This window comes from Choloepus didactylus, chromosome X (assembly GCF_015220235.1).
Source record: "Choloepus didactylus isolate mChoDid1 chromosome X, mChoDid1.pri, whole genome shotgun sequence".
NCBI classification, from domain to species: domain Eukaryota; kingdom Metazoa; phylum Chordata; class Mammalia; order Pilosa; family Megalonychidae; genus Choloepus; species Choloepus didactylus.
Window position 1 is genome coordinate 163,704,441 of NC_051334.1, and position 72,089 is coordinate 163,776,529.

The 72,089-nt window shown below is 38.3% G+C and overlaps 1 pseudogene; it reads left to right on the plus strand.

The window, feature by feature from the left end:
* The first annotated feature begins 35,700 nt into the window (after positions 1 to 35,700).
* Positions 35,701 to 37,013, plus strand: LOC119522445 (annotated as a pseudogene).
* The last annotated feature ends 35,076 nt before the right edge of the window (positions 37,014 to 72,089 follow it).

A 72,089-nucleotide genomic window follows, 5' to 3' on the forward strand; every position in this document is an offset into this window, starting at 1 on the left:
ATGTTTAAAGAAGGCAGACAAATGTATAAATCATTTAAGAGAGTCTCATTAGGTTGGTTTCAATTAAAAAGAAAAGTTTGAGCCTTTAAAAAGCATGCCTCCACTCCCCAGGTAAACTTTCACCTAATCCTTGAATATGTGTTCAACAAAGTTCTATCTCTAGCCACTTTTTCTGATTACCCTTTACATTGCAAATAACATATTTCCACTATTCTAAGAAATCATAGATTTTAAGACATTGATTTATTAAGAGTTTTACAAAACCTCACTGTAAGATGCATTCTTATTTCAGAAATATTAAAAAGAGAAACAAATTTACCTTAATAGCAAGGAAATATTGTATCATCTTTCTACTGATATTCCTGAACTTTTATCTGCACCTCTGACCCTTCTCTTGAGCTGTAGAGTATATGCCCAACTCTCCACTAGAAGTCTTCATTTAAGTACGAATTATTTACTAAAGACTTACTATGAGCTAGATACTTTCCAAGTCACTGGGGATAAAACAATAAACAAGACAGATGAAGCCACTACTTTTGAGGAATTTACAATCTAATAGGGGAAGGTAGATAATAAATGTGAACATAGGTCAACCAATAATAGTAATCATAATAAATGCTTTGAAGAAAATGAGGGGGGTTGGGTTACTCTAATTGAGGAAGAATGGGGTGTTGTAAGTAGAGTGCTTAAAGATTTTCTTATGAGGAGACATTTGACCAGAGATCTGAATTATAAAAAGGAGTAGGCTATGGAAAGATCCAGGGATGGGCATTCCAGGCAAAGGAAATAACAAATGTGTAGCTCCTGTGAAAACAAGTCTTGGCATGTGGGAGGAAAAAAAGAAAGAAAGTCAATGTGACTGAATGGCAGTGAGCAATGGTGATGGTACTAATATGTATGTTTGTATCTCTTTAAATATAATTGATGGTAGTTGTGGTGGTTTGAAGCTGTATGTACCCCAGAAAAAAACATGTTCTTAATCTAATCCATTCCTGTAGATGTGAACCCATTGTAAGTAGGGATTTTTTTTTGTCATGCACATTCTTTGAATCATCTTTACATCGAAATATAAGATGACAAAAGGGCAAGCTGAAATTTTAGAATAGGTGGAATATTTTTTTTACTGCAGTTTTATTGAGATATATTCACACACCATGCAAACTGTTTATACAAAGTATACAAAAGCTGGCCCACAGTATCATCACATAGTTGTGCATACATCCCCTTGAACAATTTTAGAACATTTTAATTACTCCAGAAAAGAAATAAAAATGAAAAAGAAAACCCAAATCCTCCCTTACCTCTTATATCCCCCTATTATTGACCTATAGTATTGGTGTGGTTCATTTGCTACTGTTGATGAAAGAATATTAAAATATTACTGTTAACTCTAGTCTATAGTTTGCAGTACGTACATTTTCCCCATATACCCCTCTATTATTAACTGCTTGTAATAGTGTCATACATTTGTTCTAGTTCATGAAAGACTTTTTTTTATATTTGTACAATTAATCACTGACATTGTCCACCACAAGATTCATTGTTATTCATTTCCCATGTTTTAACCTCAAGCTTTCCTTCTGGTGATATACATGACTCTAAACTTCCCCTTTCCACAACATTCACACACCATTCAGCACTGTTAATTATTCTCACAATAACGTGCTACCATCATCTCTGTCCATTTCCAAATGTTTATGTTCAACCTAGTTAAACATTCTGCACATATTAAGCAACCACTCCCCATTCTTTAGCCACATTCTATATCCTGGTAACCTATATTCTATATTTTATGTCTATGAGTTTACATATTATAATTAGTTCATATCAGTGAGATCAAACAATATTTGTCCTTTTGGTCTGACTTATTTTACTTAGAATAATGTCCTCAAGGTTCATCCATGTTGTTGCACGCTTCAGGACTTCATTCCTTCTAACTGCTGAATAATAATACTCCATTGTACGTGTATACCACATCATCTGTTGATGGACACTTGGGTTGTTTCTATCTTTTAGCAATTGTGAATAATGCCACTATGAGCATTAGTGTGCAAATGTCTGTTCGCATCCCTGTTTCAGATCTTCTGGGTATATCCTGAGTAGCGAAATTGCCAGATCATAAGGCAACTATATACTTAGCTTTTCTGAGGAAGTGCTAAACCATCCTCCACAGTGGCTGTACCATTTTAAATTCCTACCAGCATTGAAAAAGTGTTCCAATTTCTTCCATATCCTCTCCAACACTTGTAGTTTCCTGTTCATTTAATAGTGGCCATTCTAATAGGTGTAACATAATATCTTACCGTGGTTTAGATTTGCATTTTCTTGATAGCTAGAGAAGCTGAGCATCTTTTCATATGCTTTTTAGCCATCTGTATTTCCTCTTTGGAAAAATATCTATTCATGACTTTTGCCCATTTTTAAATTATGTTGTTTGTCTTTTTATCATTGAGTTGTAGGAGTTCTTTATATATTCAGGATATCAAACCCTTATCAGATATGTGGTTTCTAAATGTTTTCTCCCTTTGAGAAGGCTGCCTTTTCATCCTTTTGACAAAGTCCTTTGAATCACTGAAGTATTCAGTTTTGAAGAGTTCCCATTTATCTATTTTTTCTTTCTTTGCTTGTGCTTTGGATGTAAAGTCTAAGAAACTATTGCCTATCACCAGATCTTGGAGATGTTTCCCTACATTTTCTTCCAGGAGTTTTATGGTACTGGTTCTTATATTTAGGTCTTTGATCAATTTTAAGTTATTTTTATACAGGGTGTGAGATAGGGGTCCTCTTTCATTCTTTGGTTATCCCAATGCCATTTTTTGAAGAGACTGTCTGGCCCACTTGAATGGGCTTAGGAGCCTTGTCAAAAATCAAGTGACCATAGATCTGAGGGTCTATTTCTGAACCCTCAATTTGATTCCATTGATCAATATGTCACTCTTTATGGAAGTAACATGCTGATTTGACTGCAATGACTTTATAATATGCACTAACATTAGGAAGTGTGATACCTCCCACTTCATTCTTCTTTTTCAAGATGATTTTAGTTATTTGAGGCCTCTTACCCTTCCAAATAAAATTGATAATTAGCTTTTACATTTCTGCAAAGTAGTCTGTTGGAATTTTGATTGGTATCCCATTGAATCTGTAGATAAATTTGGTTAGAATTGACATCTTAATACATTTAACCTTCCAGTCCTTAAGCATGGAATGTCTTTCCATTTATTCAGGTCTTCTTTGATTTTTTTTAGCAAGGTTTTATAGTTTTCTTGGTACAACTCCTTTACATCCTTGGTTAAGTTTTTTCCCAGGTACTCGATTCTTTTAGTTGCTATTGTAAATGTAATTTTTTTCTTGATTACCTCCTCAAATAGCTCATTACTAGTTTATAGACACACTATTGAATTTTTTTCATTTTTATTGAGATATATTCACATACCATGCAGTCATACAAAACACACTGTACATTCAATTGTTTACAGTACCATTATATAGTTGTGCATTCATCACAAAAATTAATTATTGACATTCTCATTACCACATACACAAAAATAGTAAGAATAAAAATTAAAGTGAAAAAGAACAATTAAAGTAAAAAAGAACACTGGGTGCCTTTTTTTTCTTTCTTCCCCCATTTTTATACTCATCCATCCATAAACTAGACAAAGGGGAGTGTGGCCCATATGGCTTTCCCAATCACATTCTCACCCCTCATACGCTACATTTTTATATAATCACCTTCAAGATTCATGGGTTCTGGGTTGTAGTTTGATACTTTCAGGTATTTACTGCTAGCTATTCCAATTCATTAGAACCTAAAAAGGGTTGTCTATATTGGGCATAAGAATGCCCACCAGAGTGACTTCTGAGCTCCTTTTGGAATATTTCTGCCACTAAAACTTATTTCCTTTCCTTTCACATCCCCCTTTTGGTCAAGAAGATGTTCTCCATCCCATGATGCCGGGTCTAGATTCCTCCCGAGAATCATATTCCACTTTCTCAGGGAGATTCACTCCCCTGGGTGTCAGATTCCATGTGGTGGGGAGGGTGGGGATTTCATCTGCCAAGTTTGCTTAGCTAGAGAGAGAGGGCCACATCTGAGCAACAAAGAGGCGTTCGGAAGGAGGCTCTTACGTACAATTATAGGGAGGTCTAGTCTCTCCTTTGCAGCAACAGTCTTCCAAAGGGCAAGTCCTGTGGTAGAGGGCAGTTGGGGAAGCCCAATACCCCTGCATTCTCCACCAGCTCCTCAAGGGGGCTCTGCATATTTTTTTCATTTTTTTTTTATTTAACTTTTTTGTTTGAATCAAGTATATCAAAAAAACATAAAAAAATACAATTAAAAAGAACATTTCAAACAAACCATAACAAGGGAGTAAGAAAAAGACAACTAACCTAAGATAACTACTTTACTTCCAACATGTTCCTACTCTACCCCAAGAAAATAACCTAATATAGCAACATTTCTGTGAACTTGTTCCTACCATACCCATCAGAAATTAACAGACCATAGTCATTCCTGGGCATTCCCAGAACGTTAAATTTACCCAAGATAGCTTATCTGTTTTATTGGGTTATCATTCCCCCTTCCTTAATTGCTCTCTATCACTAATTCTCCTACATTCTACATTCTGCATTATAAGCCATTTGTTTTACATTTTTCAATGTTCACATTAGTGGTAGCATATAATATTTCTCTTTTTGTGCCTGGCTAATTTCGCTCAGCATTATGTCTTCAAGGTTCATTCATGTTGTCATACATTTCACGACATCGTTCCTTCTTACAGCCGCATAGTATTCCGTGTGTATATACCACATTTTATTTATCCACTCATCTGTTGAAGGACATTTGGGTTGTTTCCATCTCTTGGCAATTGTGAATAATGCTGCTATGAACATTGGCGTGCAGATATCTGTTAGTATCACTGTTTTCAGATCTTCCAGGTATATACTAAGAAGTGTAACCACTGGATCGAAGGGTAACTCCATATCTAGTTTTCTAAGGAAGTGCCAGACTGACTTCCAGAGTGGCTGAACCATTATACAGTCCCACCAGCAATGAATAAGAGTTCCAATTTCTCCACATCCTCTTCAGCATTTGTAGTTTCCTGTTTGTTTAATGGCAGCCATTCTAATGGGTGTGAGATGGCATCTCATTGTGGTCTTATTTGCATCTCTCTAATAGCTAGTGAAGCTGAACATTTTTTCATGTGTTTCTTGGCCATTTGTATTTCCTATTCGGGGAACTGTCTTTTCATATCTTTTCCCCATTTTATAATTGGGCTGTCTGTACTATTGTCACTGAGTTGTAGGATTTCTTTATATATGCAAAATTTCAGTCTTTTGTCAGATACATGGTTTCCAAAAATTTTTTCCCATTGAGTTGGCTGCCTCTTTACCTTTTTGAGAAATTCCTTTGAGGTACAGAAACTTCTAAGCTTGAGGAGTCCCCATTTATCTATTTTTTCTTTTGTTGCTTGTGCTTTGGGTGTAAAGTCTAGGAAGTGGCCTCCTAATACAAGGTCTTGAAGATGTTTCCCTACATTATCTTCTAGGAGTTTTATGGTACTGTCTTTCACATTGAGGTCTTTGATCCACTTTGAGTTAATTTTTGTGTAGGGTGTGAGGTAGGGGTCCTCTTTCATTCTTTTGGATATGGATATCCAACTCTCCCAGCCCCATTTGTTGAAAAGACTGTTATGTCCCAGTTCAGTGGCTTTGAGGGCCTCCTCAAAGATCAGTAAGCCGTAGGTCTGGGGGTCTATCTCCTAATTCTCAATTCGACTCCATTGATCAATATGTCTATCTTTGTGCCAGTGCCATGCTGTTTTGACTAATGTGGCTTTATAATAAGCTTTAAAGCCAGGGAGAGTGAGTCCTCCCACTTCGTTTTTCTTTTTTAGTGTGTTTTTAGCAATTTGAGGCATCTTCTCTTTCCAAATAAATTTGATAACTAGCTTTTCCAAGTCTGCAAATTAGGTTCTTGGAATATGGGTTGGGATTGCATTGAATCTGTAGATGAGTTTGGGTAGAATTGACATCTTAATGACATTTAGCCTTCCTATCCATGAACATGGAATATTTTTCCATCTTTTAAGGTCCCCTTCTATTTCTTTTAGTAGAGTTATGTAGTTTTCTTTGTATAGGGCTTTTAAATCTTTGGTTAAGTTTTTTCCTAGGTAATTGATTATTTTAGTTGCTTTTGAAAATGGTATACTTTTCTTGAATGTCTCTTCAATTTGTCCATTTCTAGCATAGAGAAACATTACTGACTTATGTGCATTAATCTTGTAACCTGCTACTTTGCCAAATTTGTTTATTAGCTCTAGTAGCTGTATCATTGATTTCTCAGGGTTTTCCAGACATAAGATCATATCATCTGCAAATAATGACAGTTTCACTTCATCCTTTCCAATTTGGATGCCTTTTATTTCTTTGTCTTGCTGGACTGCCCTGGCTACCACTTCCAGCACAATGTTGAATAACAGTGGTGACAGCGGGCATCCTTGTCTTGTTCCTGATCTTAGAGGGAAGACTTTCAGTCTCTCACCATTGAGTACTATGCTGGCTGCGGGTTTTTCATATATGCTCTTTATCATATTGAGGAAGTTTCCTTCAACTCCTATCTTTTGAACTGTTTTTATCAAAATGGGATATTGGATTTTGTCAAATGCTTGTTCAGCATCTATTGAGATGATCATTTGATTTTTCTCTTTTGATTTGTTAATGTGTTGTAATACATTGATTGATTTTCTTGTGTTGAACCATCCTTGCATGTCTGGAATGAACCCCACTTGGTCAAGGTATATGATTTTTTAAAGGTGTCTTTGGATTCGATTTGCAAGTATTTTGTTGAGAATTTTTGCATCTGTATTCATTAGGGAAATAGGCCTTTAGTTTTCCCTTTTTGTAGCATCTTTGCCTTGTTTTGCTATTAGATTGATGTTAGCTTCATAAAATGAGTTAAGTAGTGTTCCATTTTCTTAGATGTTTTGAAAGAGTTTAAGTAAGATTGGTGTCAGTTCTTTCTGGAAAGTTTGGTAGAATTCTCCTGTGAAGCCATCTGGCCCTGGGCATTTATTTGTAGGAAGCTTTTTGATGACTGATTAGATCTCTTTGCTTGTGACTGGTTGGTTGAGGTCTTCTATTTCTTCTCTGGTCAGTCTAGGTTGTTCATATATTTCCAGGAAATTGTCCATTTCCTCTACATTGTCCAGTTTGTTGGCATACAGTTGTTCATAGTACCCTATTATAATTTTTTTTAATTTCTTCAGGATCTGCAGTAATGTCACGTTTATCATTCATTATTTTGTTTATATGGGTCTTCTCTGTTTTTGATTTTGTCAGTCTAGCTAGGGGCTTGTCAATCTTGTTGATCTTCTCAAAGAACCAACTTTTGGTGTCATTTCTTCTCTCTATTATTTTTTTCTTGTCTATGTCATTTATTTCTGCTTTAATCCTTGTTATTTCTTTTCTTCTACTTGGTTTAGGATTGGTTTGCTGTTCATTTTCTAGCTTCTTCAGTTGATCCATTAGTTCTTTGATTTTAGCTCTTTCTTCCTTTTAAATATATGCCTTTAGTGCTATAAATTTCCCCCTCAGTACTGCTTTTTCTGCATCCCATTGGTTTTGGTATGTTGTGTTCCCATTTTCATTCATCTTTATATATTTAGCAATTTCTGTTGCTATTTCATCTTTAACACACTGATTGTTTAGGAGTGTGTTGTTTAACCTCCAGGTATTTGTGAATTTTTTAAGTCTCTGATGGTTATTGACTTCTAATTGTATTCCATTGTGGTCAGAGAATGTGCTTTGAATAATTTCAATATTTTTAAATTTATTGAGGCTTGTTTTATGTCCCAGCATATGAACTATTCTGGAGAAAGTTCCGTGAGTACTAGAGAAGAATGTGTATCCTGGAGGTTTAGGATGTAGTGTTCTATATATGTCTGTTATATCCAATTCATTTATCAGATTGTTCAGGCTTTCAATTTCCTTATTGGTCTTCTGTTTGATTGATCTATCTATAGTAGAGAGTGATGTGTTGAAGTCTCCCACAATTATTGTGGAAACATCAATTGCTTCCTTTAGTTTTTTCAGTGTTTGTCTCATGTATTTTGTGGTACCTTGATTGGGTGCTTAATTATTTATGATTGTTATTTCTTCTTGTTGAATTGCCCCTTTTATTAGTATGTAGTGGCCTTCTTTGTCTCTCATAACATCCTTGCATTGGAAGTCTATTTTATCTGAGATTAGTATTGCTACTCCTGCTTTCTTTTGGCTGTAGCTTGCATGAAATATTTTTTCCGTCCTTTCACTTTCAGTTTCTTTGTGTCCCTGTGTCTAAGGTGTCTCTTGTATGCAATATATTGATGGTTCATTTTTTTAATCCATTCTGCCAGTCTATATCTTTTAATTGGGGAGTTTAATCCATTTACATTCAACATTATTACTGTGAAGGCATTTCTTGAATCAACTGTCTTATCCTTTGGTTTATCCTTGTCAGATGTATTTTTTCCCTCTCTCTCTTAATGTCCTTTAATGTACCCATACTGAATCTCTTTAGTGCTGAACCTTTCCCCATCTCTCTCTCTCCTTTCTTTGTATCTCTGTCAGTAGGGCTCCCTTTAGTATCTGAAGTAGGGCAGGTCTCTTGTTAGCCAATTCTCTCAGCATTTGTTTGTCTGTGAAAAATTTAAGCTCACCCTCAAATTTGAAGTAGATATTTGCTGGATAAAGAATTCTTGGTTGGCAATTTTCTCTCTCAGAATTTTAAATTTGTCATGCCACTGCCTTCTTGCCTCCATGGTGGCTGCTGAGTAGTTACTACTTAGTCCTATGCTGTTCCCTTTGTATGTGGTGAATTGCTTTTCTCTTGCTGCTTTCCGAACTTGCTCCTTCTCTTCAATATTTGACAGTCTGATCAGAATATGTCTTGGAGTGGGTTTATTTGGATTTGTTCTATTTGGCATTCACTGGGCATTTATGATTTGTGTATTTATGGTGTTTAGAAGATTTGGGAAGTTTTCCCCAGCAATTTCTTTGAGTACTCTTCCTAGACCTTTACCCTTCTCTTCCCCTTCTGGAACACCAATGAGTCATATATTTGGACATTTTATATTATCTATCATATCCCTGAGGTTCATTTTGTTGTTTTTGATTTTTTTCCCCATTCTCTCTTTTGTTCTTTCATTTTCCGTTCTGTTGTCCTCTAGGTCACTGATTCGCTGTTCAGCTTCCTCTAGTATTGTACTATGAGTATCCAGAATCTTTTTAATTTGGTTGACAGTTTCTTTTATTTCCATAAGAACATCTATTTTTTTATTCACTCTTGCAATTTCTTCTTTATGCTCTTCTAGGGTCTTCTTGATGTCCTTTATATCCTGTGCCATGCTCTTCTTCATGTCCTTTATGTCCTGTGCCATGCTCTCATTGTTTATCTTTAGTTTTTGATTAATTGCTCCAAGTACTGTGTCTCCTCTGAACTTTTGATTTGGGTGTTTGGGCTTGGGTTATCCATATCATCTGTTTTTTTCATATGCTTTAAAGTTTTCTATTGTTTTTGGCCTCTTAGCACTTGCTTAACTTGATATGGTTCTTTTAGGATATCTAGACTGATTCAAACCCTTATCTCTAATTTGTCAGGTCTACAGCTTCATGGAGTACACTTTCTCTAACTAACCTGCAGGTGGCATCCTCAAGCCACCTATTCCCCTCAAGCCAGTTCTCCCCCACTTTGTCTTTGTGGTGGGTGGGGGTGTGAGTCTTGTGGGGTCCAATCAGTGTGCCAAGCTTGCATGTGTAGTTGGCATTGCCTGCCCTGCATATGGCGTCTGTGTCTGAGCAGTTAGGGAGGGGGGGGTGGCTTTAATAATCAAATCTCTCAGGTGTTCCTGGAGATTTAAAGCTGTTGCAATAGTCTAATCCTTGAGTTCAGTCTTGCCACAGTTTGTCTCTGCTGCTGACCCACAAGTCCTTGGTATTGGTGTATGGTCCGTGGGACTTGTGAGTGGGTCCCTCTTCCAAGCCGCGCACTCCTAGGTCCTCTTCTGAGGTATGACTCTGCTATGTCACAGGTGAGTGCCATCCCCCAAGGGAAGTTCTGGGCTGCAGGGTTGTGTAGGGGTGTTCCCAGTCTGCTGAAAGGATGGCTGAATGGGACATGTTAGTTTCCCCCTTTTCACACAGCTCCACCTTCCCAGCTCTGGGACAATTAGCTGAGGGTGTGGGAAGGCTATTGTCCATGCCCGATATTGTGGTGTGTGCATGTGTTATTGGAAACACATCCCATCACACTGGGCTGTTTGGGGGAGCTCTGGGCTGTGGCGCTGGTGCCAGGCAGGAGTGTTCCCAGCCCACTGGGAAGATGGCTGTAAGGGGATGCCCCCATTTTCTTGGGAAGTTGTGGTGTTTAGTGAATTTTCTCAGCCACTGGACTTATTGCTTTGTGTCTCAGAACTCTCTTAGCTCTGCTCTTTTCTGGGCCCAAACTGCAAGCCTTTGAGGCTTTCTGTAATGAGTTTCTTAGAGTAATTGTTTTAGAAAAAGAGAGAAAGATTAAAAAAAAAAAAGAAGAGCCCCCTTTGCAGATCTAATGTGCTATTGAAATGCTAAGAGACAAGGAGATTAGGGCCATTAAGGAACAATCAAGAAAGCAGAGAAACTGGCTCTTCAGACAAGGAAACTCTCCTTCTGGATTTGCATATGAGCCTGACTCTGTTTGAGCCCTGCCCTTCTCCATTCTATGTTCACCAGAACTCCAAAAAGTCTCTGTTTTATTTTTGTTTTTTTTTGTTTGTTTGTTTTGTTTTTTTGTGTGTTTTTTTGCTGTTTTTGCTAGCCCTTTGTCCTCTTCACTGGCCTGACTGCTCCCGGATTCTCCATTGTCTCTCAGTCTATCTCTATTTGGAGTTTGGATCAGCAGTCTGAGTTTTCAATAAGAGCCACAACTGCAGTTCTCCTTCCTTGTTCCTAGCACTGATGGCTCCTCCTCCCACGGGACTGAGCCTGGCAGGTAGGGGCACGGGTCCCCTTGCCACAAGAACTTACAGATTTCACTGATCTCAGCTGTTCCACGCATTCGTGAGTGTTGTATGAAATATGCCCAAAGTCAAATTGCTCTCCAGTGTCTGGTCCACACAGTTCCTGGCTTTCTACCTACTGCCCTGGAGGAATAACTAAAACGTACACCTCACCACTCTGCCATCTTGCCCTATCCTCCCACACCATTGATTTTTTCATGTTAATCTTGTATCCTTCCACTTTGCTGAACTTGTTTATTAGCTTAAGTAGCTTTGTGGTCATTTTCAGGATTTTCTAAATATAGGATCATGTCATCAGCAAATAGTGACAGTTTTTCTTCTTCCATTCCAATTTGGATGCCTTTTATTTCTTTGTCTTGCTTAATTGCTCTAGCTAGAGTTTCTAGCACAATGTTGAACAGCAATGGTGACAGTGGGCATCCTTGTGTTCTTACGTATCTTACAGGGAAAGCTTTCAGTCACTCACCATTGAGTATGATGGAAGCTTGGGTTTTTCATATATACCATTTATCATGTTGAGGAAGTTTCCATCAATTCCTGCATTTTGAAGTGTTTTTATCATGAAATGATGCTGAATTTTGTCAAATGCTTTTTCTACATCGAGATCATCATGTGTTTTTTCCCTTTTAATTTGTTAATGTGGTATATTGCATCAATTGATTTTCTTGTGTTGAACCACCCTTGCATACCTGGGATAAGACCCACTTGGTCATGGTGTATAATTCTTTTAACATGCTGTTCAATTCTATTTGCAAGTATTTTTTTGAGGATTTTTGTATATATAGTCATTAGAGAGATTGGTCTGAAGTTTTCTTTTCTTGTAGTATCTTTATCTGACTTTGGTATTAGGGTAATGCTGGCTTCATAGAATGAGTTAGGTAGTGTTCCCTTTTCTTCAATTTTTTGAAAGAGAGTGAGTAGGAATGGTATTAATTCTTCTTGGAAGGTTTGGAAAAATTCACCTGTGGAAGCATCTGGTCCTGGGCTATTCTTTGTTGGTAGGTTTTTGATGATTGTTTCAATCTCTTTACCTGTGATTGTTCTGTTGAGTTCTGTTTCTTCTCAAGGCAGTGTGGGTTGTTTGTGTGTTTCTAGGAAGCTGTCCATTTCATCTAAGTTGTCTTGTTTCTTGGCATACAGTAGTTCACTGTAACCTCTTATGATCTTTTTTATTTCTTTGAGGTTTGTGGTAATGCCCCCCCCCCGCTGTTTCTGATTTTATTTATTTGCAGCTTATCTCTTTTTGTCTTTATCAGTCTAGCTAAGGGTTTGTCGATTTTATTGATCTTCTCAAAGAACCAACTTTTGGTTTTATTGATTCTCTCTATTGTTTTTTTATACTCCACTTTATTAATTTCTGCTCTAATCTTTGTTATTTCTTTCCTTCTGCTTGCTTTGGGATTAGTTTTCTGTTATTTCTCCGGTTCCTTCAGTTGTTCAGTTAGGTCATTGATTTTAGCTCTTTCTTCCTTTTGAATGCAGGCATTTAGAGCTATAAATTTCCTTCACAGCACTGCCATCTCTGCATCCCATAAGTTTTGATGTGTTGTGTTCTTGTTTTCATTCATCTCAAGATATGTACTAATTTCTCCTGCAGTTTCTTCTTTGACCCACTGATTTTTTTAAAAGCAGTGTTGTTTTTCCTACAATTTATTCATGTATTTTCCAGTTCTCCATTTGTTATTGATTTCCAGCTTCATTCCATTATGGTCAAAGAAAGTGCTCTATAAAATCAATCTTTTTAAATTTATTAAGACCTATTTTGTGCCCCAGCGTATAGTCTATCCTGAAGAATGTTCCATGAGCACTTGAGAAGAAGGTATATCCTGCTGTTTGGGGATGCAGTGTTTTATATATGTCTGTTAGGTCTAGTTCATTTTTCATATTATTTAAGCTCCCTGTTTCTTTATTGATCCTCTTTTTAGATGTTCTATCTATTGGAGAGAGTGGTGGGTTGAAATCTCCCACTATTATGGTAGAGTCATCTATTACTCTCTTCAGTTTTGCCAGTGTTTGCCTATGTACTTTGAGGCTCCTTGATTAGGAGCATAGATATTTATGACTGTTATTTCTTCTTGGTGATTTGCCCCTTTTATTAATATTAATATATAAATATATAAAAATGTTTTACAACATTTTTGCATTTAAAGTCTATTTTGTCTGATAAAAGCCACCCCAGCTTTTTTTTTTTTTGTTACTATTTGTGTAGAATATCTTTTTCCATCCTTTCACTTTCAATTTATCTGTATCTTTGGGTCTAAGATGAGTTTCTTGCAAGCAGCATCTAAATGGATCATGTTTTTTTAGTCCATTCTGACAATCTGTGTCTTTTGATTGAGGAGTTTAATTCATTAACATTCAAAGTTATTACTGTAAAGGCAGTTCTTAATTTAACCATCTTACCATTTGGTTTTTATTTGTGAGATCTATTTTTTCCTCTCTCTTTTTATCCTTTAAATTACCCTTACTAAAAATCTTCAATTATGCACCCTCCTCCAGACCTCTCTCTCCTGTTTTTTATTTTTCTTTTCAGCCAGCAGCACTCCCTTTAGAAGTTCTTGTAGGGCTGGTGTCTTATTGATGAACTCTCTGAGTTCTATTTGTCTGTGAATATTTTAAACTCTCCCTCATTTTTGAAGGACAGTTTTGCCGGATAGGGAATTCTTGGCTAGCACTTTTCCTCTTCCAGTATCTTAAATATATCATACCACTGCATTTTTACTTCCATGGTGCCTGATGAGAAATCAGTACTTAGTCTTATTTGGCTTCTCTTGTATGTGGTGAATCACTTTTTTCTTGCTACTTACAGAATTTTCTCCTTCTCTTTGTCATTTGATAATCTGATTACTATATGTCTTGGAGTGGATCTATTCAGATCTATTCTGTTTGGAGTATATCAGGCTTCTTGGATTTTCATATTTACGTCATTTGTAAGGGTTGGGAAATTTTATGCCATTATTTATTTGAATATTCTTCCTGACCCTTTTCCCTTCTCTTCTTCTGGGATACCTATGATGTGTATGATTGTGCACTTTCTGGTGTCAATCAATTCCCTGAGATCCTGCTCAAATTTTTCCATTTTTTCTCCATTTGTTCTTTTGTCTACTTGAATTTGGTTGATCTGTCTTCTAACTCACTGATTCTTTCTTTTGCCTCTTCAAAGCTGCTGTTGTTTGTCTCCAGTGTATTTTTAATTTCATCTACAGTGTCTTTTATTTCTATAATGACTGTTATTTTTCTTTGTATTCTTTCAAATTCTTCTTTATGCCTTTCTAGTGTCTTCTTAATACCCTTTATCTCTTTATAAACATTTTCTTTCATTTTTTTTTATTCAGGAGATTTGTTTGCACATCTTTGATTAATTGCTCCAGATTGTGTGTCCTCTCTGACTTTTTGATTTGTTCCTTTGACTGGGCCATTTCTTCTTCAGATTTAGTACGCCTTGTGATTTTTTGCTGATATCTGGTCATCCTGTTATCTTGATGCGTCTAGTCTGAAGGTCAGTTTCTCTCTCTTATATAGGATTTAGTTGTTGCCTGTGTTTGTATTAGGGCACTGCTTTGACATTTGGGTCATCCATATTTCTCAGTCAAAACAGGACCAGGTATGCATGTAAGGGGTTTAAACCAGCTCCAATGGGCCTGGGATAGGGTCTGGAGAGGCTCTGAGAAATGCTTCAGCTTTCTCCTGCACTGTCCAGCCTGCCCAGCACAGGGCACTGTTCAGTGACTTAATCATCCTCAGAAGTTGTTTACCTCCTGGATCCCTGCAGTGTTTGGCCAGGCAGGGCTGAAACTGCTGGATTCTAATGTCCTTGCTTTGGTGTCCAAAATCTGGATCAATGGGGGCTGTGTCCCCCACTTTACTTGTGGGTGAGGATTCCCCCAACTGACCTAGTCTGCAGCTGTCCCCCAGGCAAGGATCAGGTCACCCATTGCTTTTTCCCTCAAGGCTGGGGGATGGGCACCAGTTCATATGGCTGGAAATACAGTCTCTGTCCACATTTTCACAGACTCTTCATCCCCCACTGACCTGGGCCTTGAAATGTCCTCCCTTGCCCCTTGGGTCCCCACACAGTTGATTCAAACAGCTTCTGTGTGGCTACTTGCTGCTTTTGGGAAAAATTCTGTCATTTCCTTCCAAAGCCTCAATTTTGGAAACTTCTCCTTGTTGCCCTTTTATATTCTGCCCTTCCCAGTGGCTTAAATCCTGCCATGGGTCCTTGTGGGCTTGTGCTGATGAGAATACTTCAGTTAAGATGTGACTCACCTCACCCAGGATATGTCTTAATCCTCTTACTAGTGTCCTTATAAGTGGAATGAATACAGAAAAACAAAGAGAAAGCCACAGAAGCAAGAAGCTGAATGTGTTGTCAGCATTGGTTCCCAGGTTCTTGGCCATGTTGCAAGAAAGAATTCAAAGGCACAGAACAGATCAAGCAAGCAAGCAAAAGAGTTTATTGAGTACACATGCAAGAGGGATATATGGATGCTCCTGCAAGGAGAGAGGCATGCTCCCCTGTCCCAGAGGCTGCCTTTTATATGGGCTGTTGCTGGTCTCAATACTTTTCCATTCCCCTCTTCTCCCTCCTCCCTGTGAGTCTCTCACCTATTGGTTGGTTTCTGATAATTTGGGCAGGCCTTCAGTGGGGCCTTTCTGCCTTGCTGATTTCTGATAATTCAGGTGGGGATTCTCTGTAGCTGCAGGAAGCCATTGATCTTGCAGTTACACCTGGGCACTCAGCCAGCCTGCCACTATCCCTGTACTATCCTGCCTCAAAAGCCATGAAACAAGGAAGAGAAGGGAGGGCAGATGCCATGATGTGCCTTGCCATGTGGCAGAGGAGCCAAGGATCGCCAGCAGCCATTCTTCAGGAAGAAAGCATCACCCTGATGATGCCTTGATTTGAATATTTTCTCAGCCTCAAACTGTAAGCTAATAAATTCCCATTGTTTAAGTGAACCCATTTCATGGTATCAGCTTTAAGCAGCCTAGGAAATTAAGATGGAGAAGTAGGAGAGATAGACAATAACCTGGACAGGGTCTTGTAGACAAGAGTAAGAAGTTTGGCTTTTGTCCTAAATATTATTGGAAGCCATTAAATCCTTTTATGTTAAGGAATAATGATCTAATTTACATATTTAAAAGATCTCTTGGGCCTCAGTGTGAAGAGTAGATTGAAGAAGGGTCAGAATGTAAGCAGGAAGACTAGATAGAAAGCTATTGTGATCACTTAAGTGAAAAATGATGTTAGCTTCAGCTAGGGTAATAGCATGGGAACAAAAGTGAATAAGTTTGGAAATGTTTTGTACATAGAAGCAGAACTCAGTATTTCCTCTTGTGAGAGATAAGAGGAAGAGAAGAATCAAGGATGACTCCTGTTTTTTTGCCTTTAGCAGCTGGGTGGTTAGTGAACCATTTACTGAGATGGTGATGCCTGTGGAAAGACACAAGGGAAAGATCAAGAGTCTGACCTTAGATTAGTCAAGGATTTCCTAAAGATGACACCAAAAGCATAAGCAACAAAAGAAAAAAAATAGACAAAAGGGGCTTCATAAAGAGTAAAAACTTTTGTGCTTCAAAGAATACCATCAGGAAAGTGAAAAGACAGCCCACAGCATGGGAGAAAATACTTGCTAATAATATATCTGACATGGGATTTGAATCCAGAATATATAAAGAACATAGAAAACTTCTTGATCCCTTAGCTGAAATGCTTCATATCCTGTGGCATACATACTGCTGGTAAGATGCTACAGTAGCCTAGTTGAGGTCCAACATTTTTAGAATGTTTTTTAACATAATAAAGACTCCAAAAAAGGAGTGAAATGGGAGGTGGGGATGCATAAGACTAAATCTGTTGGCCCAGAACCCAAAGCACCAGTTGGGAATGTGAGACAGAAATATCTAGGCAAAAGAAAAGAGTATAATTCTGATGGTTAGGTGTGAAAGATGGATTTTATCTCTCTGTGAAGGAAGGGCACAACATCCAAGATGGAGGACAGAAATACTTATATGTGTCCCACCTTGCCCCACATAAGCAGGGATTTTACATTGTTAGACCATAGCAAAAATAATGGGCAACCTATAACTGGAGGCTTCCCTACACAGATGTGAATAACCTAGTGCCATCATTTTGAGGAATACTGAGAGAACCATCTAGAGTCATTCCATGTGACAGCATTCATAGACAAAATACTTCTCAAAGGGTACGGCTGTTTGGAATTTTGGTGGTTGCAACAGGTACTGGAAGGTTCAGTGGTCGTTGGTGTCAACAGCTGCAATAAAAAATCAGTCCATGTGCAATAGACAATAAGGAAACATTGCACTGCAATGGGTAGACTCTCTAGAACAAGGTAACTCAGCCTTGGCATTATTGACATTTTGGCCTGGATAATCTTTGTTTGTAGGCCTGTCCTGTGCATTCTATGTTGTCTCGCAGCATCCCTGGCCTCTACCCACTAGATGCCATTAACGTTCCCTTAATTGTGATAACCCAAAATGTTTCCAGAGATGGCCACATATACCCTGGAAGGCAAAATTGTCCCTAGTTGAGAACCAGTGCCCTATAGAGCACTGGGTATGGATTGAATCTCAGGACATCAAGTTGACCCATGGTTTTCTTGAGGCAGCGGTTTTCACCTTGCACCTAGATGTTTTAGGAGTAGTTGAGAGACCAACTGAGTAACCTAAAAATCAATAGCCAAGTGGAAAAAGGTAAGAGAAGATAGTAGGTAAGGCAGTCTAGGCATCTAATCTCCTTGCAAGCCAGGAGGACTGATTGCTATTAGATAGGAGAAAGAGCAGCCTTTAGATTCAGACAGACCTGTTTCTAATCTTGAATCTGCCACTTTCTAGTTGTTTAGTCCTGGGCAAGTGATGTCATCTCTCTGAATCTCTGTTTCCACATCTATTTCTACATAAATTTAATTTTTATTTTGATATTTGTAATCACAACTTCCTTCTCTGAAGGATATCTTTTAACTGGAATGCTCCTTTGTCTGCTGAGCACTTGGTTGGAGTTGGCTAAACAAGTATGGGTGTGAGAGGTGAAGTAAAATGCATAAGAAGAATGTGGAATTCCCAGGAGTTCTCTGGAGGAGAGGGAAGAAGGAGTTGAAAAGGAGGGGGAAGAAAGGAACCAGTAAGATGTGGTGCACAATGTAGCTCCATCCCCATGATTCTTGCTCTTCAATAAAGTTGCCACTGGGAATTGAATCATGTTCGCCACAAAAAGCATGTTCATGTCCAAACCCCTGGTCCTGTGGATGTGAACCCATTTGTAGATAGGACCTTTGAAGATGTTATTAGCTAAGGTTTGCCTAAACTGAATGAGGGTGGGCCTTAATCCTATGTGGCTAAAACCCTTATAAGCAAAGGGAATTGGACTTGGAAAGAGAGAAAGCTATATGGAGGGTAAGAAGCTGGAAATCAGTGGAACTTGGAAGGGAAAGAAGGAGACACTGCCATGTGCATTGCCATGTGATGTAAAAGCCAAGGAACCCCAAAGATTGCCAGCAAGCCTGAAGATTCCGTGGGAGGAAGCAAGCCTTCTAGCCTCTGAAACCATGTGCCAATAAATTCCTGTTGTTAAGCCAGCCCATTTCTTGGCATTTGTTTCAGCAGCTAGGAAACTAAGACAGCCAGTACACTCAAATATTTTGTGTAAGAAACCTGCTGTGTGAGTGAATGTGCATGTGTGTGTGGAAACTGAACAAGAAGCTGAGTTTCACATCAGGATTGAAGCCATAAGAACAGAGGCCATATGAGAGGAAGCAGGGTCCTGTAGACATAGGAATCCAATAGGATTCACAGAAAATGTAGTCCAAATTTAGACTTCCATGGGTAGCAGATTTTGAGGTTTGTTGCTGTGTTGTAAGGATCTTTATATGGGTAACCAGGTTCAGCAAGGATGAGTGACACCAGAGATGTATGAAAGAAAAGTTTATTACTACTAACAGATCCTAGAACAGAGAGGAGCGGCATGTCTCACAGGTCACAGAGGGAAACCAATCAAGAGCATAATCTCAACCATGCAGATGAAAAGCAAAAGGTGGACCTTGGGCCTATGCCTCTATAATGTTATATGGGTGGAGCTCTAGTGGTTGGTCAAGCAAGAGTTGGGATTAGGGTGTTTATACTTGACTTTCATGGGGCACAAACCCAGGTAGGATGTGGGGAAGAGAGGGAGAAGTGGTTTATCTTGTACTTGCTAGTGTCAAAAGTTCTCAGATGTTGAAGCATTATGACAATGCAAAAGCCCCTTATGTTATTAAACAGGTCAGAGATGCTGAGGCAGCATGAAGTGTGAAAAGCCCCTATTTTACTTCTATTCACTACAGAAGTCAATTTTACCTGGAGTCAAGAGTTATGGAGGTCCCAAGTGACATTTAGAATGCATGTTAAAATGGGGGTGAAAAATACCTCACAAGGTTGTATGAGAATGAGGGATAATATAAGAAAACAGAGTACCTGAATCCAGGCTTAGCATATATGCTGAATTCCATAAATGGCAACTACTGTTAAGTTGAGTATTTCTGAAATGTGGTTGGTGGAGGCTTAATCAGATCAACTATTTTGTCACTTTTTCCTTTTGATAGTGCTATTCGATCTCACCTATTACTTTAAGAATTCTCCTTCTTTTAATCCCCATCTCCACCTGCCAGACATATCCACAGAAGGTTATAAGTCTGTGACCTTTCAGAACTAGAGGAGTAACCTTGGGATTCAGAGTTACTCTTATCCCATTCCTGTTCCCCTTGCTCACTATGATGTGTCTTTGATGTGCTCCTTCCTGATGACCGTTCCTGTCAGAAATTACTCATTGTGTCTTTTCCCTTTCCCCAAGCCCCCAGCTATCTTTAAGAGTCATTGCTTAATCTTTGTGTTCTACAATCAAAGTCAGAAACCTTTGATCTGTCCTGTTCACTAGACCCTGTATCATCACATATAAAACTGCTGACTGTTATATTTTATTAAATTTGTTTTCCTAGGTATTAGTCATAGCATTAAAATTCAATCCCAATAATACCACTAACTCTTTTTTAAAAAAATCTATTATCTATGTGTTTTACAGTTACCATAGAAGTAAAATTTGCGCTCCACAGCATTGCTACAATTTTCTCCTACTTAGAGGGTATATTTGGTTCATGTTTTAAAGCCAAGGAAGGCAAAAATAAATAAAATTATTGCCATCAACAGTACTGTAATTTTTTCTACCCTTGAAACTCACCATTTGTACAAATAACAACAGATTGCCGGTAAGCACATAAAAGCTCTTCTTGGAAAAAGTAGGCTTTTTGTTTTCATCAGGGTGAAACCTAGGTCTTTTGATAGTATGACTGATGACAAAGAAGATAGAAAAGGATGAGAAGGCTTACCTTTCTGCACTCTACACCACCATCCTGTGGACATATTAGGATGAACAGTGGCCTGGCTCTTCTTCGCTTACCAGGATCAAATGACCCAGACTACCTGGGCTCTAGCAAAAGCAAGTGCATGATGGAATCTTACCCAGTCTTAGTTACTTTTTCAGTTTTACCTAATGCTCCTTTGGGCCGTAAGTTTAATGGGCTAGTGGGTTGGGCCAACTGTTTTCATGCCTGCTACATTTACTTGCTAGCCTGCATTGTGGCTTCTGAGCAGCTCGGTATCTAAACTCCACCATATTCTCTTCCTTGTATATCTGAAGGAGAGCTTGGATTAGCTGTATGGAGGAACCTTCTAAGTGGTTAGTTTGGGAGTTGGTTTTTGAGGGACCTAAGCTAGAGTCAGGGTATCCTATCTGAAGCAGCACAGGGAGCATTAAAAAAATCAAGTACCAATGGAAAAGTCCAGAAGGCCTATGTCAACATGAGGGATGAGGGATGGTATCAGGGGGAGACAGGATCAGAGGGACAGCTGGTGGAAAACAAGTTAGTGGGTCCTGTTGGATATTTGCTCATAGTCTTGCAGGTAAGTAGATGCATGCTTTGTGGGTAGATTAGACTGGCTGTGGTCCATGAACACCTAAATGCCTTATTGCCTTCATTTATGTATATTTACTGCCTAGCAAGTGTCCACTCACCAGGCTTAGCACTAGTCCTTCATGAATTTTAAAAAAAAGCAGTCATTGCAAATTGAGTCCCTTTTACAGTTTCCTTAAAGAAAACCCATGAAAAAATACCTTGGTACTGAAATTCTCCATTCCTTTCCCCACCATCAACTTTGTCTCACCTTCAATATCCTAAAACAATAACTTTTTGTTGAAAAGGCTTTTATTTCAAAAGGCTCTATTACATTCAAACTTTTAAGGGCTTATAAAATATTACGTTCAACTTCATATTTCTCTCAGAGAAAAATTGGATCAAAAAGAACTATGCAGTCATATATTCAGCAAGAATGGAAACTCCATTTCCCTTTTATAGTATTGGAGATCCCTCAAAAATGGATTTCAGAAGGCTTGCCATAGGGCTTTTATAAGGTTAACTTGAGATAATGTTTTCATTAAACTTGGCTCACAAATACTGAAACCCAAAGGGGGAAATAGATTAGAGTGATATAAAAAATGTCAAATGTATGCCAAAAAAACCCCCACATAGATGTGTTTGTGTGAATGATGATGTGACTTTTTGTATTGAGGTGAATATATAATCTATGAAAATAGACTCTTGTCAAGTTAACTGGTATAAGAAAGACATTCTTCTCCATGACAATCTAGATTCAGGAACAGTCAAAGTCTTTCTTTTTAATTTTATTGAGATATAGTCACACATCACACAAACCATTCAATGTATATAATCACTGGCTCACAGTATCCTCACATAGTTGTGTATAAATCCCCGTGATCAATTTTAGAACTTTTTCATTACTCCAGAACAGAAATAAGAATAAAAAATAAGACCCAAATCCTCCTATACCACTTATCTCCCCCCCATTGTTGTCCCATAGAATTGGTATAGTAAAATTGTTACTGTTGAAAGAATATTAAAGTATTACTGTTAACTACAGTCCATAATTTGCAATAGCTATGGTTTTCCCATATACTCCTCTATTTTTTTTTAATTTTTAGTAGTTCATGCAAGAACTTATTTATATTTGTAGTGTTAATCAGTGACATACATGACTTTAAACAATCACTTTCAATCAAATTCAACTATAATATGGCACTATTACTTATAACCCCAATAATGAGCTACCATCACCTGTATCCATTCCTAAACATTTAACTTTAACCACATTAATAATTCTGTACATAATAGGTAACCACTCCCCCTACTCTAGCTTCTGTCTATCTCTAGATACCTTATATTCTACATTTTAATAATCTGAGTTTACATGTTCTAGTTAGTTCATATTAGTGAAATCATACATTATCTGTCCTTTTGGGTCTGGCTTATTTCAGTTAGCATTATGTCCTCAGGGTTCATCCATACTGTCACATGCTTCAAGACCTCATTCCATCTTACTGCTGCGTAATATTCCATCGTATGTATGTACCACATATTGTTTATCCACTCATTTGGTGATGGACTCTTGGATTGTTTCCATCTTTTGGCAATTGTGAACAACTCCCCTATGAACATCAGTGTGCAAATGTCTGTTCGTGTCCCTGCTTTCAGAACTTTGGTGTATATACAGTTAAAGGCTTTTTAAGAGAAACTCAGTGATATTTGGCCCAGAGCCCACTGATTTTGGTTACTAATACTAAAACCTCCTCCCTCATTCTAGGCCTCTCATTTTCCTTTATAATCCAAGGGGCTCTTTCTTGGTATGAATTGTCACTCTCTGTAGTTTTGCTTCTACTCTGCTGGTCTCCATTTCTGTGCTCTGATTCCTTTCCAAAGTTCTACTTTGCCACTCTCAAGTGGACAATTATTTTCCCCAACTGAGTCCAGATTTCTTGGCCAGACACAGATTTGCTAGCATTTAGGAGCCCATAACTTTTAAACTCCTATTGTTCACCCCCACCACCAAGAGAGCCTTTAAACTTTATGATTTTCTTTGAGAAACTTAGGCAAAGTTTGCCAAGGACCATTTGAGGGAATATTTTAGTGACACTTCTCCGTGCTATTTTGGAAATATTCCTTCCAGTCTCGATCCCTGGAACCTATATGTGTAGGATGTTTTGACTTTCTGACCCCACAGTAAGTGATCTGACTTCCAAGGAGACCATTCTTTCTTCTTTACAGAGGTCTTGTATTTCAGAAACCTTTCTGGGAATTGTGTTTTGATCTCTTAATCCCCTTCCCTATTTCTGCAAGTGGGCCCTTGCAAATAAGAGCACCCTTGACTGTCCTTGCTCTCTTTGATTATCTATGGTAGGTTTCAAAGTAGTCCTTCACAAGCACCTTGTTATAGTCTTTTACCATAACACCTTTTCAGTCCCTGTAAAGCTATCATATTAATCCAAGATTTCCCCTTTTAAATGATGTCCTTGAGAGCATTCCTGTAACCTCAATATCCACTTTGAAACCAGCTACCTGTCATATAGTAGCTACTCAAATATTTGCTGAATGAATCAAACAATAATGAAATGGTGGAAGGAATGAATGATTGAATCAGATTCTCAAATACCAGGCAGCAATGAATAGGCAGTAGAAGTGAACGAAGCCAAAGGCTCATGCTGAGCTCATCTTTCCCTATCTTTCCATTTTTGTGTTTTGTTTGTTTGTTTGTTTTTAAACCAAGGTAGAGGTAGCCCTGACAGGACTCCTAGTTCAGAGGCTTGCTCTACCCTGCACAGGTAGCTGTAACTGGTTCAAAGGTGATGGTGTTTGCATAAATTGAAAAACTTGTCTTGGTCCAAATCATTAATCACTCCTTCTCCAATCTTGAGTTGGGCCCATAATCATTCTCTAAATTCAAGATAGCCACAGGCTGTGATTCACATGTTCTACCTATGGTTTAGCATGGCAGCTAGAGGCTCTGAGGGAACCTACAATTTCAGAACAAATTTTTGATGAATTTCTGGGCTCACCAAAGGTAATTCATTGGGAGAAGGTGGTCTTTTCAACAACTGAGTAAAAAATTGAACCTCAATCTGTACCTATCATCATACACAAAAATTTTCTTGAAATGGGTTATAGATAAAAACATAAAAGCTAAAAATACAAAATTTCTAGAGGAAAACTTTGGAGAAAATCTTTGTGTACTTGGGATAGTCAGAGATGCATATATAGGACACAATAAACATAAGATATTAAAGAAAAAATTTGATAAAATGGATTTCATCAAAACTAAACTTTCTGATCTTTAAAGGATGCTGTTAAAAATGTCAGGGCAAGTCAGATGAAGAAATTATTCACAATATGTATAACTAATAAAACACTTGTATCCAGAATATATAAATAACTATTATAATTCAGTTATAATAAGACAACCCACTTAAAAGTGGGAAAATATTAAAAGACACTTTTTAAAAGAAGATGTACAAATAATCAATAAGCATGTGAAAGATACTCAACATCATTGGACATCAAGGAAATGCAAATTAAAATATCAAGGGCATACTACTATACACCTATTAGAATGGGTACAGTTTAAAAGACTGAAAATACTAAGTGTTAGCACTAAGATCTGGAACAATTGAAATGCAAATACATTGAGGGATTGTAGACTGATACAACCACTTTAGAAAAAAAGTATGGTTTCTTAAAAAGCTAAACATACATCTACCATTTTATCTCACCATTCCATTCCTGGGTTTTTATCCAAGAGAAATGAAAGTATATGTCCATACAAAGATTTGAACATGAAAATTCAAAGCAGTTTTAATGAACTGGAAGTAACCCAGATGTTCATCAAAAGGTGAGTAGATGAACAAATTATAGTATATTCATATAATGGAATATTACTCAGCAATAAAAAGGGATGGACTTCTGGCATATATGGATGAATATTCAAGAGATCATGATGCACAAAATAGCCAGACACAAAAGTATACATATCACTTGAATCCACTTATATGCAACTTTATGGAAAACAAATCCAATATATAATGATAGAAAGATAGTCATGGGAGAATGGGTACTGAGTGGGAAAGAACCCTCTGTTGTGCAGGAAATGTTCTATTTGTCAATTATGGTGAAGATTACAAAGGTGTTGTATATTGAGTTCTCTGGAAGAAGATGCTGAGTTTAGGGTATAGATTGTTTATTATGTATCAATACCTGAGAAGGAAGAGAGAGAAAGCCATATTAGACAGTGGAAGTTGTTGAACTGTGACATAGGCAAAAAACAAAACAAAACAAAACAAAACAAAAAACCAAACCATAAAACCTCTGTCAACCTGGGGACAAGTCTTGGAACAAGTATTGCCCATCATGGTATCCCACATAGGTCAGAAATGTCTGGACCTTTATGCCTCTACCTTATTAGTCACCAATTAAGAGCTGTCCCAGGAAGAATGTGACTTGGAATGATGTGACTCTCTGCATCTGGGGAAGATCCTGAAACAGCTGACAGCTGGAAGCTGTCTGCCAACTGCACTACCCGTAGATGTTGGGGTTGGTGGATGTATACATGACTGTCTTTGGCAGTGGGTATACATATTTGTCAAAACTCATTGAATTCTCTGAGACACCTGAAACTCAGAGCTAGAGCTCGGCAGATATGAATGTCAGTATTAGTGCATACAGCCACTGTCAAAAAAAAAAAAAAAAGCTGAAAAAGAGCCCAGACTTCAATTAGTGATATGAATGAAGCAGGTCTGGTTAAGACCAGGGCAAGCCAGGCCAAAGGATAAAGGTTGAAACTGATTGTGTTTTAAAACTTCAACTTTCATATGAGACCAAGGGAATAGATATCTATTTGGTACAGGATCTAAATTTTCTAAACAGTACAACTCTACAGTCAATTTGTTCAAACACCACAATTGCATGGAACTTTGAATAGGAAGTGAGATACGGTAGGTTAGTATAGGCTGGAGTGAAATAGTGACACATCCTAGAGTAATTTGGGCAGATAATAAAAAATCTATTTACAGCCTCCCCCTCCCCAGCCCCGAGGATCTGGGGGAAGGTGCGGATGTGTTGGACTTCCTCACCTGGACTGGTGTTGATGTTGTCACAAACATTGGGGCTGGCGGTTTGATGTGCTGAGCCCTCGAGCATGGGACTTGCCCTTATGAAGCTCATTACCACAAAGGAGAGTCTAAACTTGTATGTAATGGTGCCTAAGAGTCTCCCCCTGAGTACCTCTTTGTTGCTCAGATGTGGCCCTCTCTCTCTCTAACTGAGCCATCTCGGCAGGTGAACTCGCTGCCCTCTCCCCTACGTGGGACCCGACTCCCAGGGGTGTAAATCTCCCTGGCAATGCAGAGTATGACTCCCGGGGATGAATGTGGACCCGGCATCGTGGGACTGAGAGTATCTTCTTGACCAAAAGGGGGATGCAAAATGAGATGAAATAGTTTCAGTGTCTGAGAGATTCCAAACGGAGTCGAGAGGTCACTCTGGTGGACATTCTTATGCACTATATAGATAACACCTCTTAGGCTTTAATGTATTGGAATAGCTAGAAGTAAATACCTGAAACTACCAAACTCCAACCCAGAAGTCTGGACTCCTGAAGACAATTATAGAATAATGTAGATTACAAGGGGTGACAGTGTGATTGTGAAGACCTTGTGGATCACACCCCCTTTATCTAGTGTATGGATGAGTGGAGGAATGGGGATAAAAACTAAAGGACAAATGGGGTGGGATGGGGGGATGATTTGGGTGTTCTTTTTTCACTTTTATTTTTTATTCTTGTTCTGGTTCTTTCTGATGTAAGGAAAATGTTCAGAGATAGATTGTGGTGATGAACGCATAACTATGTTATCATACTATGGACAGTGGATTGTATATCATGGATGATTGTATGGTGTGTGAATGTATTTCAATAAAACTGAATTTAATAAAAAAAAACTCATTGAATTGTATTTTAAAGTGCATGCATTTTATTGTTCTTAAATTATTCCTTAAAGAGTTTTTAAAAAGGAAGGAATGTTGAGCAAATGAGATGGAAAACATGTATGCCAAATCTAAGCAAAATTTTGCATATAAAATATAATTATATGTAATTTATTCATCTAAAAATGAACAGAACTAAAACATAGGACCATTATGGCATGTAAGTTGTTGTTGGATGCAATGAAGGGTATGCTTGGTGTTAAAGTATACTGAGAGCTATGTATTGTTTGGGATGGAGATAAAGGTATTTTTTTCACTGTGTTATGAAATAAAATTTAATGACAATCTCTTGAAGAACACTATATGATGCATAAATTCCAAATCAGAGACAAAAGAATGGAATCTGAAAGAGAACAAAATACAATAATTATACTGTAACTTATTCAGTTTAGAAAGAGAGAGAAAGAAAATGAATGAGAGAAATAGGAAATGAGAAAGAAGTATAAAAAGTACAAACAGAAATCAAACTGTGAGATGATACAGACAATTCCAACTATATTGATAGTCTTATAAAGTGAATTCTTCAGAGAAGGGTTGAAATAATAGGTTAATAAAATATATACCAGGGTGGCAGTGGGAAGAGATATGCTAGGTGAACAGTAGATAAAAAGAAACCACAGCTATCTATATTACTAGAAAATAAAAAAGACTTTAAGACAAAAAAGCATTATGTATGGAGAAAGTTACCACATGATAAAAGGCTAAATTCACTAGAAATATGTAGCAAATATAAACTTGTTTACATATATACATAATCTCAAAATATATAAAGGCAAAAATAGCATACATACAAGGGGCAAAGTGATAAATCCATTATCATGGAAGGAGATTTCAACAGAACTTTCCCAAATTTTGATAGATCTATCATCTAAAAATTAATGAAACAGAATATCTGATTGTATCTACAATTACCAAACTTAAACACTTGAACATATATAAAATTTAACACCCCCAAATTTAAAAAATTCCCATTATTCTCAAGCACTGAAATACTATTTATAAAGTTTATATCATACTAGGCCATGAAATAAGTCTCAGAAAATTTCAAGAAACTATTATTTTAAAGATCATGTTTGACCATGTTTTAGTTTCCTTGGATGCTCAAAGTAAATACCATGAAATGGGTTGGGTTGAACAATGTGAATTTAGTAGCCTACAGTTTTAAGGCCAAGAAAATGTCCAAATCAGGGCATCATCAAGGTGTTGCCTTCTTCCCAAAGACTGGCTGCTGGTGATCCTTGGCTCCTCTGCCACATGGCAAGGCACATGGCAGTGTCTGCTGGTCTCTTCCTTCTGTTCCAGGTTTTGTGGCTTTCAATTTCTTGCTTCCATGGCTTTTTTTCTGTCTCTCTGTATATTCAGTCCATTTATAAGTGACTCCAGTAATAGGATTAAGAGCCATCCTGAATGAGGTTGATTACACCTTAACTGAAGTAGCCTCATCAAACTTCCTACTTATAATGGGTCTATACCCACAGGAATGGATTAAATTTAGAGCATGTTTTTCTGGGGTACTCACAGCTTCAAACCACCACAGACCACAATACAATTAAGTTATATTTCAATTTAAAAATCCACATAAATTTCAAAATTTAAAAACATGTCTTTAATAAGATACATATTAAAAGGAAGAATCATATTTGAAATGATTTTTTAAATCTTAGAACTAAATTACAATGAGAATTCTATATATAAAAATTTATAGGATGAAGCAAAAGCAGTATTTAAAGGGAGAATTACAGTCTTACATGTTTCTATTATAAAAGGAAAAAAGCTGGAAATCAAGGAGTTATGCACCTAAATTAAAAATTAGAAAAAAAAAAGAGAAAGCTAAAAGAAAGTACAAGGGAGAAAATCATAAAGAAATGAGAAGAATTTAATAAAATAGAAATCAAGGTAAAATAGAGAAGATATATAAAACTAAATTTGGTTCATTGAAAAGACTAACAAAATAGACAAGCTGTCTTGAAATTGATCAAGAAGAAAAAGAGAAGGCCCAAATAAACAATATCGAGAGTGAGAAAAGGACATAGTTAAAATGCTATGGCAATGAATATTTGTGAATAATTTTATGCCATTACATTTGAACATTTAGATGAATGAAAATCCTGGAAAATTGTAAACCAAAATGAAGCAAGAAGACTAAACAGTCCCTTAGAATTGAAGAAATTAAAACAGTAGTTAAATCATTTCAATGTAGGAAACACTAAGACCAGAAATTATTAAAGATGAGTTGTATCAAATTTCAGAGAATACATCATTCCAGTCTTGCAGAAACTCTTCCAGAGAATTAAAAAAAGAGGAGTATACCCTGATCATTCTATGAGGCTAGTAAAATTTTCTTTAAAAAATTAGACAAGGAGACTATAAGAAAAGACGTTTACAAGCAAATATTTACTTTCCAACATAGACAAAATAATCTTAAAGTGAGTGGTAATGTTCCAGTTTGCTAATGCTGCTGTTTTGCAAAACACCAGAAATGGATTGGCTTTTCTAAAGGGGGTTTATTTGGCCACAAAGTTACAGTCTCAAGGCCATAAAGTGTTCCAGGAAAGGCATCAACAATCGGTTACATTCACTGAAGGATGGCCATTGGCATCCATAAAACCTTTGTTAGCTCAGAAGGCACATGGCTGGTGTCTGCTTGCTCACAGGTTGCATTTCAAAATGGCATTCTCAAAAATTTGCTCTTGGGGCATTTTGTCCTCTCTTAGCTGTAGCTCCTCCTCAAAATGTCACACTCAGTTGCTCTCTGTTCCTTCTGTCTGCGAGTTCTTTATATGGCTCCAGTGATTTAATTCAGACCCACCCTGAATGGATGGGGTAACACCTCTATGGAAATTATCCAATCAAAGGTCTTGTCCACAGTTGATTGAGTCACATCTCCATGGAAACACTCAATCAATAGGTTCCAAACTAATCAACACTAATATGTCTGCCCCCACAAGATTGCATTAAAGAATATGGCTTTTTCTGGGGGACATAATATATACAAACTAGCACAGGTAGTAAACCATATTCAACAGGATGCACAGAAAAGATACTTCATCATGAACATGTTGGTATATGTCTGGGAATCAAGTATAATTTAAAATAATAAAATATATCAATGGAATCCACCACATTTACAGATTAAAAGAAAATTGATAATTTCACCAGAAATGATAATACATTTTATGAAATTAAGCACCTAGAAGCACTGCTAGATGGGTGGAATAAAGACTTCTGAAAATACACTCCTCCATAAAAGCAACAAAAACTGACAGAAATGGTCAAAATCAACTGTTTCAAAATTCTAGAAGTTAGGCAAATGCTTATGACATCCCAAGGAGATTTTATTTTTAAAAAGGACTGAATCTCAGTAAGAACAGCAAGCTTTGTGGTGTTTTTATGACTTTTTAATTTTGAAATACTTTCAAACTTACAGGTGAATTACAAAAATAACACAAAACCCACACATAGAATTCCTACATACCCCTCCAGATATCCAAATCCACCAAATTTAAGATTTTCTTTGCTTTATCATTCTATCTATCTTCTATCCATCTATCTATTTATCAATCCATTTTCTGGAATGTGAGTGTAAGTTGTAACCATCATCCTCCTTGAACACTTAATATGTACATGTACATTTCCTAAGAACAAGGATATTCACTTACATAACCATCTTAAGTGCAGTTAGCAAATTCAAGATATTTGACATTGACATAAAGCTTACAGTCTACATTCCAATATTTTCATATGTTCCAATGTCCCTGATCCTTCCCTGATAGATTCTATCCAAAATCGTGTATCACACTTGATTGTCATTGTTTTTACAAATACTCATTTTTTAAAATTGTGGGAATATATATACAACAGTTTTGTGGTGTTTTAATTTGCCCTATTTCCATCTCTCTTTCTCCAGTTCCACAACAGTCTTAAAAACCAACAGCATAATAATTGTTGTACCAGAAAAACAGAAGTTGAGTAATCACTGAAAGAGGCAGAATAGATTTGGAGCTCCCAAAATTCCTCATTGTCAGAGAATTGTTGATATTCAATGTGTTGGACAGGTCCTTCAAAACTTCCATCCTTGGGGACTTGTCTTTATTTGACCTCATTAAAACCTCACAGAGTGATAGACTTCCAGGGAAGATGGCAGAGGAGGGAGCTCCAGGACTCAATCCCCCCACCAAAACAACTATTAAACAGGCAGGAACTGTCTAAAACAACTATTTTGAAACTCCAGAGGCCAGAAGAACACCCTACTGCATCCAGGGAAGAGCAGGAGGCTGCAAATAAATTATGGTAAAGAACTGTAAGTTGCTCTCTCCACATGGTAGCCACTGGTGCCCACTCCCCACTCTCAAGCAGGCTATGGCAGGGTCCAATCTCTGGCCAGCTGCTGGTGACAGAAAGGGATGTAAAAATCCTCTTCCTCAATAACAGTGGTGGGCATGGCCAGCTGCTGATCACAACTTCTGATTAGCCAATTCAGATTGCTGGGTCCTGGCCCAGAGGGCAGCTAGTGTTTCAACCCACCCTGACAAAGGTGGCAGCAGCCATTGTTTAACCTCACCTGGCAAAAGCAGTGGCAGTCATTGTGTCAAACCTTCTTGGAGAGGGGCAAATGCAATGGAGATTTAAAGATACAGCACATCCTCAGAGCTTCAGGGGACAGTTAGCTGAAGGGTTGCATTTGCTGGGCAGGGAAGGAAAGCTCAGATTTTGGGATCCATTGGAGAAACTTTTGGAACCCTTCCTGTACCCTCCTCAGGGCACTTTGGAGCCAGTGAGTGCACCCTTCATGAGTCCCTGGCCCTGATTTGGCTAGCAAAGACTGACTTGGGAAAGACCTCTCTGGGGTGACCCACTTTGAAGAATGTGCCTTCCAAGAAAAAGCAGCTAGAGACAATCAAAGGAGTATAAAAATCTATAGCGGGGAACAATCTGGGACAAAGGCCTGCCAGTGTAAAATACCCAAGGGAGGAAGGTATGTCTCATGGGAAACAGAGGGGCCAACCAAACTCCTGTATACAGGGTGTTTCAATTTGCTAATGCTGCTGTTATGCAGAATACCAGAAATGGATTGCCTTTCATAAAGGGGGTTTATTAGGTTACAAATTTACAGTTCTAAGGCCATTGAAGTGTCCAACTCAGGCATCAACAAGAGGATACCTTCACTGAAGAAAGGCCGATGGCATTCGAAACACCTCTGTCAGCTGGGAAGACACATGGCTGGCATCTACTGGTCCTTTGCTACCAGGTTGCATTTCAAAATGGCTTTCTCCAAAATGTTTCTGGGCTTCTGTCTCTCTTAGCATCTCTCAGCTCTCTGCTTGGTTCTCCTGGGGCATTTCTCTCTAAGCATCTGGGAGTCCTTTCTTAGTTTCTCTGGGGCAATCTCTGGGCTTCATCTCTTAGCTTAGCATCTCCAAACATCCTTCCAGCTGCATCTCCCAGCATCTCCAAGCATCTGGGTCTGTGTCAGCTCTTAGCTTCTCCCAAGGGCAAACTCTGGATTACATATCTTAGCGTCTCTCCAAAATTTCTCTCTCAGCTTCTCTTGGGGCATTTTGTCTTCTCTGCTCTCTGTGTGAGCTCTCTTTAAAGGACTCCAGTGATCTATTTAAGACACACCCAGAATAGGTGGGGTCACACCTCCATGAAAATGATCTAATTGAAAGGTCTCACCTACAGTTGGGCAGTCAGATCTCCATGGAAACAACTTAATCAAATGTCCCACAATAATAAAATGACTAATGAGCCTGCCCCCCATAAGATTACATTAAAGATCATGGCTTTTGTGAGGGGCATAATAGATTCAAACCAGCACACAGGGGAACTCCAAAACAACTAACAAGCAAAAGCCCAGGACAAGACAGAAGCCAAGAAAGGGAAAACCCAGAACACTGCATTCACCTTGGGCAAACCTTCCTGATAGAGGGGCTGAAGTTCAAGAAAATCTGTCTCATCACTAACTGGTAATAAAATCAAGAAACAGACATCTCAGGGAGTAAATCCCAGAGTTAACAGTTTTAAATATTAAAATGTACACTGTGCAAAAAATAGAGTGCAAGACAAAAAAACAGGAAATGCTGATCCACTCAAAATAAGAAGATAAAAATGCAGAAAAAACCAATGAAGAAGATGACAATGTGGACATATTGAATAAAGCCTTTTAAAAATTATCTTAAAAATGCTCAAGAAAATGAAGGAAAGTACAGAGAAAGAACTAAAGAATATCAAGAAAGCAATGAATGAGCAATATAGAAATTTTAAAAAGGAACCAAACAGAACTACTGGAGTTAAAGACACTATAATTGAAATGAAAAATGCCCAGGAGGGTTTCCAGAGAAGATTGGAGCTGGTAGAAGAAAGAATCAGGGAACTTGAAGTCAAGACACTTGAAATGAGTCAGGCTGAGCAGCAGAAAGAAAAAAATATATACTAAAAGTGAAAATGGCCTAAGACAGCTCTGGAACACCATCAAACACACCAGTATATGCATTATGGGAGTCACAGAAGGAGAAGAAAGAGAAAGGGGCAAAAGGAATATTTAAAGAAATAGTGACAGAAAACTTTCCAAACTTAACAAAAGATGTGAACATGCATATCCAAGAAGCTCAGAGAACACAAAACAGGATACACATGGAGAAAAATATACCCCATCATATATTGATTACACTATGAAATGCAAAGCATAAGGAGATTGTTCTGAAAGCTTCAAGATAAAAGCAATGTGTGATAAACAAGGGAGTCCAAATTAGATTGAGTACTGATTTCTCATAAGAAAATATGGAAGCAAGAATGCAGTTGGTTTAAATACTTAAAGTGCTGAAAGAAAACAACTGTCTGCCAAGGATTTCAACCTGGTGAGACTGTCTTTCAAAAATGAGGGAAAGATTAAGACATTCCCAGATAAACAAAAACTGAGGGAGTTCATGACCACTAGAGCAGCCTTATAAGCATTGCTAAAGGGAGTTCTTCAGATTGAAAAGTAAGGCATTATATGAAGCTTGTTATTGCAAAGGAGAGGCTAAGCCTACTTATAATTGTGCCCAGAGAACCTCTTTTGTTGCTCAGATGTGGCCACTCTCTCAAGTCAACTTGGCAGGTAAACTCACTGCCCTCCACCCTACATGGGACATGACTCTCAGGGATGTAAATCTCCCTAGCAACATGGGACATGACTCCCAGGGATAAGTCTAGGCCTGGCATCATGGGATTGAGAAAGCCTTCTTGACCAAAAGGAGGAAGACAAATGAAACAAAGTTTCAGTGGCTGAGAGATTTCAAATAGAGTTGAGAGATATCCCTTTTTAATTTTTAGTGTATTGGAATAGCTACAAAGAAATACCTGAAAATGTTGAACTGCAACCCAGTAGCTTGAGTTTTGAAGATGATTGTACAGCTATGTAGCTTATATGATTGGACTTTGTGATCATGAAAACCTTGTGGCTCACACTTCCTTTATCCAGTGTATGGGCAGATGAGTAGAAAAAATGGGAAAAAAAGTAAATGAATAATAGGGGGATGGGAGATGGGATGTTCTGGGTGTTCTTCTTTACTTGCATTTTTATTCTTGTTTTTATTTTGTATTTTTTTTTTTTAGAGTAATGAAACTGTTCAAAAATTGATTTGGTGAGGAATGCACAACTATATGATGATACTGTGAACAATTGCACACTGTGGATGATCATAGAGTATATGAATATATCAATAAAACTGAATTAAAAATTTAAAAAAGTAAAAAGTAAAAGATAAAAAGTATAGTAGAACAAAAGCAAAAACATAAGTCATTAGACAGTAGTTTAAAGCAGCATAGTAAATAAAGAACTACAGTAAAGGTAACTATTTGGGTAATTATAAATGCCAGTACTATTGTACTATATTGTTTGGTATGCTATGCCACTTCTTACTTCCTATAGGTCAAAAATGCATATGTATAAAATGAATGGTAAATATAGGGTTTTGGATATAGCATGTACACAGATAAAAGTGGTAACAAGTACAAAAAATGGTGGGGGGGACTGAGGGGTATAGGAAAAGTATATGTGCATGCTATTGAAGTTAAGTTGGTTTCAAACCAAATATGATTGCTATATATTTGGGATGTTAAATTTTAACCCCATGGTAACCACAAGGAAAATAAATGAAAACTATATCCAAATAGAAGTGAGAGGCACTCAATATGGTACAACACAAAATGCAAATAAATATAAAAGTAGTCTTTAAAGGAAGTGAGGAACAAAAATATATGAAACTTACAAAGGCAAAATGGCAGAAGTCCTGTACCATAAGTAGTGACTTTAAATGTAAATGGATTTAAACTATCCAGTCAAAATGCAGAAATTGCCAGAATGTATCAAAAAGCATGGCCCAACTATAATCTGTCTGCAAGAGACTCACCTTTAAGTCAAAGATAAAAATAGGATGAGTGTGAAAGAATGGAAAAAATATATACCATGCAAGTAGTAACCAAAAAAGAGCAGGGGTGGCTATACTAATAACAGTTAAAATAGACTTTAAGTAAAAAAAATAATTATGAGGGGGAGTGAGAAAGCAGCTTGGAGTTGGGACTGCCTGGATGTATTGGCTTCAGGATTGGAAGAGGCGTGTGTGGAGAGGTTATCCAATGATACACAGCCAGATAATTTGTAAAGTGAAATTAGGAGAGGAAGAATCTTAGATGTTTATCAGTAGAAGCCTTGGGATGTATTGTCATTGGCTAAGAGAAAAAAAATGACTGCTCTTGAAAGTTTAGAATCCAAAGCCACCCTTATTTCAACTCCAATTATTTCAAATCCAAAGAGCAGGAGATGGAATGGAAACTGAGTAGCCACCTAAATCTGTTGAAGTCACCTCTGGAGCTCAATCTGTAAAGCATCACCACCTTCAGAATCCACAGAAGAAAGCAGCTCCATCAGATAGCCCAGGAGTTCTTCAACTAGGGAAGATTCTTGCAGAAACAGCAATGGAAGTTGAAGCTATCAGAATATTAGTTCCCAAAGGTGCTATAGCCCAAGATATTCCCAATAAAAATGCAAAGTCTCTGTTAAAGTATAAAGGAGAAATCCTTGGTCAGTTAGAAGAAGTTGTAGATGCAAGGAAGCAACTGTCAGAGGTAAAGAGTATATTGGGAAAGCCCAAGAACTCTGAAAGGAGTTTACTACAAAGACAAAGAAGGTCTTTCAAACCAGGTATTAGTACAGACAGAGGTAAACAGAGGTAAAAAGTTACTGGTGCCTTCTGTTGGGGATGATTTTCAGTACCACTTTGAACATCTAGCCTGAGAGAAAAATCAGCTTATTTTAGAAAATGAAGCCTTAGGTCTAAACACAGCTCAGCTTTTACGAACAGTTAGAACATGTGTCAATACAGTGTGATGTATGGCAATGTAAAATTCCTTGCAAGCATGGTTATGGTGGATGAATTAACCAACTCCAGAGCAGTTTTACAGCATCAAAACCATGATGCACAAATTGCTATACAAGATCTCCTGAGTGAACAAGAACATTTTTGTCTGGAAATGATAGCTACCAAGAAATTATTGGAGGAGCTCTTGGTCTCTTTGCAGTGGGGAAGAGAGCACACTTACTACCCTATTGCACAACCATACAGCACAGCAGAGCTAGCATTAACAAATCACAAACTGGCAAAAGAAGTGAATTCTCATCTGCTGGGAAATGTTGGCACTAATAGTCAAAAAAAAAAAAAAAAAAAAAAAAAAAAACATACTACCCACAGTTGAATTCTGCAGTGCCCCAGCTGAAAACATGGCTGAAATGATTCTATGCATTTTGGATCCAGTTACCTCTACAGAAAACTCACCTTATAGTCCATTTTATGAGTCTTCACCAACCACCTTACTCGCTACAAAGAACAATATTTGATGATTTCATCCCTATACTAGATATGAAAATATAGCTTTCAATTACTGCAATCACTTCCAGGGAGAACTTGTTGTCTTTAACATTCAGTATGTTAGAGGCATGCTACAGGCACTCACTTATAACCTAAGAGTCATTATTATTTGGGAGCTGGGGTTCTTGTAGTGCTGGAAGGTAATACCACTTTCTATTTAAATAATATATTTGCCCAGATGTTTCATGTACTGAACTCCAGATTACCCTTTCTTAATAAATATCTCAGGGTAAGAAGAGCATGTAACTTTGTAAATATATTTAGAATAGTGAATATTTTCCAGGCAATATGCTATGCTTTTCCTAAAGGACTCTAAAAGAGAAAGATTCTACCTTTCCCTTAGACTCTAAATTATTTATTTATCTTGCTGGATATTTTATATGAGCACATTTAATTTTTGTGCTCTAAGCAGAGATCAGCAAACCAAGAGCTCCTCCAATAATTTCTTGGTAGCTATCGTTTCCCCACTCAGGAGATCTTTTATAGCAATCTGTGCATTATGGTTTTGATGCTGTAAAACTGCTCTGGAGTTGGTTAATTCATCTGGATCAAATATGGCCACACCCATTCATTTAATATTATCTGTGACTGCTTTTGTGCTACAGTAGCAGAGTTGACTAGATGCAACAGAACTTGTATGGCCTGCAAAGCCTAAAATATTTACTATCTGGCTCTTTACAGAAAAGGCTTTCTGACTCCTACTCTAAAGTAATAATTGATGGGATGAGTTTTCTTTCCCTTTTTTGGTGAATTTTGGGGGGCTACAAAGGTGGCTTCGGGTAATACTAAAGGAAAAGAGACAAATCTTTAAAAAATAAATGCTATCTATTAGGAAAAGAAAAGAATATTTTATAGACAAATTAGCAAGTGCTTCAGCAAAACATGTTCTCATGTTAATTTTGTGTCTGGGCATGGCAGTTTGGATATATTATGTCTCCCCAAAAGCCATATTGTTTAATGAAAACTTGGGGGTTAAATGTACTAGTGTTGATTAGGTTGTAACCTTTTGATTGAGTGTATCCATGGAGATGTGACTCAATCAACTGTGGGCAAATGTTTGATTAAATTATTTCCATGGAGATATGGACCCCACCCATTCAGGTGGCTCTTGATTTAATCACTGGGATCTTATAAAAGAGCTCAGAAACAGAAGGAGCTCAGAGAACCTGAGAAGGACATTTGGGGAGAAGCTAAGAGCTGACACTGGTACTGATACTTGGAGATGCTTGGTGACATCTGGAGATACTAGCCAAGAGTTTGCTCTGGAGATGCTAAGAGAGGACCCCAATGCTTTGATGCACAGGAGCTGAAGAAGCTAAGAGAGACCCAGAGACATTTTGGAAAAAGCCATTTTGAAATGCAACCTGGGAGCAAAGGAATAGTAGATGCCAGCCACATGCTTTCCTAGCTGACAAATGTGTTCTGGATGCCATCGGCCATTCTTCAGTGAAGGTATTGTGTTATTCATGCCTTAGTTTGGACACCTTTATGGACTCAGAACTGTAAATTTGTACCTTAATAAATCCCTTTTATAAAAGCCAATCGATTTTTGGTATTTTGCATAATGACAGCATTAGCAAACCAGAACACCAGTGATTCCATATTCCAAATGGATGCAACCTGCCATAAATTAAAGAAGCAGATTCTAACCATTTAGCTCATTTTATAAAACGCAAAACACAATAGAAATATTCAACTTGATTTTTATAAAATATAGTGGAGTGGTAATGTATTAGTTAGGGTTCTCTAGGGAAACAGAATCTACAAGAGATGTCTATAAATATAAGATTTATAAAAGTGTCTCATGCAACTGTGAGTATGCATGAGTCCAAATTCCATAGGGCAGGCAGCAGACTGACAACTCCAATGAAGATGTCCAATGAACTCAGGCAGCAAACTGGCAACTTTGATGAACATGTTCAATGAACTCCTCAGGCAACGAACTGAACTGGCAACTTCAATGAACTCCTCAGGAAATGCTTTGCTGGTCAGCTGAAGAAGAAGTGAAGGTCTTCTATCTGTCTTGCTTAAAAGTCTTCAACTGATTGGATTAAATCCAGCTGATTTCATTCTCTCATTGTGGAAGACATGCCCTTCGTTGATGTAATCAGTCACAGCTGCAGCCAATTGACTGATGTTTTAATAAACCAGCCTTCTGGTTTCTTAACCAGCCACAAATGTCCTTGCGGTAATGATTAGGTCAGTGCTTGCTTGATCAGACACCTGGGTACCTGGCCAAGTTGACACATGAACCTAACCATCACGGGTATGATCTTTCAGGAAAGTGTGCAATTTCAAAGAAAAAATGCTATCCATAAAGTAATATATTACATAATATATAATATTGTTTATTGAGGATGAAGTACCATAAAATGTCCATTTATATGCCTTTAAAAATGTCCCCAAAATAATTTTACCAAATCACTGTAATTGGTTGCAGAAGTACCTATTCTCTATTTCAGTAGAGAAATCTGTAAAAGACAAGTTCAGACCAATAATATATTTTATTGTCAACTTAATGATTTTTTGGATGATTCATCTGGGATATATTTATAAGTTTTAAGTGGCAATAAATTTCTCCACCTTCTTTATTGTGAATTCCCTCCCCCACCAAAATGATGTGCTTTGGTTTCAGTATTCATCTAACTTATACTATTTACAATTGATCTACAGCCTTTTCACTTAGGTATCCTTAGTTTCCTATCTGATGATTATACTTGCTTACATTATATATGTATTTTGCAAATAGGGCTATTTAAATAATACATTATAATAAACATAATATTATAAACAGACTCATGGAAAAAGTAGTCACTTTCTAGTATTATAAAATCAAGTTTTACCTATGGCATCTCAATTTTGCTTTGTACCTTTAAATTTGATAAATGATTTATAAATATTTTAATTTAAATGAGATTATGGATATAAAATGCCTAGCACAGTCATAGCACACAAGACTTCAATAAATGTTGGCTGCTATTATTACTGTACTGAATATACTATATTGAGTATGAATCCTTGAAAATACAAAAATCAAGTATAAAGTTTAAAAAAAACAACTACATGGGACAAAGGTGGTCATTATATTCTGATAAAAGGGATGACTCAACAGGAAGATATGACAATTATAAATATATATGTACCTCATTTCTGGGAAGATGGCAGATTAGGAGAAGCAGGGCAAAATTCTCCTCTGTGAAAAAGATGAGCTAAGGGGCAGAAAGCACTCCAAAACAGTAGTTCCAAGTTGCCATTGTTTGGGCAGGGGCTTCTACAGCACATAGTGGGGCCTCAACTTGAGAGGCAGAGAGACTATTTGAAATGATGGGGTGCATGTGTCTGGACCAGACTGCTGCTGGGGATGGGCAGCTGGAGTCAACTGATGAGTTTGGGAGGGAGCAGCTTTCCAGGACCCATGCACCTTCTCAGTAGTTGGCTGTGGAGATAACCTTTCACAGCCCTGAGGCTGACAGCTTCCATAATGGGGACTGGGAACTGGAGCCAGCTGATGAACACAGAAGGGAGTAGCTTTCCACACCCAGTGCACTCATCTCAGCAGATGGCTGGGGAGATAACCCTTCACAGCCCCATGGCCAAGAGCTCCTGTGCCAGAGACTGGAAATTGGAGCTGGCCACCAAGTGTGGCAGCATACAGCTTTCCAAGCCCATGCACCCATCTCAGCAGTTGGCTGGGGAGATAACCCTTCACAGCCCCACTGCCAAGGGCTCCTGTGAGGGGACTCTGGACTTGTGGTGACTGCATTCACTCTTCTGCCATGGAAGCCTGCAGTGAGCACAGCTGAGAGGCAAGGACACTGTACAGAAACGCCGGGAGCCCTTCCCCAACCCCAGGGACTCACAAGTGCATGATGGATGGGGGACCACAGTGCATTTGAGCTGATGTGTGAAATGTAAGCTCCACAGCCCCAGAGTGGTCCACTTGGAGCTCTGGGAACTGCTGGGAACACTGGCCCTGAAGCAGACTCCCTGCCAAACTTCACAGGGCCTGCCCCCTCCCACAGGGCTGGCACTCCCAAGGGCACACAAAGAACTGGTGTTCTGATTGGATTTCAATCCAGGTTGGACACTGTCTAGTGCACAGGCAAAGTTGGGGGAGAGTCGGCCAGAGAGTAAGAAGTTGCTCAAGAGCCCCATCTGCTTATAGGACAGGGAAAATGCACTCCACCAAGCTGTAGCTCTGACAAATTATAGATAAACGTTCAAATGATCCTGCATATCCCAAAGTAACCTTATCAAGATAAGCAAACGCTGTGAGGCCAAGCAAAGAAAATCATAAAGCACACGAAGAAACAAGAAGATATGGACAACCCAAACAACCAAATTAAAAAGCCAGAGGAGACACAGAACATGGAGCAATTAATCAAAGAACCTACACACAAATCTCCAAAATAATTTCAATGAGATGGTTAAGGACATAAAGGATGCCGTGTAGACTCTAGAAGAACATAAAGAAGAATTAGAAATGGTAAATTTTAAAAATAGGAGATCTTATGGAACAAGAAAATACTGTAGATCAAGTTAAAAATATAATAGAGACACACAACTGCAGATTTGAAGAGGCAGAAGAAGGGATAAGTGAAATAGAGGACATGCCAATTGAATGTGAATGCACAAAAGAACAAATGGTAAATAAAATAAAAAAAGAATTTGAAATGGATCTCAGGGAAATGGCAGACGACATGAAGCACACAAATATAAGAATCATTGGTGTCTCAGAAGGTGAAGACAAGAGTAAATGGTTAGGAAGAGTATTTGAAGACATTGTAGGGGAAAATTTCCCAATGCTTTTAAACCACATAAATATGCAAATAAAGATGCCCAACGAACTCCAAATAGAATAAATCTAAATAAACCCACTCTGAGACATATATTAATTGTCAAATGCTGAAGAGAAAGAGAAACTTCTGAAGGCAGCAAGGGAGAAGCAATTCATCAGATACAAGGAAAAACACATAAGACTAAGTACTGACTACTCAATAGGAATGATGGAGGTGAGAAGGAAGTGATATGACATATTTAGGATTTGGAAAGAGAAAAATTGCCAGCCCAAGAATGCTTTATCCGGAAAAGTTTGCCTTCCAAATTGAAGGAGAGTTTAAAATTTTCAAAGACAAATGCTGAGAGAGTTTGTTGACAAGAGACCTGTCCTGCAAGGAATATTAAAGATAGTTCTACAGGCTGAGAAATAAAATAAAGAACAGATAGGTCTGGAGAAGGGCACAGAACTGAAGAGTATTCATAAGGGAAACTTAAAGGGAAAGAAAAGAGAGAGGAGGAAACAAAAGGTCTGACAAAATAAAAACCAAAAGATAGGATGTTTGATTCAAGAACACCTTCAGAGTAATAATATCAACTGTGAGTGGTTAAACTTCCCAATCAAAAGGTACAGATTGGTAGTATGGATTTAAAAGCATGATCCAGGAACAGCCGTTTCAGGGTCTTCTGTTACTGGTCACACATTGTACACCAGTCTGGAATGGGTGGAATGGCTGAGATCACAGCAAAGATCTGTAGGTTTCCCCAGAAAGAGGGCTGGTGCCCCTCCCCTTCCCAGAGATGACAGACTATCTTGGAGTTGGTTTTCTGAGGAAAAAATAAACAATCTGTGCTGGGAGCAAGGAGGGGGGCTCAACCAAGCCCCAACTGCAGAATTAATTAACAAATTCAGACTAAATTAAAGTTCCAAGCACAGATAAAAAAGATCAGGCATGAAAGGAACCTGTGGGATTCTGTCTGGCAGAGAGGAGGCATAGCTAACAACAGCAGCAGAAAAATAAAAAACAGAGACTTTTGGAGTTGGAGTTCTTTAGAATACTGAAAAATGACTGAGATCCAAGAAAAAGGGGCACATAGAAATGGGCACCAACTTGAGTTCTTGTTTGCAAATCTGGGGTGCCGGGGTCTAGCTCAGAAAAGGGTTTTTTTCCTTTTCTGTACTACCTCTCCAACTCTATCTTTGTATTCTTCAATAGCCCATCAGAGCTCCTGCTTCAGTGCTGCCCAAGACAAGGGAGGCATTAAAGCTGTCAGAGAGTAACTATTCAGGGGAAAGACATAATAGCCTAAAGGACATGTCTTTAAATAGTCTATATTGGGACTGGCAAAACTTGGGGGTTTGGGAAAGGCCTTCAAAAGGGATTTCATTTTTTAAATAACTATTCTAAATAGCTCTTTACAGAAAGACTCAGATACTTGCAATTGGCCATGGGACACAGGCAAGGGCAGAGCAAAGGTAGGTCTGAGAGACAAAGCAATGAGTCTAGTGGGGGTAGACAATACCCTAAAGGGCATATCTTACCCAAGTAAAGAATGGACAGGGCCCAGGCAAAAGTGACAGCCCTCCTTCAAGGTACTCAGACCCAAGGTACTCAGAAACCAACTTGACTCAGCCATGCCCCTAGAAGGGACAGGTTATGCAGAGAATTAAAGTCACCTGTGGAACCCCTTTACACTGGTGAGGAGCTGTGGGCTCACAACCACAACCTGCTGGGCAGAAGAGGAAAAGCACAGAGTCTAGAGGCTTCACAGGAGGGTCTGACAATCTTCAGGATTTCATTCTCAGGAAAATTTCATACCTTCTTCCTGAGACCTGGGACTGTCTGGACTGGGAAAATCTGATCAGGGTCAATCATATCTGGGGAGACCCTCCTACAAAAAGGTTTCATAGAGGCAGGGCAAGAACCAGAAAAACAAGAGATAAAAAAATTCTGATCAACTAAATAGAAGCTAGGTTAGAGGTCTAGAATAAGTTGAACTGAACACCAAAGTACAGAGAGAGAACAAAGCCAACCAATAAGAGAGCCCTAGGTAAAAGAGTGAAATTGAGCTCCAGAATAGACTAATCAAGAAAATCAGATACCTAGACAGCTAAAAATAATGAGCCATACTAGGAAACACAAAAACATGGACCAGCAAAAGTAACAAACTAACATTTCAACTGAGAAACAGGAATAGAAACAACTAATTAAAGATGTTCAAACAAATCACCTAAATCAAATCTGTGAGCTGAAGGAAAATGTGGCAAAACAGATGAAGAATTTAAAGAAGACACTGGATGACCATAAAGAAGAATTCATAAGCTTGAAACAACAAATGGCAGAAATATGAAAGACACTATAGAAGAGATGAAAAGCACAATGGAGACATACAACAGTAGATTTAAAGAAGCAGAAGAAAGGATCAGTGAACTGGAAGACAGGACATTTGAAATCATACACACAAAAGAACACATAGGGAAAAGAATGGAAAAGTATGAGCAGGGCCTTAGGGAGCTGAATGATAACATGAAGCATGTCAATATACATTTTATGGGTGTCCCAAAAGGAGAAGAGAACAGAAAAGGGGCAGAAAGAATAATAGAAGGAATAATCACTGAAAATTTCCCAACACTTATCAAAGACATAAAATTACAATTCAAGAATTGCAGCATACCCCAAAAAGAACAGACTCCAATAGAAATATTCCAAGACACTTTCTGATCAGATTGTCCAATGTCAAAGACAAAGAGAGAATTCTGAAAGCAATAAGAGAAGTGATCCATCACATAGAATGGAAGTTTGATAAGACTATGTACAGATTTCTCTTCACAACCCATGGAGATGAGAAGGCAGTGATATGACATATTTAAGATACTGAAAGAGAAAAACTGCCAGCCAAGAATTCTATATCTGGCAAAGTTGTCCTTCAAAAATGAGGGAGAGGGAGGTGGGGCAAGATGGCAGAGTGGTGAGGTGTAGGTTTTAGTTACTCCTCCAGGGCAGTAGGTAGAAATGCAGGAACTGCATGGACTGGACACTGGAGAGCAATTTGACTTTGGGCATACTCCATACAACACTCATGAATGTGTGGAACAGCTGAGATCAGTGAAATCTGTAAGTTCTCATGGCCAGGGGACTAATGCCCCTCCCTGCCAGACTCATTCCTATGAGAGAAGGGGCCATCAGTGCTGGGAATCAGGAGGGAGAACTGCAGTTGTGGCTCTTATTGAAACTTCAGACAGATGATCCAAACTCCAAACATAGATAGACTGAGACCAGACATGGGAGAATCTGGGAGCAGTCAGCCTGGCAGAGAAGAGATAGGACTAGCAAAAGCAGCAAGGAAAACCCAAAATAAAAGCAGAGACTTTTTGGAGTTCTGGTGAAAATAGAATGGGGGAAGGGCAGGGCTCAGGCAGAGTCAGGCTCATGCAAATCCAGAAGGAGAGTTTCCTTGTCTGAAGAGCCAGTTTCTCTGCTTTCCTGATTGTTCCTTAATGGCCCTAATCTCCCTGTCCCTTAGGATTTCAATAGCCCATTAGACCTGCAAGAAGGGCCTTCTTTTTTTTCTTAATCTTTTTCTTTTTTCCTAAAACAATTACTCTAAGAAGTCCATTACAGAAAGCCTCAAAGACTTGCAATTTGGGCCCAGACAAGAGCAGAGCTAAGAGAGCTCTGAGACATAAGGCAATAAGTACAGCAGCTGAGAAAATTTGCTAAACACCACAACTTCCCAAGAAAAGGAGGGCATCCCCTTACAGCCATCTTCCCAGTGGGCAGGGAATGCTCCTGCTTGGCCCCAGCACCACAGCCCAGAGCTGCTCCAAACAACCCAGTGTGACAGGATGTGTTTCCAACAACACATGCACACACCACAATATTGGGTATGGCCAATAGCCTTTCCCGCACCCTCAGCTAATTGTCCCAGAGCTCGGAAGTCAGAACTGTGCGAAAAGGGGAAAATTAACACACCCCATTCAGCCATCCTTTCAGCAGACTGGGAATACCCCTATACAGCTCTGCAGCCCAGAACTTCCCTTGGGGGACTGCACTCACCTGTGACATAGCACACTCATCCCTCAGCAGAAGACCTAGGAGTGCTTGGAAGAGGGACCCACTTGCAAGTCCCAGGGACCATATGCCAATACCAAGGACTCGTGGGTCAGTGGCAGAGACAAACTGTGGCAAGACTGAACTGAAGGATTAGACTATTGGAACAGCTTTAAAACTCCAGGAACACCTGGGAGATTTGATTATTAAAGCTGCCCCCCTTCCCTAACCACTCAGACACATGCCCCATATGCAGGGCAGGCAACACCAACTATACATGCAAGCTTGGTGCATCAATTGGACCCCACAAGACTCACACCCCCACTCACCACAAAGGCAAAGTGGGGGAGAACTGGCTTGGGGGAAATAGGTGGCTTGCAGATGCCACCTGCTGGTTAGTTAGAGAAAGGATATGCCACCAAACTGTAGATCTGACAAATTAGGGATTAGACTTTGAATAATCCTACATATCCTAAAAGAACCCTATCAAGTAAAGCAAATGCCAAGAGGCCAAAAACAACAGAAAATTTTAAAGCATATGAAAAAACCAGAAGATATGAATAACCCAAGCCCAAACACCCAAAATTAAAAGATCAGAGGAGACATAGTACTTGTAGAAATTAATCAAAGAACTAAGGATAAACAATGAGAGAATGGCACAGGATATAAAGGACATGAAGAAGAGCATGGCACAGGATATAAAGGACATGAAGAAGACCCTAGAAGAGCATAAAGAAGAAATTGCAAGAGCAAATAAAAAAATAGATGACCTCATGGAAATAAAAGAAACTCCTGACCAAATTAAAAAGATTCTGGATACTCATAGTACAAGACTAGAGGAAGCATAACAGAGAATCAGTGACCTGGAGGAGGACAGAATGGAAAATGAAAGAACAAAAGAAAGAATGGGAAAAAAATTGAAAAAATTGAAATGGACCTCAGTGATATGACAGATAATATAAAACGTCCAAATATAAGACTCATTGGTGTTCAAGAAGGGGAAGAGGATAGAGGTCTAGGAAGAGTATTCAAAGAAAATTGCTGGGGAATACTTCCCAAACCTTCTAAAAACCATAAATACACAAATCATAAATCCCAAGAGAACTCCAAATAGAATAAATCCAAATAAACCCACTCCAAGACATATACTGATCACACTGTCAAATACAGAAGAGAAGGAGCAAGTTCTGAAAGCAGCAAGAGAAAAGCAATTCACCACATACAAAGGAAACAGCATAAGACTAAGTAGTGACAACCCAGCCGCCACGATGGAGGTGAGAAGGCAGTGCCATGACATATTTAAAATTCTGACTGAGAAAAAATGCTAAACAAGATTTCTTTATCCATCAAAGCTCTCCTTCAAATTTGAGGGAGAGCTTAAATTTTTCATAGACAAACAAGTGCTGAGAGAATTGGCTAACAAGAGACCTGCCCTACTTGAGATACTAAAGAGAGCCCTACCAACAGAAAAACAAAGAAAGGAGAGAGACGGAGAAAGGTTCACTACTAAAGAGATTCAGTATGGGTATGTTAAAGGACATTAAGAGAGAAAGGGAAAAATTATATCTGACAAACATAAACGAAAGGATAAGATGGCTGATTCAAGAAATGCCTTCACAGTAATAACATTGAATGTAAATGGATTAAACTCCCCAATGAAAAGATATAGATTGGCATACTGGATCAAAAAAAAAAGAACCACCAATATATTGCATACAAGAGACTCATCTTAGACACAGGGACATGAAGAAATTGAAAGTGAAAGGATGGAAAAAATATTTCATGCAAGCTACAGCCAAAAGAAAGCAGGAGTAGCAATATTAATCTCAGATAAAATAGACTTTAAATGCAAGGATGTTATGAGAGACAAAGAAGGCCACTACATACCAATAAAGGGGGCAATTCAACAAGAAGAAATAATCATAAATATTTTTGCACCCAATCAAGGTGCCACAAAATACATGAGACAAACACTGGAAAAATTAAAGGAAGCAATTGATGTTTCCACAATAATTGTGGGAGACTTCAACACATCACTCTCTCCTATAGATAGATCAATCAGACAGAAGACCAATAAGGAAATTGAAAATGTAAACAATCTGATAAATGAATTGGATTTAGCAGACATATATAGAACATCACATCCCAAATCACCAGGATACACATTCTTCTCTAGTGCTCACAGAACTTTCTCCAGAACAGATCATATGCTGAGATATAAAACAAGCCCCAATAAATTTAAAAACATTGAAACTATTCAAAGCACATTCTCTGACCACAATGGAATACAGTTAGAAGTCAATAACCATCAGAGACTTAAAAAATTCACAAATACCTAGAGGTTCAACAACATGCTCCTAAACAGTGGGTTAAAGAAGAAATAGCAAGAGAAATTCCTAAATATATAGAGATGAATGAAAATGAGAACACAACATACCAAAACCTATCGGATGCAGCCAAAGCAGTATTGAGAGGGAAATTTACAGCACTAAATGCATACACTAAAAAGGAAAAAAGAGCCAAGATCAAAGAACTAATGGATCAACTGAAGAAGCTAGAAAATGAACAGCAAACTAATCCTAAACCAAGTAGAAAAAAAGAAATAACAAGGATTAAAGCAGAAATAAATGACATAGAGAACAAAAAAAACAATAGAGATGATAAATAACACCAAAAGTTTGTTCTTTGGGAAGATCAACAAGATTGACAAGCCCCTAGCTCGACTGACAAAATTAAAAAAGAGTGAAGACCCATATAAACAAAATAATGAGTCAGAAAGGTGACATTATTGTGGATCCCAAAGAAATTAAAAAAGTTATGAGGATACTATGAACAAATGTATGCCAACAAACTGGATAATGTAGAGGAAATGGAGAATTTCCTGGAAACATATGAACAACCTAGACTGACCAGAGAAGAAATAGAAGACCTAACCAACCAATCACAAGGAAAGAGATCCAATCAGTCATCAAAAAGCTTCCCACAAATAAATGCTCTGGGCCAGATGGCTTCACAGGGGAATTCTACCAAACTTTCCAAAAAGAACTGACACCAATCTTACGTAAACTGTTTGAAAACATTGAAGAAAATGGAACACTACCTAACTCATTTTACGAAGCTAACATCAATCTAATACCCAAACCAGGTAAAGATGCTACAAAAAAAGGAAAACTACAGGCCTATCTCCCTAATGAATATAGATGCAAAAATTCTCAACAAAATACTGGCAAATCAAATCCAAAGATACATTAAAAAATTCATACACCATGACCAGGTGGGGTTCATTCCAGGCATGCAAGGATGGTTCAACATAAGAAAATCAATCAATGTATTACAACAACAAATCAAAAGAGAAAAATCAAATGATCATCTCAATAGATGCTGAAAAAGCTTTCAACAAAATCCAACATCCCTTTGTGATAAAAACACTTCAAAAGGTAGGAATTGAAGGAAACTTCCTCAATATGATAAAGAGCATATATGAAAAATGCACATCCAGCATAGTACTCAATGTTGAGAGACTGAAAGCCTTCCCTGTAAGATCAGGAACAAGACAAGGATGCCCGCTATCACCACTGTTATTCAACATTGTGCTGGAAGTGCTAGCCAGGGCAGTCCAGCAAGACAAAGAAATAAAAGGCATTCAAATTGGAAAGGAAGAAGTAAAACTATCATTGTTTGCAGATGATATGATCTTATATCTGGAAAACCCTGAGAAATTGATGATTCAGCTACTAGACCTAATAAACAAATTTAGCAAAGTACTGGGATACAAGATTAATGCACATAAGTCAGTAATGTTTCTATATGCTAGAAATCAACAAATTGAACAGACACTCAAGAAAAAGATACCATTTTAAATAGCAACTGTTCTAGTTTGCTAATGCTGCCAGAATGCAAAACACCAGAGATGGATTGACTTTTATAAAAGGGGGTTTATTTGGTTACACAGTTACAGTCTTAAGGCCATAAAATGTCCAAGGTAACAAATCAGCAATCGGGTACCTTCACTGGAGGATGGCCAATGGTGTCCAGAAAACCTCTGTTAGATGGGAAGGCACGTGGCTCGTGTCTCTCCAAAGTTCTGGCTTCAAAATGGCTTTCTCACAGGATGTTCCTCTCCAGGCTGCAATTCCTGAAAAATATCACTCTTAGTTGCACTTGGGGTATTTGTCCTATCTTAGCTTCTCTGGAGCAAGAGTCTGCTTTCAATGGCTGTCTTCAAAATGTCTCTCATCTGCAGCTACTGTGCTTTCTTCAAAGTGCCCCTCTTGGCTGTAGCTCCTCTTCAAAGTGTCACTCTCAGCTGCACTAAGTTCCCTCTGTCCATCAGCTCATTTATATGGCTCCAGTGACTCCTTAAACCCACCCCGAATGGGTGGAGCAACACCTCCATGGAAATTATCCTATCAGAGTCATCACCCACAGTTGGGTGGGACACATCTCCATGGAAACACTCAAAGAATTTCAATCTAATTAACACTGATAAGTCTGCCCACACAAGATTACATCAAAGATAATGGCGTTTGGGGGACATAATACACTCAAACTGGCACAGCAACTAAAAAAATCAAATACCTAGGAATAAACTTAACCAAAGATGTAAAAGACCTGTACAAAGAAAACTACAGAACTCTACTAGAAGAAATAGAAGGGAACCTTAAAAGATGGAAAAGTATTCCATGTTCATGGATAGGAAGGCTAAATGTCATTAAGATGTCAATTCTACCCAAACTCATCTACAGATTCAATGCCATCCCAATCAAAATTCTAACAACCTACTTTGCAGACTTGGAAAAGCTACTAATCAAATTTATTTGGAAAGGGAAGATGCCTCAAATTGCTAAAGACACTCTAAAAAAGAAAAATGAAGTGGGAGGGCTTACACTCCCTGACTTTGAAGCTTATTATAAGTCCACAGTAGTCAAAACAGAATGGTACTTCCACAAAGACAGACATATTGATCAATGGAATTGAATTGAGAATATGGAGATAGACCCCCAGATCTACAGCTGACTGATCTTTGATAAGGCTCCCAAAGCCACTGAACTGGGACATAACAGTGTTTTTAACAAATGGGGCTGGGAGAGTTGGATATCCATATCCAAAAGAATGAAGGAGGACCCCTACCTCACACCCTACACAAAAATTAACTCAAAGTGGATCAAAGATCTTAATATAAAAGACAGTACCATAAAACTGCTAGAAGATGATGAAGGGAAACATCTTCAAGACCTTGTGTTAGGTGGGCACTTCCTAGACTTTACACCCAAAGCACAAGCAACAAAAGAAAAAATAGATAAATGGGAACTCCTCAAGCTTAGAAGTTTCTGTACCACAAAGGAATTTATCAAAAACATAAAGAGGCAGCCAACTCAATGGGAAACAATTTTGGAAACCATGTTGCATATATAAAGAAATCCTACAGCTCAATGACAATAGTACAGACAGCCCTATTATAAAATGGGGGAAAGATATGAAAAGACAGTTCTCTGAAGAGGAAATACAAATGGCCAAGAAACACATGAAAAAATGTTCAGCTTTACTAGCTATTAGAGAGATGCAAATAAGTCCACAGTGAGATACCATCTCACACCCATTAGAACGGCTGCCATTAAACAAACAGGAAACTACAAATGCTGGAGAGGATGTGGAGAAACTGGAACCCTTATTCATTGTTGGTGGGACTGTATAACAGTTCAGCCACTCTGGAAGTCAGTCTGGCACTTCCTTAGAAAACTAGATACAGAGTTACCCTTTGATCCAACAATTACACTTCTCGGTATATACCTGGAAGATCTGAAAGCAGTGACACAAACAGATATCTGCACACCAATGTTCATAGCACCATTATTGACAATTGCAAAGAGATGGAAACAACCTAAATGTCCTTCAACAGATGAGTGGATAAATAAAATGTGATATATACACACAGAATACTATGTGGCTGTAAGAAGGAACAATGTCGTGAAAAATATGACAACATGAATGAACCTTGAAGACATAATCCTGAGCGAAATAAGCCTGGCTCAAAAAAAGAAATATTATGTGCTACCACTAATATCAACATTGAAAAATGTAAAACAAATGGTTTATAATGTAGAATGTAGAATGTAGGGGAACTAGTGATAGAGAATATTTAAGGAGGGGGGAATGATAACCCATTAAGAACAGATAAGCTATCGTGGGTACATTTAACATTCTGGGAATGCCCAGGAATGACTATGGTCTGTTAATTTCTGATGGGTATGTTAGGAATAAGTTCACAGAAATGTTGCTATGTTAGGTTATTTTCTTGGGGTAGAGTAGGAACATGTTTGAAATAAAGTAGTTATCTTAGGTTAGTTGTCTTTTCCTTACTCCCTTGTTATGGTTTGTTTGAAATGTTTTTTTTTATTGTATTTAATAAAAATTTTTGATATAGTTGATTCAAAAAAAAGTTAAATAAAATAAATACAATAAGATAAAAAGGAATGGGAGGCGGGCCAAGATGGCAGACTGGTGTGCTGTATGTTTTAGTTACTCCTCCAGGAAAGTAGGTAGAAAGCCAGGAACTGCGTGGACTGGACACCACAGAGCAATCTGACTTTGGGCATACTTCATACAACACTCATGAAAACGTGGATCTGCTGAGATCAGCGAAATCTGTAAGTTTTTGCGGCCAGGGGACCCGCGCCCCTCCCTGCCAGGCTCAGTCCCGTGGGAGGAGGGGCTGTCAGCTCCGGGAAGGAGAAGGGAGAACTGCAGTGGCAGCCCTTATCGGAAACTCATTCTACTGATCCAAATTCCAACCATAGATAGACTGAGACCAGACACCAGAGAATCTGAGAGCAGCCAGCCCAGCAGAGAGGAGACAGGCATAGAGAAAAAAAACAACACGAAAAACTCCAAAATAAAAGCGGAGGATTTTTGGAGTTCTGGTGAACATAGAAAGGGGAAGGGCAGAGCTGAAGCCCGAGCTCAGGCCCTGAGGCACATATGCAAATCCCGAAGAAAAGCTGATCTCTCTGTCCTGTGGACCTTTCCTTAATGGCCCTGGTTGCTTTGTCTCTTAGCATTTCAATAACCCATTAGATCTCTGAGGAGGGTCTTTTTTTTTTTTTTTAATCCTTTTTTCTTTTTCTAAAACAATTACTCTAAGAAGCCCAATACAGAAAGCTTCAAAGACTTGCAATTTGGGCAGGTCAAGTCAAGAGCAGAACTAAGAGAGCTCTGAGACAAAACGCAATAATCCAGTGGCTGAGAAAATTCACTAAACACCACAACTTCCCAAGAAAAGGGGGGTGTCCGCTCACAGCCATCATCCTGGTGGACAGGAAACACTCCTGCCCATCGCCAGCCCCATAACCCAGAACTGCCCCAGACAACCCAGTGTGACGGAAGTGCTTCAAATAACAGGCACACACCACAAAACTGGGCGTGGACATTAGCCTTCCCTGCAACCTCAGCTGATTGTCCCAGAGTTGGGAAGGTAGAGCAGTGTGAATTAACAAAGCCCCATTCAGCCATCATTTCAGCAGACTGGGAGCCTCCCTACACAGCCCAGCAACCCAGAACTGCCCTGGGGGGACGGCACTCACCTGTGACATAGCACAGTCATCCCTCAACAGAGGACCCGGGGTGCACGGCCTGGAAGAGGGGCCCACTTGCAAGTCTCAGGAGCCATACGCCAATACCAAGGACTTGTGGGTCAGTGGCAGAGACAAACTGTGGCAGGACTGAACTGAAGGATTAGACTATTGCAGCAGCTTTAAAACTCTAGGATCACCAGGGAGATTTGATTGTTAGAGCCACCCCCCATCCCTGACTGCCCAGAAACACGCCCCATATACAGGGCAGGCAACACCAACTACACACGCAAGCTTGGTACACCAATTGGACCCCACAAGACTCACTCCCCCAGTCACCAAAAAGGCTAAACAGGGGAGAACTGGCTTGTGGAGAACAGGTGGCTCGTGGACACCACCTGCTGGTTAGTTAGAGAAAGTGTACTCCACGAAGCTGTAGATCTGATAAATCAGAGATAAGGACTTCAATTGGTCTACACATCCTAAAAGAACGCTATCAAGTTCAGCAAATGCCACGAGGCCAAAAACAACAGAAAATTATAAAGCATATGAAAAAACCAGACGATACGGATAACCCAAGCCCAAGCACCCAAATCAAAATCTCAGAAGAGACACAGCACCTAGAGCAGCTACTCAAAGAACTAAAGATGAACAATGAGACCCTAGTACGGGATACAAAGGAAATCAAGAAGACCCTAGAAGAGCATAAAGAAGACACTGAAAGACTAAATAAAAAAATGGATGATCTTATGGAAATTAAAGAAACTGTTGACCAAATTAAAAAGATTCTGGACACTCATAGTACAAGACTAGAGGAAGTTGAACAACGAATCAGTGACCTGGAAGAAGACAGAATGGAAAATGAAAGCATAAAAGAAAGAATGGGGAAAAAAATTGAAAAAATCGAAATGGACCTCAGGGATATGATAGATAATATGAAACGTCCGAATATAAGACTCATTGGTGTCCCAGAAGGGGAAGAAAAGGGTAAAGGTCTAGGAAGAGTATTCAAAGAAATTGTTGGGGAAAACTTCCCAAATCTTCTAAACAACATAAATACACAAATCATAAATGCTCAGCGAACTCCAAATAGAATGAATCCAAATAAACCCACTCCGAGACATATACTGATAACACTGTCAAACACAGAAGAGAAGGAGCAAGTTCTGAAAGCAGCAAGAGAAAAGCAATTCACCACATACAAAGGAAACAGCATAAGACTAAGTAGTGACTACTCAGCAGCCACCATGGAGGCGAGAAGGCAGTGGCACGATATATTTAAAATTCTGAGTGAGAGGAATTTCCAGCCAAGAATACTTTATCCAGGAAAGCTCTCCTTCAAATTTGAGGGAGAGCTTAAATTTTTCACAGACAAACAAATGCTGAGAGAATTTGCTAACAAGAGACCTGCCCTACTGGAGATACTCAAGGGAGCCATACACACAGAGAAACAAAGAAAGGACAGAGAGACTTGGAGAAAGGTTCAGTACTAAAGAGACTCGGTATGGGTACAATAAAGGATATTAATAGACAGAGGGGAAAAATATGACAAACATAAACCAAAGGATAAGATGGCTGATTCAAGAAATGCCTTCACGGTTATAACGTTGAATGTAAATGGATTAAACTCCCCAATTAAAAGATATAGATTCGCAGAATGGATCAAAAAAAATGAACCATCAATATGTTGCATACAAGAGACTCATCTTAGACACAGGGACACAAAGAAACTGAAAGTGAAAGGATGGAAAAAAATATTTCATGCAAGCTACAGCCAAAAGAAAGCAGGTGTAGCAATATTAATCTCAGAAAAAATAGACTTTAAATGCAGGGATGTTTAGAGAGACAAAGAAGGCCACTACATACTAATAAAAGGGGGAATTCAGCAAGAAGAAATAACAATTGTAAATGTCTATGCACCCAATCAAGGTGCTACAAAATACATGTGAGAAACACTGGCAAAACTAAAGGAAGCAATTGATGTTTCCACAATAATTGTGGGAGACTTCAACACATCACTCTCTCCTATAGATAGATCAACCAGACAGAAGACCAATAAGGAAATTGAAAACCTAAACAATCTGATAAATGAATTAGATTTAACAGACATATACAGGACATTACATCCCAAATCACCACGATACACATACTTTTCTAGTGCTCACGGAACTTTCTCCAGAATAGATCATATGCTGGGACATAAAACAAGCCTCAATAAATTTAAAAAGATTGAAATTATTCAAAGCACATTTTCTGACCACAATGGAATACAATTGGAAGTCAATAACCATCAGAGACTTAGAAAATTCACAAATACCTGGAGGTTAAACAACACACTGCTAAACAATCAGTGGGTTAAAGAAGAAATAGCAAGAGAAATTGCTAAATATATAGAGACGAATGAAAATGAGAACAAAACATACCAAAACCTATGGGATGCAGCAAAATCAGTGCTAAGGGGGAAATTTATAGCACTAAACACATATATTAAAAAGGAAGAAAGAGCCAAAATCAAAGAACTAATGAAGCAACTGAAGAAGCTAGAAAATGAACAACAAACCAATCCTAAACCAAGTACAAGAAAAGAAATAACAAGGATTAAAGCAGAAATAAATGACATAGAGAACAAAAAAACAATAGAGAGGATAAATATCACCAAAAGTTGGTTCTTTGAGAAGATCAACAAGATTGACAAGCCCCTAGCTAGACTGACAAAATCAAAAAGAGAGAAGACCCATATAAACAAAATAATGAATGAAAAAGGGGACATAACTGCAGATCCTGAAGAAATTAAAAAGATTATAAGAGGATACTATGAACAACTGTATGGCAACAAACTGGATAATGTAGAGGAAATGGACAATTTCCTGGAAACATATGAACAACCTAGACTGACCAGAGAAGAAATAGAAGACCTCAACCAACCCATCACAAGCAAAGAGATCCAATCAGTCATCAAAAATCTTCCCACAAATAAATGCCCAGGGCCAGATGGCTTCACAGGGGAATTCTACCAAACTTTCCAGAAAGAACTGGCACCAATCTTACTCAAACTCTTTCAAAATATTGAAGAAAAGGGAACACTACCTAATTCATTTTATGAAGCTAACATCAATCCAATACCAAAACCAGGCAAAGATGCTACAAAAAAGGAAAACTACCGGCCAATCTCCCTAATGAATATAGATGCAAAAATCCTCAACAAAATACTTGCAAATCGAATCCAAAGACACATTAAAAAAATCATACACCATGACCAAGTGGGGTTTATTCCAGGAATGCAAGGATGGTTCAACATAAGAAAATCAATCAATGTATTACAACACATTAACAAGTCAAAGGGGAAAAATCAATTGATCATCTCAATAGATGCTGAAAAAGCATTTGACAAAATCCAACATCCCTTTTTGATAAAAACACTTCAAAAGGTAGGAATTGAAGGAAACTTCATCAACATGATAAAGAGCATATATGAAAAACCCACAGCCAGCATAGTACTCAATGGTGAGAGACTGAAAGCCTTCCCTCTAAGATCAGGAACAAGACAAGGATGCCCGCTGTCACCACTGTTATTCAACATTGTGCTGGAAGTGCTAGCCAGGGCAATCCGGCAAGACAAAGAAATAAAAGGCATCCAAATTGGAAAAGAAGAAGTAAAACTGTCATTGTTTGCAGATGATATGAACTTATATTTAGAAAACCCTGAGAAATCGATGATACAGCTACTAGAGCTAATAAACAAATTTAGCAAAGTAGCGGGATACAAGATTAATGCACATAAGTCAGTAATGTTTCTATATGCTAGAAATGAACAAACTGAAGAGACACTCAAGAAAAAGGTACCGTTTTCAATAGCAACTAAAAAAATCAAGTACCTAGGAATAAACTTAACCAAAGATGTATAAGACCTATACAAAGAAAACTACATAACTCTACTAAAAGAAATAGAAGGGGACCTTAAAAGATGGAAAAATATTCCATGTTCATGGATACGAAGGCTAAATGTCATTAAGATGTCAATTCTACCCAAACTCATCTACAGATTTTATGCAATCCCAATCAAAATTCCAACAACCTACTTTGCAGACTTGGAAAAGCTAGTTATCAAATTTATTTGGAAAGGGAAGATGCCTCGAATTGCTAAAGACACTCTAAAAAAGAAAAACGAAGTGGGAGGACTTACACTCCCTGACTTTGAAGCTTATTATAAAGCCACAGTTGCCAAAACAGCATGGTACTGGCACAAAGATAGACATATAGATCAATGGAATCGAATTGAGAATTCGGAGATAGACCCTCAGATCTATGGCCGACTGATCTTTGATAAGGCCCCCAAAGTCACTGAACTGAGTCATAATGGTCTTTTCAACAAATCGGGCTGGGAGAGTTGGATATCCATATCCAAAAGAATGAAAGAGGACCCCTACCTCACCCCCTACACAAAAATTAACTCAAAATGGACCAAAGATCTCAATATAAAAGAAAGTACCATAAAACTCCTAGAAGATAATGTAGGAAAACATCTTCAAGACCTTGTATTAGGCGGCCACTTCCTAGACTTTACACCCAAAGCACAAGCAACAAAAGAGAAAATAGATAAATGGGAACTCCTCAAGCTTAGAAGTTTCTGCACCTCAAAGGAATTCCTCAAAAAGGTAAAGAGGCAGCCAACTCAATGGGGAAAAAATTTTTGGAAATCATGTATCTGACAAAAGACTGATATCTTGCATATATAAAGAAATCCTACAACTCAATGACAATAGTACAGACGGCCCAATTATAAAATGGGCAAGAGATATGAAAAGACAGTTCTACCACCAATGTCAAGTGTCTATTGCCTGATTCTTTATTCTACTTTGATTTAAGGTTATTTTTCCTTTTGCTGCTTCCTAGCTGTCATTTTTTTTTTGTTTCCTCTTCCTTTTGCTTCTCTAACTTCTTTGACTCTCCCTCCTGCCTTGTGGAAGAAATGTAGATGCTCTTGCTTAGTATGAGCAGAATGTTCAATTGGGATGAACTTAAATGTCTGGAAATGAACAGGGGTGTTGGTAGCAAGATGTGAGAATAACTAACAGCGCCAAATGGTGTGTGAATGAGGTGGAAAGGGGAAGCTCAGAGTCATATATATCACCAGAAGGAAAGTTGGAGGTCAAAAGATGGAAGTGTATAAAACTGAATCCTATGGTGGGCAATGTCCATGATCAACTGTACAAATACTAGAAATCACTTCATGAACCAGAACAAATGTATGACAATACAATTAGAAGTTAATAATAGAGGGGCATATAGGGAAGAACTATATACCTATTACAAACTGTATACTACAGTTAGTAGTATTTCAACATTTTTTCATAAACAGTAACAAACATACTATATCAATGCTAGGAGTCAACAATTGAGGGGGGTTGGTTAGGGATAGGGGAGGTTTAGAGTTTCCTTTTCTTTTTTTCTTTTTTCATCTTTCGCTTTATTTCTTGTCTGGAGTAATGAAAAGTTTCTAAAAATTGAACAAAAATTAAGTGTGGTGATGGATGCACAGCTGTATGAGGGTACCCAGGGGCAAGTGATTGTAAACTTTGGATCTTTGGATAATTGTATGGTATCTGAACAATCTCAATAAAAATGAAAAACAAAAAAAACAAAAAAAAATAAAAAATAAATAAAAAATAAATAAAAATAAAAGACAGTTCTCTGAAGAGGAAATACAAATGGCCAAGAAACACATGAAAAAATGTTCAGCTTCACTAGCTATTAGAGAGATGCAAATTAAGACCACAATGAGATACCATCTAACACCGGTTAGAATGGCTGCCATTAAACAAACAGGAAACTACAAATGCTGGAGGGGATGTGGAGAAATTGGGACTCTTATTCATTGTTGATGGGACTGTATAATGGTTCAGCCACTCTGGAAGTCAGTCTGGCAGTTCCTTAGAAAACTAGATATAGAGTTACCATTCGATCCAGCGATTGCACTTCTCGGTATATACCCGGAAGATCGGAACGCAGTGACACGAACAGATATCTGCACGCCAATGTTCATAGCAGCATTATTCACAATTGCCAAGAGATGGAAACAACCCAAATGTCCTTCAACAGATGAGTGGATAAATAAAATGTGGTATATACACACGATGGAATACTATGCGGCAGTAAGAAGGAACGATCTCGTGAAACATATGACAACATGGATGAACCTTGAAGACATAATGCTGAGCGAAATAAGCCAGGCACAAAAAGAGAAATATTATATGCTACCACTAATGTGAACTTTGAAAAATGTAAAACAAATGGTTTATAATGTAGAATGTAGGGGAACTAGCAATAGAGAGCAATTAAGGAAGGGGGAACAATAATCCAAGAAGAACAGATAAGCTATTTAACGTTCTGGGGATGCCCAGGAATGACTATAGTCTGTTAATTTCTGATGGATATAGTAGGAGCAAGTTCACAGAAATGTTGCTATATTAGGTAACTTTCTTGGGGTAAAGTAGGAACATGTTGGAAGTTAAGCAGTTATCTTAGGTTAGTTGTCTTTTTCTTACTCCCTTGTTATGGTCTCTTTGAAATGTTCTTTTATTGTATGTTTGTTTTCTTTTTAACTTTTTTTTTCATACAGTTGATTTAAAAAAGAAGGGAAAGTTAAAAAAAAAAAAAAAGAAAAACAAGGAAAAAAAAAAAGATGTAGTGCCCCCTTGAGGAGCCTGTGGAGAATGCAGGGGTATTGGCCTACCCCACCTCCATGGTTGCTAACATGACCACAGACATAGGGGACTGGTGGTTTGATGGGTTGAGCCCTCTACCACAGGTTTTACCCTTGGGAAGATGGTTGCTGCAAAGGAGAGGCTAGGCCTCCCTATGGTTGTGCCTAAGAGCCTCCTCCCAAATGCCTCTTTGTTGCTCAGATGTGGCCCTCTCTCTCTGGCTAAGCCAACTTGAAAGGTGAAATCACTGCCCTCCCCCCTACGTGGGATCAGACACCCAGGGGAGTGAATCTCCCTGGCAACGTGGAATATGACTCCCGGGGAGGAATGTAGACCCAGCATCGTGGGACGGAGAACATCTTCTTGACCAAAAGGGGGATGTGAAAGGAAATGAAATAAGCTTCAGTGGCAGAGAGATTCCAAAAAGAGCCGAGAGGTCACTCTGGTGGGCACTCTTATGCACACTTTAGACAACCCTTTTTAGGTTCTAAAGAATTGGGGTAGCTGGTGGTGGATACCTGAAACTATCAAACTACAACCCAGAACCCATGAATCTCGAAGACAGTTGTATAAAAATGTAGCTTATGAGGGGTGACAATGGGATTGGGAAAGCCATAAGGACCACACTCCACTTTGTCTAGTTTATGGATGGATGAGTAGAAAAATAGGGGAAGGAAACAAACAGACAAAGGTACCCAGTGTTTTTTTTTACTTCAATTCCTCTTTTTCACTCTAATTATTATTCTTGTTATTTTTGTGTGTGTGCTAATGAAGGTGTCAGGGATTGATTTAGGTGATGAATGTACAACTATGTAATGGTACTGTAAACAATCGAAAGTACGATTTGTTTTGTATGACTGCGTGGTATGTGAATATATCTCAATAAAATGAAGATTAAAAAAAAATACAATAAAAAAATATGCAGAGCCCCCTTGAGGAGCTGGTGGAGAATGCAGGAGTATTGGGCTTTCCCACCTCGATGGTTGCTGATGTGCTCTCAGACATAGGAGACTGATGGTTTGATGGGCTGTGCCGTATACCACAGGACTTGCCCTTTGGAAGATTGTTGCCACAAAGGAGAGACTAGACCTCCCTATAACTGTGCATAAGAGCCTCCTCCCAAATGCCTGTTTGTTGCTCAGATGTAGCCCTCTCTCTCTTGCTAAGTCAACTTGGCAGGTGAAATCACTGCCCTCCCCCCTACGTGGGATCTGACACCCAGGGGAGTGAATCTCCCTGGCTATGTGGAATATGACTCCCAGGGAGGCATCTAGACCCGGCATTGTGGGATGGAAAGCATCTTCTTGACCAAAAAGGGGATATGAAAGGAAATGAAATAATCTTCAGTGGCAGAGAGATTGCAAAAAGAGGTCACTCTGGTGGGCACTCTTATGCACAATATAGACAACCCTTTTTAGGTTCTAAGAATTGGAATAGCTGGCAGTAAATACCTGAAACTATCAAACTACAACCCAGAACCCATGAATCTTGAAGGCGATTGTATAAAAATGTAGCTTATGAGGGGTGACAATGTGATCGGGAAAACCATATGGACCACACTTCCCTTTGTCTAGTTTATGGATGGATGAGTAGACAAATGGGGGAAGGAAAAAAAACAAAAAACAAAAAAAGCAAAAAACCAAAAACAAACAAAAAGGCACCCAGTGTTCTTTTTTACTTTAATTGTTCTTTGTCACTTTAATTTTTATTCCTTTTATTTTGTGTGTGTTAATGAAAATGAAAATGTCAAAAATTAATTTTGGTGATGAATGCACAACTATATAATGGTGCTATAACAATTGAATGTATGCTTTGTTTTGTATGACTGCATGGTATGTGAATATATCTCAGTAAAATGAATTTTAAAAAAGGAGGGAGAGATAAAATATTTTCAGACAAACAGGCACTGAAAGGGTCTGTGAGTAAAAGACCTGTGCTACAAGATATACTAAAGGGAGTGCTACAGGCTGATAGGAAAGGATGGGAGCAAGAGGTTTGGAGAAGAGTGTAGAAATGAAGACTACCAGGAAGGGAAAATTGAGAGAGAAAAAAATTAGATATGACATATAAAATCCAAAAGACAAAATGGTAGAAGAAATTACTGCCCTTACAGTAATAGCAATAAATGTTAATGGATTAAACTCCTTAATAAAAAGACACAGACTGACAGAATGGATTAAAAAACAGGACCCACCTATTTGCTGTCTACAAGAAACTCACTTTAGACACAGAAATAGGCTGAAAGTGAAAGGCTGGAAAAGGATATTTTATGCCAACAAAATCAGAAAAAAGTGTGAGTAGCTATATTAGTGTCAGACAAACTAGAGTTCAAATGTAAAACAATTAAAGAGTCAAAGAAGGACACTATATATGAATAAAAGGGTCATTTCATCAAGAAAACATAATAATTATAAATATTTATGCACCAAGCCAGAGTTCCCCAAAATACATGAGGCAAACACTGACAACACTGAAGGTAGAAGTAGATACCTCTACAATAATGGAGACTTCAATATACTGCTCTGATCAATGAATAGAACATCTAGATAGAGGATCAATAAGGAAACAGAGATGTTGAATTGTACTATAAATGAACTAGACTTGAAAGATGTTTTTAGAACACTACACCCCACAACAGCAGAATGCACATTTTCTCAAGCGCTCATGCATCATTCTCTAGAATAAATCACATGTTGGATAACAAAGTCTCAAGAAATTTAGAAATATTGATATTATACACAAGGCTTTCTCAGATCACAATGGAATGAAGTTGGAAATCAATAACCAGCAGAAGGTCAGAAAATTCACAAATATATGGAGGCTAAGCAACACATTCTTAGGCAACCAGTGGGAAAAGGAAGATATTACAAGAGAAATCAGTAAATACCTCCAGGCAAATGACAATGAAAACACAACATATCAAAACTTATGGGATGCAGCAAAGGAAGTGCCTAGAGGGAAATCTATTGCCCTAAAAGCCTATATTAAAAGGGAACAGAGTGCTGAGGAACCTAAAATGGTGACTAGGTGAGACAGGGCAAAAAAAAACACCTCCATGAAAAATACTAGATAAAAACCATAAAGTGACCCAGAATAACAGTTTCAGCAATGCACCAGCTGGAAAAGGACTGCTAAAACCACAGGGACCGTGCACTTGGTGAAACCGGGAGTCTGCATTCTGAAATGAGTGAGTAAGCTGGCTGAAAGTCCCGTGGCCACGCTGCGGTGTGGGGAAACTGGGGGTTGGCATTTGGAGATGGACTAGTTCTTTTTTAAAAAAAAAAAAAAACCCAGGAGCAGCTGCAGTTATGACGGTGAGAACTGCGCAGTGAAGCACAGCAGGAGCAGGCTGTGCCAACCTCTCTGTGTCTGGCATGGAGGATAGACCGCTGCTGATTCCCTCAGGCCAGGGGGCCAGAGGGGAGAGCCAAAAGGAGAAAGAAACCATGCTGCTTGCAGCCGGGCTCCCTGGTGGGCTGGAGACACTCCTGCCCAGGGCCATACCCACAGCCCAGAGCCACACCAGGAAACCCAGTGTGATGGGAAGTGTATCCCATGGCACCGCACACACGCCACAATATTGGCTGCGGACAGTGGCCTTGGGTGCATACAAAGCTAGTTGTCCTGGAGCTGGGAAGGTGGAGCTGTGTGAAAAAGGGGGGGGTGGAGATGCCCCATTCAGCCATCTTTGCATCAGGCTGGGAGCACCCCTGCACGGCCCGGCAGCCCGGGGCTTCCCTTGAGGGATGGTGTGCACTTGTGACGTAGTACAGCCTTCCCTCAGCAGAGATCCTGGAAGATCACAGCTATCAAGCAAAGCAAATGCCAAGAGGCCAAAAACAACAGAAAATCTTAAAGCGTTTGATAAAACCAGATGATATGGAGAACCCAATCCCAAACACCCAAATCGAAATATCAGAAGAGACACAGTACTTGGCACAATTAATCAAAGGACTACAATCAAAGAACGAGAGCATGGCACAGGATATAAAGGACGTAAAGAAGACCCTAGAAGAGCATAAAGAAGAAATTGCAAGAGTAAATAAAAAAATAGAAGATCTTATGGAAATAAAAGAAACTGTTGGCCAAATTAAAAAGACTGGATACTCATAACACAAGATTAGAGGAAGTTGAAGAACTACTCAGTGTCCTAGAGGTCCACAGAACAGAAAATGAACAAAAGAATGGAGAAAAAAATCAAAAAAATTGAAATGAATCTCAGGGATACAATAGATAAAATAAAATGTCCAAATTTAAGACTCATTGGTGTCCCAGAAGGGGAAGAGAAGGGTAAAGGTCTAGAAAGAGTATTCAAAGAAATTGTTGGGGAAAACTTCCCAAACCTTCTACACAATATAAATACACAAAGCATAAATGTCCAGTGAACTCCAAATAGAATAAATCCAAATAAACCCACTCCAAGATATATTCTGATCAGACTGTCAAATACTGAAGAGAAGGAGCAAGTTCTGAAAGCAGCAAGAAAAAAGCAATTCACCACATACAAAGGAAACAACATAAGACTAAGTAGTGACTACTCAGCAGCCACCATGGAGCGAGAAGGCAGTGGCATGACATATTTAAAATTCTGAGAGAGAAAAATTTCCAACCAAGGATACTTTATCCAGCAAAACTCTCCTTCAAATTTGAGGGAGAGCTTAAGTTTTTCAAAGACAAACAAATGCTGAGAGATTTTGCCAATAAAAGACCTGCCCTACTTCAGATATTAAAGGGAGCCCTACCAACAGAGAAACAAAGAAAGAAGAGCGAGATATAGAGAATTTTAACAGACATATATAGAATCTTACATCCCAAATCACCAGGACACACATTTTTCTCTAGTGATCACAGATCTTTCTCCAGAACTGACCATATGCTAGGACATAAAACAAGCCTCAATAAATTAAAAAAAAAAAAAAAAAAAGCAATTGAATATATTCAAAGCACATTCTCTGACCACAATGGAATACAAATAGAAGTCAATAATTTTTGATTTGTAACTCCACTATTTACTTCCTACATGATATAAAATACACAAACTCTAATGACAAATCAGTGGTTTTAGACTCAATGTAAAATATGTAATTTTTGGCAAGAACTATATAAAGGTGAGGGAATGGAAGAGTATAGGAACATAGTTTATGTGTCCTATTGAAGTTAAGTTGGTATCAAAGAAAAACAAGATTGTTAAGGATTTAAGAGGTTAATTTTAAGCCCCACAGTAAACACAAAGAAATTATCAGAGAATATGACCATAGAGATGAAAAGTAGAGTATGAGTTATGAGAAGTGGGGGAAGGGGAAATGGGGAGTTAAGAAATGAGTGTAGGGTTGCTGTTTGAGGTGAAGGGAAATTTCTAGTAATGGATGGTGGGAAGGTGATAGCATTACAACATTCTAAATGTGATTAATCCCACTAATGAAATGCTAGGGAGGGGGTGGAATGGGAATATTTAGGCTGTATATATGTTTCCACAATTGAAAAAAAAAAGACAGTATAAATAGATGACAATTAAATGCCAAGGATGATCCTGGATGGGATCTGAGGATGGAGGACAGGAGGCTCAAAGGGACACAGTTGAGACATAAGAAAAAAAAAGGAAATATAGAATGTAAGCTTTGTATTAATGTTGAATTTCTTGAACTTCTTAGCTGCGCTTAATAGGATTGCATAAAAGAATGTTCTTGTTCATGGGAAGTGTGCATGTGAATTACAGTGTTTGTTCAAGGATGTGTGCAGCTAGCTCTCATATGTTCAGAAGACAGAGCAATAGATGATGGATGATAGGGAGGGAGGGAAGGAAAGAGAAATGGTGGTGTGACAGCATGTTAAAATTGGTGGATCGGGGTATTGGGGGAGGGGGTCAGGGTATGCTGGAGTTCTGTGTATGGGGTTTGTATTGTTTTTGCAACTGTTCCTATAACTTTGAATTTATTTCAAAATAAAGAAAAAGGGAACAGAGAGGAAAAATTGAGGAATTAACAGTTTTTCTGAAGGTACTAGAGAAAGAATAGCAAACTAACCCCAAAGCAAACAGAAAGAAAGAAATAAAAAAGATTAGAGCAGAAAAAATAATGAAACTGGGAACAGGAAAAGAATAGAGAGAATCAACAAAACCAGAAGTTGGTTCTTTGAAAAAATCAATAAAACTGATGGAACTTTGGCCTCGGCTACTGAAAAAGAGAGTAGATGCAAATATATGCAATCAGAAATGGGAACAGGGACATAACTACTGACCCCACAGAAACAAAGGAGATAATGAGAGGATACTATAAGCAACTATACAGTAATAAACTAGACAACTTAGATGAAATGGACAACTTCCTGGAAATGCATGAACAACCAACATTGACCAGAGAAGAAATAGAGGACCTCAACAAACCAATCACAAGTAAAGAGACTTAGTCAGTCATTAAAAAGCTTCAAAAAAAGAAAAGCCCAAGACCAGATGGCTTCACATGTGAATTCTACCAAGCATTCAAGAGTTTTTACCAATCCTGCTCAAACTCTTCAAAAAATTGAAGATAAGGGAAACTACGTAACTCATTCTATGAAGCCAACATCACCCTAATACCAAATTCAGACAAAGTTACTACAAAAAAGAAAATTATCGACCAATCTCTTTAATGAATATAGAATCAAAAATACTCAACAAAATACTCGCAAATTGAATCCAGCACCACATTTAAGGATTATACACCATGACGAGGTGGGATTTATTCCAGGTATGCAAGGCTGGTTTAACACAAGAAAATCAATTAATGTAATACACCACATCAACAAATCAAAGCAGTAGAACCACGTGATCATCTCAATTGATGCAGAAGGGTATTTGACAATATTCAGCATCCTTTCTTGATGGAAACACTTCAAAGGATAAGAATAGAAGGAAACTTTCTCAATATGATAAAGGCAATATATGAAAAACCCACAGCAAACATACTTAATGGGGAATGCCTGAAATCTTTCCCTCTAAGATCAGGAATAAGACAGGGATGCACACTGTTACCATTGTTATTCAACACTGTGCTGGAAGTTCTAGCAAGAGCAATTAGGCAAGAAGAAGAAATAAAATGCATCAAAATTGGAGAGGAAGAAATAAAACTTTCACTGTTTGCAGATGACATGTTCCTATTTGTAGAAAATCTAGAAAAACCTACAGCAATGCTACTAGAGCTAATCAATGAATACAGCAATGTGGCAGGCTACAAGATCCAAATGCAAAAATCACTAGTGTTCCTATACACAATAATGAACAACAGGAGGAGGAAATAAAGAAAAAAATTCCATTTACAGTGGCAATCAAAAGAATCCGTATTTGGGAATAGACTTCACCAAGGCCAAAAAAAGACCCATTCAGAGAAAATTATAAGAAACTGCTAAAAGAAATCAAAGAGGACCTAAAAATTAGAAGAACATACCATGTTCACGGATTGGAAGACTAAATATAGTTAAGATGTCAATTCTACCTAAACTGATTTATAGTGTCAATACAATACCAATTAAAATCCCATCAACTTACTTTGCAGAAACTGAAAAACCAATAACCAAATTTATTTGGATGGGCAGGGTGCCCTGAATAGCCAAAAACATCTTGTGAAAGAGGTATGACGGGGAGGTCTCACACTACCTGTCTTTAAAGCATACTACAAAGCTCCAGTGGTCAAAACAGCATGGTACTTGCATAAAGAGATATACAGACCAATGGAATTTGATTGAATGTTCACAAATAGACCCTATCATCTATGGACCATTCATTTTTGATAAGGCAGTCAAGCCAAAGAAACTGGAACAGAGCCACCTCTTCAATAAATGGTGTTTGGAGAACTGGATATTCATATTCAAAAGAATGAAAGAGGATTCCTATCTCACATCTTATATAAAAATTAACTTGAAATGGACCAAAGACCTAAACATTAGTGCTAGGACCATAAGACTTTTAGATGAAAATGTAGGGAAATATCTTAAAGATCTTGTGATAGGAGATAGATTCCTAGACCTTACATCCAAAGTGAGAGCAATCAAAGAGGAAATAGATAAATTGATCTCCTCAAAATTAAACACTTTTGTACATCAAAGAACTTTGTCCAAAAAGTAAAAAGGCATCCTATGGTATGGGAGACAATATTTGGAAAGCACATATCGATAAGGGTTTAATATCCAGAATATATAAAGAGATCCTACAACTCAACACCAAAAAGACAAACAACCCAATTAAAAATGGGCAAAAGACATTGATAGACACTTTTCTGAAGAGAAAATATGAATAGTTCAAAAACATGTGAAAAGATGCTCAACTTCACTGACTATAAGGGAAATGCAAATCAAAACCACAATGAAATATAAACTCACACCTACTAGAATGGCAATTATAAAAAAACAGAATATTACAAGTACTGGAGATGATGTGGAGAAAAAGGCACACTTATTCACTGTTGGTGGGACTGTAGAATGGTGCAGCCACTCTGGAAGGCAGTGTGGTATTTCCTTGGGAAGCTATGTATAGAATTGCCATATGATTCAGCAATTCCATTACTAGGTATATACTCAGAGGGACTGAAAGCTAAGACACAAATGGACATTTTTTTTTCTTTTTTTTTTTTTAATCGTCATTTTATTGAGATATATTCACATACCACGCAGTCATACAAAACAAATCGTACTTTCGATTGTTTACAGTACCATTACATAGTGGTACATTCATCACCCAAATCAATCCCTGACACCTTCATTAGCACACACACAAAAATAACAAGAATAATAATTAGAGTGAAAAAGAGCAATTGAAGTAAAAAAGAACACTGGGTACCTTTGTCTGTTTGTTTCCTTCCCCTATTTTTCTACTCATCCATCCATAAACTAGACAAAGTGGAGTGTGGTCCTTATGGCTTTCCCAATCCCATTGTCACCCCTCATAAGCTACATTTTTATACAACTGTCTTCGAGATTCATGGGTTCTGGGTTGTAGTTTGATAGTTTCAGGTATCCACCACCAGCTACCCCAATTCTTTAGAACCTAAAAAGGGTTGTCTAAAGTGTGCATAAGAGTGCCCACCAGAGTGACCTCTCGGCTCCTTTTGGAATCTCTCTGCCACTGAAGCTTATTTCATTTCCTTTCACATCCCCCTTTTGGTCAAGAAGATGTTCTCCGTCCCACGATGCTGGGTCTACATTCCTCCCCGGGAGTCATATTCCACGTTGCCAGGGAGATTCACTCCCCTGGGTGTCTGATCCCATGTAGGGGGGAGAGCAGTGATTTCACCTTTCAAGTTGGCTTAGCCAGAGAGAGAGGGCCACATCTGAGCAACAAAGAGGCATTTGGGAGGAGGCTCTTAGGCACAACCATAGGGAGGCCTAGCCTCTCCTTTGCAGCAACCGTCTTCCCAAGGGTAAAACCTGTGGTAGAGGGCTCAACCCATCAAACCACCAGTCCCCTATGTCTGTGGTCATGTTAGCAACCATGGAGGTGGGGTAGGCGAATACCCCTGCATTCTCTACAGGCTCCTCAAGGGGGCACTACATCTTTTTTTTTCTTTGTTTTTCTTTTTTTTTTTTTTTAACTTTCCCTTCTTTTTTAAATCAACTGTATGAAAAAAAAGTTAAAAAGAAAACAAGCATACAATAAAAGAACATTTCAAAGAGACCATAACAAGGGAGTAAGAAAAAGACAACTAACCTAAGATAACTGCTTAACTTCCAACATGTTCCTACTTTACCCCAAGAAAGTTACCTAATATAGCAACATTTCTGTGAACTTGCTCCTACTATATCCATCAGAAATTAACAGACTATAGTCATTCCTGGGCATCCCCAGAACGTTAAATAGCTTATCTGTTCTTCTTGGATTATTGTTCCCCCTTCCTTAATTGCTCTCTACTGCTAGTTCCCCTACATTCTACATTATAAACCACAAATGGACATTTTTAAACCAATGTTTATGGTGGAATTATTCATGATTGCTGAGAGATGGAAACAGCCCAAATGTCCATCAACAGATGAGTGGATAAACAAATGTGGTATATATACACAATGGAATATTATGTAGCTGTAAGACCCAACAAAGCCATGGATGAACCTTGAGGATATTATGTTGAGTGAAGTTAGCCAGAAACAAAAAAGACAAATGCTGTGTGGTCTCACTAATATGGACTAACATTAATGAGCAAACTTTGAGATTTAAAAGCAGATAACACAGGGTATCAGGAGATAGAAAGAGGGTAGAGATTGGGCATTTGATGATGAAAGGATATAGAATGTTCAACAGGATTGATTGTATAGATCCAGAAATGGATAGCATAGTACATTGTGATGGTAGCACAATATTGTAAGTACACTGAACGAAGATGTCTGTGATTAAAGCTGAAAGAGGAGGGCTAGGGGTAATTATGACACCAGAGAGAAAGATAGATGATAAAGATTGGGACTGTATAACTTAGTGAAATCTAGAGTGGTCAATTATGGTGACTAAATGTAAAAATATAAAAATGTTTTTACATGTGGGAGAACAAATGCATGTCAACCTTGCAGGGTGTTGAAAAGGGGATGGTATTGGGGAAAAATATAATCAAAGCAAACCAGAGTCTATGGTTAACAGTAAAATTGTAATATGCTTCCATTACATGTAACAAAGGCAATATACCAAAGCTAAATGTCTATGAGAGGGGGATATAAGGGAGGGGTATTTTATTTGTGGTAGTGGTGTTGTTTGTCTGAACTTACTATTATATTATATTGTATGCTATCTTAAAGTTTTTTATCTTTTTATTATTCTTTTTTTCTCTCCACTCATTTCCAAACATTTAAGTTCATTCTAGTTGAACATTCTGCTCATGCTAAGCAACCACTCCCCATTCTTTAGCCTCATCCTATATCTTGGTACCTTATATTTCATGTCTGTGAGTTTACATATTATAATTAGTTCCTATCAGTGAGACCCTGCAATATTTGTCCTTATGTGTCTGTCTTATTTCACTCAGTATATTGCCCTCAAGGTTTCATCATCAACCCATTTTTTTTAAGATGGTTTTGTTCACACCCCATACATTCCATCCTAAGTAAACACTCGATGGTTCCCTGTATAGTCACATATTTATGTGTTCACCACCTTCACCACTATCTATGTAAGGGCATCTACATTTCTTCCACAAGGCAGGCGGGAGAGTCAAAGGAGGTAGAGAAGCAAAAGAAAAAGAAAAAAAGAAAGAGGAAAAAAATGACAGCTAGGAAGCAGCAAAGGGAAAGATAACCTTAAAAAATTTTTTGGGAGTAATGAATATGTTGTTACTGATTGTAGTGATGAATGCACAGCTATAAGATGATATTGTGAACAATTGATTGTATACTGTGGATCATTGCATGGTATGTGAATATATCTCTATAAAATTGCAGGGAAAAATATAAACAGAGGGATACAAGTACTGGAGAAAACATGGAGAGAGGGATGTGCCTATTTACTCTTGGTTGGGAAGTAGAATACTGTAGCCTATCTGGAGGACAGTGTGGTGGTTCCACAAGAAGCTGAGTATGTGGGTGCCATTAAGTCCTGCAACCTCATTATGGGGTATATATTTGGAAGATCTGAGGGCAGGGACATGAATGGACATTTGCACATTGGTGTTTACGGAGGCAGTATTCACAATTTGAAATTGATGGAGGTGGCCTAAGGGTACATTGACTGATGAACAGAATTGTGAACTGTGGTGTATGCATACAATAGAATACTGAGCCCCTGCAAGAAGAATGAAGCTGTGAGACAGGCAACTAGGTGAATGGATCTTGAGGACTGCATTTTGAATGAAGTATACCGGAAATGAAAAGACAAATATTATAATGCCTCACTAATATGGACTAACTATAATGTGTAAAGTCTGAGAATTGAATCTCAGAGCACAGCTTATCAGGGGAATGCTTATTATAATTGTCCCTAGATTGTAGCTCTTACAGCAGTCACATCTATTCCTGAATTGTAATCATTATCTCCAAATTCTGAGATGCTGAGCTCTTTGTGTATAAGCTGGTCCATCTCTGGAACTTTGAGTATCCATGTGACACTTGAATCTCAGATCTAGAGCTTGGCAGCTATTAATGTCAATATTACCTCATACAGC